Source organism: Rosa rugosa, chromosome 4 (assembly GCF_958449725.1).
Source record: "Rosa rugosa chromosome 4, drRosRugo1.1, whole genome shotgun sequence".
Classification (NCBI taxonomy): Eukaryota; Viridiplantae; Streptophyta; class Magnoliopsida; order Rosales; family Rosaceae; genus Rosa; species Rosa rugosa.
Genome location: NC_084823.1, coordinates 16,750,358 through 16,822,446, shown reverse-complemented (window position 1 = coordinate 16,822,446; position 72,089 = coordinate 16,750,358). Strand labels below are relative to the sequence as shown.

Sequence of the window (72,089 nt, the reverse complement as noted above, 5' to 3'; positions counted from 1 at the left end):
GACCTGGGTTAGTTAAAACACCCAATGGTTCGTGCGTCTGCGGTGCAGTGATTAGTCTGGCTATGCTGGGATACACTGCATGGGTGTGTGTGTTGGTTCTATTGACGTCTTCCACTAAAAAAAAAAAAGAGATTTGTATTTTAGGTCCCTCAAATTAAAGAGTTAATACATCACAAACATGGTCCAAATGAAAATCATTGGACACATCAAAATGTGAAAGTCCTGCAATTTAGGTCCCTAGTATTAATTCGTCAGTTTGGCCAACTTGGCACCTCCAACGAATTTTTATTAGTAGTAGCATTTGCGTCGACCAATGTTTGAAGATTTACCGTCATGTATGATATTTTTTTTTTTTTTGATCAAGAAGAAACTTCATTAATAATGAACTGGATACAATGAGTTTTGGCATCATCTCATACACAGAAATGGCCACTGGACTTCACACAGCTGGAACTCCAAAATGACTGACTAACGGAGCCAAAAAAACCCCGACTCAACTACAGACTTAACTTGCACTACAATTAAAAGGCCAAGACAAGATGCGCAGGCGCAGGGAATCCTTGATACACAACTTTGTCAACACTAACTCGCCACCCAGAGTCCTCCTGACCTGCCTTTGATCGACCAAGTCTACACTAGTTGTGACTTCGAACCCGACCAAAACGAAATGCTGGACCGTCAGACCTGAGACTAAATTAAACCCAAGACCCTGGCCACCTTAATGTCAACATCGTCAATCCACAAATGCTCCAAATCGCCATCACCTCCGACTCGAGATCAGACAGGAACAATCCCACTAGAAGGCCAAGGATGATTGTCTATGCCAGTATGCCACCGCCAGACATTTTCGCCACCACTGCTGACCTAACTCCAGAACAGGAACGACCTCTAGACCGCCGAATAGAAGATTGTCTATGCCGAAATTGCAGTGCACCCGACCCAACATGTATGATCTTGAACATTGTCTCGACTCTCTGATTATTCTCAAAAAACAAAAAAAAAAAAAAAAGGAAAAAAAAAAAGAAGAACATTTGTCTTTGATTTGATTTTTTTTTTTTGGTGTCTTTGACCGTTTCAGTCGACTTGAGTGCTGTTGATCTGGACCATTGTCTTGTGAAGTTTTGGATTCGATTGATTTTGGGAACAGTTCTTTTTAATACCTTTAATTGCATGTAATCATGTAGGTCGAGTAAGGGAGACGCTCTTAAATGATAAAGTTTTGGGTTTGTGACATGAGAAATCATGATTCTCAGGAACTTGATCATGTGAACATCATGAAACTAGAGGGACGACTAATGTCTCGTTCATCAAGTAGAATTTACCTCGTGTTCTAGCAAACATGATCTTACTGGAGTTACTGCTAATGTCTAATGACATCAATTAAGTTCAATGACATGCAGGTTAGGTTTTGCTCAATTTTGCTAACTGGTTTTACATGACTAATTATTTGGTCATTGTCATCTCCACTTGAATACAAGGGAATAGTGATCGATCTCAGTGGTTGAAGTACAGATGTTTAATCGAGTCTAATTAATAAGTGGGGCTTTGAAGTGAATTGTTCTCTTTTGCTTCACTTTGAAGTGAACACACTGACATACATGTAAGTTTTTGATGAATTTTATATATTAACATGTTTTGCAGTCATGTATGAACTAATTCAAGACCTGGTGAGATATTCAAGTCAATACAGCGCGCTACTTTTAGTTTTCTTATTTGTCAAGAAATTAATTGTAACTGAGTTTATGTCCGACAAATTACATTATGTTAAATTTGAAGCCTATTGAAGATTTTCATAGTGGAGGTGGCTCCCAGAGTCCCAGTCATTTGCAACTCCCACAGAACAGATGCGGACAAATTTAGTTAACAATGATGTACCACCTGAACTCATGGATGAGCTGAGAGTCAATCTTAATGGCATGAGAGGAGATGATACCAACCTGGCAACACCAAAAAAATTCTAGTACAGATATAATTTCTACACCTCTCCTCTCTCACTTGTCTAGTTATTGAAGCATTTATGTTTCAAATAAGTATAGTAATACCCTAACTAATTTTTTGCTTCCAGGAGATGAAAGAATATCCGTCCTGAGCTCATCTGGAAAGGGAGTTAACAAAAACAGTTCAGAAGTCAATTCTAGTTCTAAGAAGTTTTTTTTTTTTTTTCCTTCAGTGTACTTGTGATTGGAGTATTGATGGTCACAGATCCATCAGGAAAAGGCATTAATTATTCATCTATAAATAGCAACAATGGGCTTGAACAAGTGTCAGAGGATAATGGGTGTCATCACCCTGATCCAAACTTCGAGTTATCAAGGTTATCTGTAAGATTTTATTTGGAGTTACATATAACACAGAATTCATCAAGTATATGCATATGCATGTATAGTCTACTTAAGAACAAGAATTGAAGTTTGTACATTGACTACTAACGGGATTATATTACAGATCTAATTAACATGTGAAGTAATATTCACATAAGCATAATGTTTGCAGATTGGAGACTAACCATATGCAATTAGGATTCCTCAATGGGAAAGGAACCTAAAGCATTGTCTCCTATATAAATAACATGGTCCCTGCCTGCACAACACACACAAGCAATATACTTCCCCATTATAGAGTATTGGAGAAGGGCAGAAGATCAAGTTATTAACATCGAACAATGGCATCTTCTTCATCAAGCAAGTATCCAAAACATTGGCCTCTGTTTGATATATCTATGTTTGTGTTCTTATGGTGATATGTTATGTTTAAGGATTATTTTACTTTATCTGGAAATGGCCCACGACCTGAGCAAGGTAAATTTTACCTGTTGATGCAGCATAGTAGCTATGGGTTTTGTATCTTCGATCTTTATTTTCTGAGGATTTCAATGACCGTCGTGTCTACTTTTGCAGAACTATTGATAGAAACTGGACTGAACAAGACACAGCAACCTGTCATCAATCAGCCACTGGAAAAGTGACTGATGCAATTCGAAACATCGAATGTATGTTTGTCTCACACCTCTGTTAGATTGTCTGGTGAATAAGTAGCCTTTGATCTGATTGCATGATGTCCTTGTTCTCAAATGTATGCTTTGTCTCAGATATATCTGTTAGATTGCCTGGTCCTCAAGTAGCTTTGATCTGACTGCATTTTTTCCTCGTACTCGAATTCTTTCAGTGAACTGAAATCTCATTTGAAACACCAGGTTGCCCTCAAGTAGAGTCCCTGAACAACCCAACTGGAATGAATCGAAGAGGAGCGGCTATGCTTTTCTATCAAACTTGTGGTAGGAATCCATACTTTCTTGAGCTTATGTTATTCGCTTATTTTTAATTACACCTAAGATACTTGAGTTGTGCTTATGTTCTGTCATCTGCAGTTCTTGCTACTCGTCATTTTGTAAAAGTAAAACAAATGCCCCTTATGAGGATATCCTCATTACTAAAGGACCAAATATGATGTAAGATTACCTAAACTTGTGTATCCTTATTGCCTTCTGTCATTGACACTTGTATATCCTTATTGCCTTCTGTCATTGACATGTTAACAACACTATGCTGACCTAAATGTACTATTCTATTAACAGAACTCATGCTGGAATGAGGAAACTGATGCTAGTTATGAAGAATGTTGACATTGCTCCTTTTGTGGAAGCTGAAGCTAGTTTTGATAATTATCCTTTTTCGAGTTCTGATTTTGAGTGATTAGAGGCACCTGATCTAATTATCCTATTAGCTCCATTGTGATTCAGTTATGTGTTAGATAATCAGAAGTGGTTTTAATGGTCTTGTATAATGGATTGATGGGCGCACAACAGAAACAAGGTTGGTTGGGTTAGCCACCTGAGCTCTATAGTAGTACTTTAATGCAAATTCTGTATCTATTTCTTTTTTCTATAGTAACTGTATCTGAAATCACTGTAAATTTCATGACCTCTTTCTCTAATTGTTCAATAATTCACCGGGAAAGGAATATAGTTGCCTCTGGGTTGGCAAAGAGAAGCACTAATCAAGAGTGGGGATTATGTAGAATTCCATCTATATATCCCAAGCTTCGTTTTTCCACATGGGCGAGAGAAATACAAAGCAAGAAAGGAAACAGACTACCACCGAGAAGTATAATCCCAAGCTTCATTGTCCAAGCTATTCTTGATCATATTGACGACCTTGTAAGGCCTAGAGAAGTTGCTACAGCTATTACCTAGTCGGCTAGTCTCTTTTCGGGCCTTCGGCCAATCGGCCCCCATTGTCCTAATAAATAATAATAATAATAGTAGTAGTAGTAGTAATAATAACAACAATAATAATAATAAAGTGCTTCGTTAGAACTGAAGATGGCATGTAGGTTGAGTTCGAATCGATTTGATCATGGGATGTTAGGGTTTTAAAATGCACATTATGGCCTTTTAAGAAGAAAAAAAAAATATCGATGAGTGAGTTCGGAAAATTAAAATCATATGTCTCTCGATCTTTTTTATGATACAATTGGATGGCTCTCGATCTTTTGTATATTGGTTATACTACATATATAATCTAATACTCTTATAATGTAGAATAGTCGACTAAAAGGTGTACTGGACCAATAGCTTGTTACATTACAAGAAATGTTGAGGGCAATTTTAAAATAACTATGTAAATTCAAGCAACAAGACTAAACAAGATCTTAAAAATTGTGAATTAAACAACTATGGACTGCTTTAAAGAAGAAAGTAGTTAACTGATCGTTACTATACTTGCCCTAGCACAAGTCGAACTGCTCACCTATTATGGCGTACTGATAAAAACACATAAAGTGTAGTATTCATCAATCCACTAAATAAACAGGCAGCAAAACCAATAGCGGAGATTATGAACTAGATAGAGATAATCTCCTAGTATATTGAACTAGAACCGAGACCTTGTGACGTCGATGGAACCCCGAATCATGTCAATTAGGATTTGGAGAGATCAATTGGCTCATTCTTATCGAGACATTAAGTTTATGTGTTTTGTTTACTTTAGTACAATTTTGTAAAATAAATTTTCCACAAAAGAAATAAATAAATAAAATAAAATAAAAAATTTCATTCGGGAAACTCGTGCGTTTTGTAAGGGGAAAACATTCGGAAAGAAAAAAACTACAAAGAGGGCGAACCAATTTTCCTACTATTTACCGATTTTAGAAATTAAAAGTCGGAGTCCCAAGAAACACCGACGTTCTCCTCCGTTCTATTTTCAGTTCTACTCCTCCTTCTCTAAGTTTTCTTTCGCCGTTCTCTTCCGATATCGTTCTGCTTTCGTTTCTTTCTTCTTGAAAATGAAAATAGCAGAAAGAAAAGTAAAAGAGGGGTTCAATTCTGGGCGTTCAAGAAGAAGCATGTCAGAGAATGATGAAGGTGAAATGGGTGGGGCATTGAAGATGAGGCTTGCTTTTCTGGGTCAAAAGGGAAGAAGCCAAGTAGAAGAAGAAAGCATTTCGACGAAGAAAGAAGATGAAAGGGGTCGGGCATTGAGGATGAGGCCTGCTTCTCTGGGTAAAAAGAAAAGAAGCGAAGCAGAAGTAGAAGTAGAAGTAGAAGAAAGCAGAGCACTTCTTGATTGGATTGATGAAATGGAGAAATGGGAAGCAACTATAGCAGTGGAGGTTGAGTTTTGCAGATTTGGGAGTGAGTTGACTCAGGGATTGATCAGCTGCTTCTTGATTCTTGCAGAATCAAAGCGGATGGTGAATAAAATTTTAAAGTTTGTGTCTTTACTCAAGGGTTGGGTTGCCGAAAAGATCAAGCCTGTAATGATCTTGGCATATACTGAAGCGATTCTGCAACAAAGGACCACAGCAAGTTCTTCAACTGATGAAGATGCTCTGGGTGCACAACTTGATCAGCTTGTTACTCATCTTCTGTATGCATTTTATAATGCCATTCTGTACCTTGAAGGTTCTGTACATCAAGAAAGCCTGATTGATCCATCTAGGCTTCTTGAGTGTAAAAAAGGGCTGAGGACTTTGAGGCTGAATGTGGATCGATTAAGGGGGATGCCCACCTGCAAAAACATCCAAGACACTAATCCCAAAGTGTACATGAAGATAAAGCAAGTGTGGAGCCAAATTGGTAATGCAGAGGAGGACGTAGGACAGCCCATTACAGTCACAATGTATCAGGCGCTAGGCTTCCAAACGTTTCAAGTCTTCTGCAAGCACTTCATGCGTCTTATGGGAATCAGAGGATCTGCTGGAAAATTTAAGCTTTATGTGCATGAGTTGAGGAGCAGACTGGGGTCCAATGCTGTCACTAAAAAGCTGGAAATGCTGGTGCAGAGTCTGCTGCAGGCTGCAGAAAACAGAAGGGGAAAGTACCCAAAGAAATTTTACTTTTACTTGGGAACACAGATTTTCTATAAGTATCCTGCTAAACCCACTGAGTTCTTGGTTGATTTGGGGTATACTGCACACATGAAGAACATACTTTCCAAATTCTCACAAGCTATTACAAATCTTGTAGCACTGAATCATCACTTGGAAGGACATGTAAAATATCCCAACCCCCACAGTTTGTACAGTGATAGCAAGCGGTATCTGAAGCAACTAAACGCTGCTGTCAAACAGCAGATGTTAACGAATGATCTAAACTACAAGCTAGAGGAAATGTGGCATTGAAGTGATTTGAAGAGTGAGCTGTATTGATGTGAATATGACAGACCAGGCAAGTATGTTGTTAGATTGTCAGAGTATATTGAATGATATGTTAGAAGATAGTAAGAATGTTGTACCTTATCTTGTTGCACTGGTATGAATACATTGATTGGGAATTTTTGGGATTGACCTTGCACCGTATTGAATTGAGTTTATATCAGGTTTCTAGTTCTGCCAAATTGTGTTTAGGCGAAGCATTCCTTTTTCTTTCCTTTTTTTTATTTGGGACAAAAGTGGAAGCATTCATTTTCTAGGGCCTTTTTTTTATTTTTAGCCTTTTAGGTGAAGCATTCAATTTTAATGTAACTAGAAAAAATGGTTAAGGAAACAAGAGACAGGTCATACTCATACTAGACTTTTGATTGAATATGAAACTGTACAGATCGACGTTTAAGCATATATAGGATTAAGGTTATTAGTTTCTGAAAGGCTTACAGCAGAGGTATCATGTATTTGTTTTGACTTCTGGTGATTCCACTCTGAAACCTTTGCATAGCTAGGAAGGTTGAAGGAGACGCGCACACAGAAAAGAAGAAAACAAAAAATTGCACAGTTTGGTACTCCTTGCTCCTTGGTGCAAAACCTCAAAATAAGCCATTTTATGCAATAGGAGGCCATGAAAGCCTCCCAAAATTATGTTTTATTTAAGAGCAGAACTATTAAATACGCCCTCATTTTAGTCCATAAATCCAGTAAGCGTTGAAAAAGTAACTTGAATATCAAGAAGCTTGAGCAAACAGTACACTTGAAGTAACTAGATGATCGACTACCCTGCCTTCCAAAAATAGTTTTAACAGTGAGGAATATGTGCAGTATGCGAATTGAACTTAGCCTTGTATTTCTGATCGATCATTACTTGAAGTAAATAAATGACTACCCTGACTACAAACATAGTTTTTAACTGTGAAGAATATGTGCAATTTGCGAAGGGAACATAACTTTATTAGTGATCATTACAGACAAACCTCAAAACTACTTGTCTCATTGCAGGTCTTTTCTTATCATTTTTGTTTACTTCTCTTGTCTGTTGGTTTTGCTCTAAGTTTCATGTTGGTTTCCTTTAGGTTGTGCTACTGACCAAAGGGCCCTATTTCCCTTGCTAGTTTCTCTGGCTTGGGGTTTGTGTTTTCTCTTTGCCCTTGGGCTGAATGCATATTTCGATCATTTGACAAAAACAGATAGGTTGTGTTTCAGGTGATATAGTTTTTCTTACAAATACTTTGATTATCAAAGCAAGGGAGTCGAGCCTTTGAGACTATTAATGAGACCACCCAAAATTCACTAGTGTGGCGACTCTGTCTCGGTTATTACTATAACTTTCTTTTATGTCAATTTGGCTCGGCTAGTTGCTCGATTCATCTCTTTAGTTGGATCACTGACAATTCATTCAGTTTTCATTGAGATTATGATCACTTACTAAGAAGCATGATTGCGGTCTAGTTGTAATTATAGATTTATTCACTTTGAAATAAAAAAGACAATTAACTCTTTAAACATACAGTATAGATAGAGGTAGACATGAATGAGGATACGAACTTCTCCTTTTTCATTTTTTTGGGCAACTTCTCGGAGGATTAGTCTTAGTTTGAGTCCGCAATAAAAATGCATCACCAAAATTTCTCTTAAAACCATACAAATCTCGCCCCAAGACATCAGATCAAACTAGTTCCAAGGTTTTCTCATCAATTTTCCTTTCACCTTCTTCCAGTGCGACCACCTCTATTAGGCCTTTCGTGTATATATCCCATGAAAGGGTCAGCTTAGATTTCTTGCGCTCTTGGCAACTGAATCTTCTTCTTTAAAGCAGAGTGACTCGGATTGAAATTGGACCGAGAATAGTTGAAAGTTGATGCCTACTACGTACCCAAAACCTGTATATAAACCACAGTCCTCAGAAACAAAACAAGTCTCAGAAATCCCTCAACAATTAGCTCATTCCCATGTTGAAAGATTTCTCTTTTGGAAGAGAAAGGCACACTATGGCCGGTAAGAGATCCTCAAGCATACGGCCAGTCGGAGATTCTGAAATGGCCGAAACCTCCTTAACCGGCCTTCCTCAAGTGGCCCAAGACCTCAAACCGTCCTAACTATAGACATCCTGCTTCCTTGGCTCCTTGGTTGGCCAGGGGCATAAGTGCCTTTTGCTTCCTGTTTATGTTAGCAGACTTGTTAATTAGTCCAAACTGTATACTGCCCCGTCCGGAAGAACAAGTTGGAAGCCATAATACCCGAGTTCCAACTGGGATCAGCTGCCACATCCTTGCTCAAGATGACCTTCCAGTAGTCTTTATTGAATATATGTACATTAATTCTGATCTCTGATCAGCTAGCTAAGCCTTGGAATATTTGATGAGGGACCAATTGGAGTTGAAGATGACAATATTTCCTCCAACTTTCTCTTTTTATGCAGAGGGCATCGGCACAAGGGACACAAGGGATTTCTGTGAAGCCAGCCAAGAATGCAATGTCTATGAAAAACATGTAAGCAGGGCAAGCGAGCAATTGGAGCTGCATCCTCCTTTTTCTCAAAGTCATCCATACAAATAGGACATGATTCTTGTTTCTTAGCTTCCAAACTATCAGGTCCCACTTTCTTCAAACCCTCCTCCTCATAATCAGCAATCAAGGATAACAAGTCGGTGTCGTCGTCGTCTGAGTCTAGCATCTGAAGTATAGCATCAAAATCAACCGGAGGAGGAGGAGGGGGGCGCAATCGCAACCGCACAGTCACATTGTCTACGACCACTTTAAGGGGCCGGAAGGGGCGGAGGGGAAAACGCCGGCAATCCCTATCAACCTCTCGAAAGATCTGGGCAATGATAGTTTGATGCTCTTCTTCTGGGACATGGAGTTTTTTGGAAAGAATATGAATGAAGCGCTCTTTGAGTTCACTTCTAGATCTTGGAGATGATAGCTTGAGACGCGACAGACCAACGTCCCTGATCACTTCTACTTGAAGGAGCCTATATTCTTCCAATTCCAAACCTGCTGGCTCCTCATCATCTTCATCATCAATCAAACCGCTTCGGACCGTCTTCAAGAGCTTGAATACGATTGGTACCAGGTCCGGAGGGTTGTAGGGCAACTCGCCTAGGAGATCAGGGTTGGCTTCGAAATCTTGATATGCGCAGCTACAAATATATTGCCTCTCTCTCACCACTGAACTTGACATCCTTGAAATCAATCAACAAAGAAGAAATGAAGACAAGAAGGCTATTGGAGAAGCCGCGGGGTGTTTAGGTTAATGAAACAAAAAGAATGATATGAAAGAGGAAGTGGAAGGGTGCTATTGCGTTTATATAGCTAGGTTATAGGTAACCCTAGCTAGACCGACCTAGGAATCCTTTTCTTGCAAGTATTGGGAAGAAAAAAGTTATCTACGTTTCATTGTTTTTGGGAAGTCCTATATACACACACACACACTGACACACACCCACCCTTAATCATATTGCCATATGTTCAACGAAATTTCATTGAATTTTGTATATATGCATCACAAAAGGAAAATAAAATAATAACATTTTGCATTTTTTGGAAAAATCATATTGTCATATATCGCTCAACTTCTCCGAACTAAAGAGATTATTATTATTATTTTTTTCTACAATCAAAATTAAAAAGTTAATACATCACAAACATGGTCCAAATGAAAATCATTTGACACACTAAAATGTGAAAGTCTTGCAAATTAGGTCCCTAGTATTCTTCAGTTTGGCCAACTTGGCACCTCCAACGTACTATTTTTTTTTTTTTTTTTTTTTGACAAAATAGATAACTTCATTCATTTATCCATAGCCAGAAACACGTACATCAAATGTTGTCTTACACCAAAATCATAAATGGTATAAGCTACCAGACAAAGGACAGGTGACCCTCACTGTTAACACACTCGCTCACTTATTGAGCCTAACCACAAGAAAGAAAATCCTCCCTACCAACTTCCCATGAAGTAGTAACCTAGCCGCCTAGAGACCTCAATTGGTGAACAACTAGAGAAACTAAGATGAAAGTAGTAGAAGACTCAACTTCTAGTATTAGGCAAGGAAACCTAGAAAAGCCTAAAGCTTTCCCTTGCCCTTGTCGCTAGGGCTGGAATCAATACCAGTAACTGCAGGGTAGGAGAGTCGTAAAGCAGCGACATTCGGCTTCTTGCTAGGGCGATGATTCTTGTTCCTACTCCCAAGTAGCTTGCCCGACTTCTTCTTCAACATCACCAGAGTGACATCCATCCAGGTACAAAGGAGGTGAGCCTTGAAGGCCGTAGGGATGACCGGTCGACAGGTCAGAGGCTTCCCAATTAGAAAAGATTTGGAAGACCAACGGACAGGGCCGCCACCAATTCTCCCCAGATCAGGAGCACTACCTCCCTCTGCAAGCGAAGGGAAGCAGCACAGCTAGCGGTGATAGCATCAATGGAGGCCATGTGGCTAAGTGAGGGTTGAGGGTGAGAGACGTAGAGAAGAAAGCTAGGAGAAGAGGAGGCGAGGGCGCCATAGAGAGCTAGGGTGAGAGAGAAAATCTCTCCTAGGGTTTTTCTTTCCATGTGTGTGAGTTCCAACGAATTTTTATTAGTAGCACTTGTGTCGAGCAAATGTTTCAAGATTTACCATCATGTATGATCTTGAACATTGTCTTTGACTGTTTTTTTTTTTTCTCTCTCTCTCTCTCTTTGACAGTTTCAGTCGACTCGATTGTTGTTGATCTTGACCATTGTCTTGTGAAGTTTTTTATTTAATTGATTTTGAGAACAGTTCTTTTTAATATATACCTTTAATTGCATGTACTGGTGCAGATTGAGCAAGGGGGACACTTATAAATGATAAAGTATTTGCCAGGGTTGGTGACATGAGAAATTATGATTCTCAGGAGCTTGATCATGTGAACATCATGAAACTAGAGGAAGAATAATGTCTCGTTCATCAAGTAGAATGTACCTCGTATTCTAGCAAACATGATCTTACTGGAGTTCTGCTAATGACAATTCAATGACATGCAGTTTAGGTTTTGCTTAATTTTGCTAACTGGTTTTACATGACTTTATTTGGTCATTGTCATCTCCATTCGAGTACAAGGGAATAGCGTCTCAGTGGTTGATGTACAGATGCTTAATCGAGTCTAATAAGTGGGGCTTTGAAGTGAATTGTCCTCTTTTGCTTAACTTTGATATACTCTGGTTCTGGCTCCTTCTGTATCTAGTCAATAGAAGGTAACATTCATTCATTTTCTCTTTATCTTCTTCGATTTAAGATCGAACATATGAAACTTGAAACTGGGAGTATATATTCTTGCACTTAAGAGTAGCATTGACAATATTCAAAAATAGATGTTACGATTATGACATTAGAAATGGCTTTAATTGTCATATTTAATGACATCATCTAAGTTTTTGATGAATTTTATTAACAGGTTTTGCAGTCATGTATAAACTTTGTCAAGTTCGACCAATGCATGGGTTCATCCAAAGACTTCCATTTTAATAACACTCCCTAGTACTCCAAAAAACTCGGACGGCGCTTAGGGTTTTATTCAAGATCTCCTAGCCTTCTCGTCCGGCGGCGCTCGTCGGTGGTGGTCCGCCATGCTGAATGGGCTGCTGCCGGGCGGGTTTTGAAAGCAATGGCCGTGTAGTCTTCTGAATGGGGGTGGCTCGAGGTTTGGCAAAGGAGTCCGGGCTGATCGATTTCTGCAGGTTTGGTGGGTCGTCGGAGCTTCCACGACTACTGGCGGCGGGGTTTCGTCAGGAGCTTTCCTGAACATGTGATGGTGGCATGGCTATGGCGGTTTTCTGGGGATCGGAGTGGCAGCGCAGCTTTGGTGGTCTGGGAGGATCGCTGCAGGGGCAGGGGCATGATGGATCTGGAGCGATCGTGGTGGCGGCGTGGCTAGGCGGTTTTGCGCGATCTCGTGGGGGTTGCGGCTACTACAGGTCTGGCGGTGATCGGTGGCGCTGGAGGAGGATGTTTTGGTGGCCGGCCCGGGTCAACCTTTTGTTGGGCCTTGGGCTAGACTCATTTCCTTGGGCTGCTCTCTTGGGCTGGTTTTGTCCTAGTCCTTATTTACTTTGGTTAGTCTTCAATAATTCCCTACATTCAGGGACAGTCTAGGCACGTTTGTGCATCTAGTTTTAGTATTTGGTCTTGGTCTTGTTGACTTAATTTTCAGTGTCTCTAGTTGTACACCAATTGAGGTCTCTAGGCGACTAGATTTGGTGGTTAAGAGTTAGGTTGGGAGGGCCGGACCCTTCTAGCGCCTCCGGCGTAGTACCAATGGGGATCCCGCTGTGTCTAGGTATTTGATTGTACAATGAGTATGTCTATTTTCTATGTACCACTGTGGGTGCTACCACTATCTTCTTATCTGCCTAGATGATAGCAGAAGGGTATGTAACGGCCTATTCTGGCTTATGATGAATATATTTTTAGCCCTCAGGCTCTTCAAAAAATGTATAAACTTTGTCAAAGCATTCTCTTTTCTCAGCCATACAATTAAGTCTATAATTTTGGTTGACGCTAAAACTCTTAGGCCCCGTTTGGAAGGCAGGAAATCATGGTATGGAATGGGAAATAATTTCATTTTCCATTCAGATGTGCTGTTTGGTTGTAATTAAAGATTGGAAAGGAAATAAAAAATAAGATTTGATTGGAAATTAACTCCCTCATAAAGCCTGAATAAAATTACCTAGTCATGGGTGGTATTCTATTTCTATTTCCCACTGTCAAAGGCAAAATTACAATAATTATCCCTCTAAAAATTTATATTCCCCACCAATATTCCTTATAAATTGATGTACTTTAATTAGTAAAAGGGCGTTATTGAAAATTATAATTCCATATTTCATTCTTATGACTTACCAAACACTTCAATAGAAATGAAAAATTAATTTCAAAATTTAATTTCTAGTAATATTCCAAACACTCACATGGAAATACCAAATCATATTCCATTCCATATCCGTCTGGAAAGGAAAATAAATCCTTTTCCAATTTTGACATTCCAGCTAACCAAACGGGGCCTTAGGAAAGAATCAAAGAAAAACAATTGTGGGCACTATGCCGGTAACAAATTAATCTACTATAAAAATCAGTACATAAAGAACGTACAAAGCTAAAATTAACTAGACCCAATCCAGAATTTCAGCTCTATTTCTTGCTTCGGTACTGATTCCAAAAGATGAATTTTAACCTCCTTCAATTTTCAGATAGAAAAACTCTCCACATAGTCGTCTATCATCTCAAGGCACAAAGAGATGTACGCAACACACATGAAGGCATAGACAAAGATTCTATTTTGAAGATAATGTTTTCTGAATTTGATAACACTTCACAAGCTAGACACGGGACAACTTAAAAAGTCTATACAAAAATAGTGTCCCAGAGAGAGATCTGAGGAAAGAAAAATATCAAGGGAAAGATGCTCTCAGTCTATATAAATGTTTGGCTAGCTGAGTATGAGAATCTATTTTTAGGGAAATACACGAGCTAGGACCGACTGTTGTTAGTATAAATATTATATTGGCATTCCTTCTTTTAACAAAACTCTACCCATTAAGAAGACCAAATCTAAAGATCATTTTGTTTAGTTAATTGCAATCTTCTGCTCCATTGTGTTGTCTTACTGTCTTGTCGAAGACCAAGTCTGAAGAACTCTTTTATCTTCATGGCTTAGGTAAACACATGCCTTTCATATCTTTCACAAAAGTCTGATGGTCCTTCAATCGCTGCCAAATCATGGCCTGGGTTTATCAATTGCATCTGTTTTGTACTTTTACAATAGGTAGTGTGCCAAATTGGTCATTTGCAGATTAATCAAAGTCAGCTAGGATTAAGGGTCTTGTGATTTCCAAAATGCTCTTCCATTATTGTGTCAGCTGTGATTAAGAAGTATGGCTTTCGGCTTCCAAAATTGGTTTTTGAAACTGAAATTAAGGGGTATAGCTTTACCTACTTCAAATGAGATTTTTTTTTTTGAATCAAAACAGTGCTTCATTCATTAATACTTCAAGATTGATTACAATCATAATTCAGAACATCCAGAATATCTTCTGGTGCTTGATTGTACCAGACTGATTTAGTCCTAGCTTCATATGCCATACTAGCTAGGCGGTGGGCTACTCTATTACAAGCTCTAGGAGCATGCTGCACTGTGACACTAGTTAAAGCACATAGGGCCACTCGAACATCATCAATAAGAGCTGCTTCAACAATATGTGTATCATGCACATTTGCTATATTCTTAACTGCTTCAAGACAGTCAGATTCGATGACTACTTTACCAGTCTGTAAGGTTTGGAGTAGTGCCAGTCCCTCCTTGATAGCTAGGAGTTCTGTGTGTTTTGCAGAAGCTACAGAGCTCACAGGGATTGCAAAAGCTACATGAAATCTACCTGTGTTGTCTCTGAGGACGCCTCCAACTCCACCTTTTGGAATGCTTGGTAAGAAGCTGCCATCCACATTTAGCTTCCAACTGCCCTCAGCTGGAGGTTGCCATGATGGTTTAGTGCGAGCCACATTTGTCTTCTCCACATTTCTAGCTTTGCAGAATTCATCTAACCAAGCCAAGGAACTCAACACCAACTCATGAGCAGGTTGAGAAGTATTCTGCCACATTGTTTCAGTTTTTCCACAAAGACCATAGTACCATCATTGGTTTTCCAAACATACCTTGCTTGAGGTTTAATGCATGATCCAACATCCATTCCCGAAAATCAAACAAGCTTCTGCCAAGACTGAATGGAGGTGCTGCGAGGACTGAAGTGGCAATAGGGCATTGGCAGAAGACATGAGAAGTGTCCTCATACTTGTGTGTACATAGGAGGCAGTTGCGGTCCCCGGTATAGCCCTTGGATTGAAGTTTTGCTCTAGTAGGCAGCAAACTACTACAAGCTCTCCAAATGCAGATTTTAACTTTCTCAGGAACTTGTGCTTTCCAAATGTTCCCCCAAAGTTCTTGGAATGGATTGCCATGAGAGGTAGATACTAGAACATTTTCAAGAACAGAGGCTCTAGCAATCCAATAAGATGTTTTCACTGAATAAAAGCCTTTCTTTTCAGGACTCCAAATCAATTTATCTGCCATGTTTCTGCGACTAAGAGGGATGCATAGTACCTGTTGTGCTATCTCAGGTCAAAAGATAGAATGAATGGCAGCAGGTATCCATTCTCTAGTGCGGGAATCAATGAGATCAGAGACATACTCAAAAGCACAATTTGGAGGCTTGTGAAACATAAATTATTGACAGTTTGGAATCCACTTATCCTGCTAAATGTTTACCTGCAGTCCATTGCCTACACGCCATTGTACTCCAGCTTTTAGCACAGGTCTTCCATTCAGGATGCTTCTCCAAGAGAATGATGGAGAGTTACCAAGTTCTGCTTCCCAAAAGCAACTGTTGGGGTAATATCTAGCCTTATATAGTTTAGCAATCAACGAATCCGGGTCGGTCACCAATCTCCATCCCTGCTTGGCAAGCATTGCTAAATTATAAGCGTAGATGTTTTTAAATGAGATTAAGGGGCTTCGTAATAGAACTAATTTTCTTCCTCCTCTATATATATGGGAAGTCTGTTCCTTCTAATAGTTGGGTTTTAAATCCCTTTGTTATTTCAAGAGTTTTTCTCTCTGGTTTGTTGTTTTTCCATAGTGTCGTGTTGAAAACACTTTGAAAAGTACAAGGCATCCGTAGCAAAACTAGGTTGCGAAGCAAAGGCTTCGAAGGCATACTACTGTCTCAGTTTCTCTCCTTTGACGGTCAAATCGATCCCTTATTGAATTGAAGGGAATTCTTCTCGGAGTTTTGGGATTATCTCCGTTCTCTTTATTGATGACCAACTTCTGTCAATTTCATAGCAAAAAAAAGGTTGCGAAGCAAAGGCTCCGAAGGCATACTGCTATGAGTGCTATCTCAGTTTCTTTCCTTTGACGGTCAGATCGATCCCTTATTGATTTGAAGGGAATTCTTCTCGGAGTTGGGTTATCTCCATTCTTTTTATCAATGACCAACTTTCGGAGAGCCCGATCGATCTCTGCCTTCTTGACAGTCAATTCAGGGGGCGGAGCGCTAAGAAAGAGAAGAGAAAGCAGGTCCTTTGGACCCTTCGTTATGCCAACAAAGAAATCAGAAAATTGATGTTACTTTCGAATTGATTCACTCTGATGTTTTGGGCCCTGCTATTCTTTCAGAACCTTCTGGTATGCGTTTGTTACCATCTCGGCCGGCATCCTACTCGCTGGGGGGTGGGGTGGGGGTGGGGGTGGGGGTGACCCAAGGCACCGAAGGTGAGGAGCAACAGACGCCACCCCACGCCCCGGCGCGTAAGTAATAGAACCACCAAACTATTGGCCTTTTTTGGCTTAGCTTTCCTTTGTTGGGCAAGTCAAGTTGTTTGTTCAAATAATGTTCACCTCAACCAAACAATGGAGAGTTCAGAAATAAACAGTAAACTATTTCAATGCAACTATACCAACAGGTTTGGACTTTTTAATAAAAAATAAAAGGGTAGGCTTCCATATATCCTGACCTGTAACTGGTTCTATTTGTTGAGTTTTTGTTTCTTTCCAGTTTAATATGAAGAAGAATTGTACATGGAATTTTACACAAAATAAGCAACTAAATCTCAGTTAAGAACCTGCATTTGGCTTACTTTTACAAATCCCACGTATGAATCAAGTCTAGAACAAAAGCTCTTACTACTAAAAACTCAAAGCTATCCCCGATTGTTAAAATTGTCTGTGACTGCAACAGTTTAAGCACCTCCATGGCGTCGATAGAGTACCGACCGATAAATGGTAGCAACGTGGAGGAAGACCACGAGTACTATGAGGAGATCATCGACGAGACCGACTACACCAAATATTGCTGCCAGAACATGCAAAACAAGAATAATGTATTACTAGTGCTACGCACTGAGAACTCCGGGATAATAAATAAATAACCAAATGAAAGTAAAGATCATACACACACCTTCCGGAATAAAGTCAACAGGACTGAGTACATAGGCACCACTTAGTATCATCTGTACATTTATAAGAAGGCAAAAAACAAGAAACAAAAACCGAGAACAGGTGAAAACTTCATTAATAGGATCGAAACGATTCACCACAACAAATATTTTAAAAAATATCTACCTCTGCATACATATTGATCTAAAGAACAAATAATGTCACTGAATAAGTCAATAATATATCTACCCATAATTATGGAGAGGTCACCTAATAAAGTTCATAAAAGGTGCGTAAATACAGATGGGTATCACTCATCTAAGATTTTGGTTCTATTCTATATGATTTTCCATGTCCAACCACTTAACTGCTCTTTGTTGCTCGAGAAGAAATTCAATATATTGCTTATGTAGCCCCCTGGACCTTTCTGAGGAAGGTTCAGTTAGGTTTGAATTAAAATTGAGATGGTAATGCAGGTTCTTCCATTTTAAATCAAACAATAGCTGAAACAAATGAAGTATGGAAAGAAAGAAAGAAAAAAATTCTGCCAAAGCTGATAGATTAGCATATGCCACAACTACACATGACGCATCTAGGCCTGATAGAGTATCATCATATTGCACAACCACCAAATGGAGTAGCATATGCTACAACTACACAAGGGATCAGCCACTGCACTGCTGTTTTGCATGTATACAAATTTTTGACTCATAGGTTCTTCTCATCCAAAAGTCGGCAGAAATCTGAGATGCAAGCTCGATAGTCGAGTCTGTGAAAATAGAAGACCAATAAATGGTGTTTGTTTATTCGGAATGACAACCCTTCACAGATGTTGGGCCATATTTTTTCTGCTACTCTTCTCAGTTATTGGGCCATTGTCTATTTATTGCCAAATTCAACTTAATGCAGATGACAAAAGGGGGCTATGAAGAGGCAAAACTAAAGATCAAACATATAGTACAGAACTATAATCTAATATCATCAAGGGTCCACATGTCAATAATTTCTCTTTGAATTTGCTAATTAAAGGACTCTTTAAAGCAACCAAAATATACAAGGCTTCTGTCTAGCTCGTAAAATAAACTTTCCAACAACGACCAACCACCAAAATCTAAGTACCCACCCTTCCCAAAATCTTTCTATAAGGCAGTGTGATGATCTTCTGGTACATCCCTCTAAACCCAAGCCACACATTGGCATGTGTAATTGGCTAATTGCAAATAAGGAAAGCCATTTCCCCAGAAGGACTCTGTTAAAAACACAAAAATTACTCATACCAGAACAACCAACCTGCTTGGTAGGATAATTGTATTCCAAATTGGAGAACAAAATTTCTACAGAGTCTGGGGGAGACCAAAGAAAGTCAGCCTATTTTCTAATGACTTTACCACAACCATACAGATACTATATATAGACATGAAATAAGTTGGACAACTAGACAGATTCTTTGATGCCATGCCACCTTCCCTATACACCAATATTGTTTTTCGACAGTGCAAGAGAATTTTCAAATCTCCCTAAGTATTCCATATGGAAATTGATTACAAAGTCGACCTCAAAGGCAAACCTAAATAATGGGAAAAGAACCATATGAAAATCATAAAAAAGAATATAAATGAACACCAAATAGAAGGTTTGGCTCTATTTAAAGATAACTGCCCAATTTACTTCATTCTAGATAATTTTTCCTAATACCATCTACTCAAGAATTGGCTTTTGTTTAATCTTTAGAATATGAAAACCTTTCACTTTCATCCTCTACAAGATGTTGATGGATTTCTTACCCATTTTACATTCTATATTCTGTCTGGTATATAACACTTGTGTTTCTTATCATAAAAAAAAAATTAATTTTTTTTTTTAAAAAAAAAAATAACGATAACTTGATGTGGATATATGAAAGCACTCATGCGTCTTTGTAAGTAAAAAACTGACATGTAAGATACAAGAAAATTGATTGAATATTAGCGTCATTTACTTAACTGCAATAATGACACGAGCCCTTATAACAAGGGGAAGCGATCTATGGGGATCCAAAAGTTCTCGTAACAGCCTCCGCAAAAGAAAAGGAAGGTCTTGCATTCTCTGTGGAAAAGAGAAATGGCATTAATTTCTGATGTTAAATGCTTGAATATGCCCAAATTTAAAACTGTGTCTGTGAGAGTTGGATGTGTGTGTGTGTGTGTGTGTGTGTGAGAGAGAGAGAGAGAGAGAGAGAGAGAGAGAGAGAGAGATGCATAATACTCCTCTACTATTGTCAAACATCAAAATCATCTCCACAAAAACATATCAGAAAGACAGGAGGGTAGTTCATGCACAAACATCATGATCTTCCATATCTCAGATGAAATTTTTTGCCAGGAGCCTAATTCTGAAAGCAATCTGGTGAAAACTTGAAATGCTACAGAACCTAATGACCTGATACTCTCATCACTATAAGAATTATCTTCATATTAAAAAATAACTGAGAAGAATTATTTTCTAGATCAGACAAAATATATGGGAATTGGGGAATCGCAAGTATCCTATTATTCTTTTGAGAAGAAAAGAAACTTCAGTAACACAACTCCAGGAAGGGGGGAAAAAAGAAAAGAAAACAAGAAGTCGACAAGTAGTTCACACAAGAAGAAAAAAACTACAGAAGCCAACAAGGCAGAGCAAAACAGTCAAACAAGAAGAAAACAACTAAGCTAACTGCTTCCTTCTAACTCAACAATGGATTGCCTCAAAATCTACCCCACAGCATAAGCCAATCATTTGCACTCAAATCTCGCCTTCTACGCTTCTGATGGCCTCTCATCACCACCAAAACCACCCTCCCACTACTTGCTGTACTAGCTCCAACTCCCACAGTTACTGCACCCAATCCAACCACCACAAGCAGCCACATACCCCATTTCTCCAAGTCATTGCTTCTTAACTCCAGCCTAATTCACCATATCCCTACACTAATCAGCACCACAAATTCCACCACCAAAACCTTCAAAACCTTCAACAATCCCACATATTTCAATACCTAAAACAACTTTCTTATAAAACTGCACAACTTTCCATATTGCTCTCAGGGGAGCAGACATGAAGTTCAAGAACACAGCCAGAGTCAGAATGAGTATTGTTGTTCTCTCTAACCTTGCCAGTGAAAATGGAGTCAAAAGCAGATATGGAGCAAAGAATCTAGGCTGTAAAATCCTAACATGAAAGTGCCTTAACCTGAGTTCATGTTTCAGTCACTGCAAAATTTTGAGGCTGTTGATTTGAACATTGGTCCAGGCTCTTCCACAAAAGTATTGATTATCCTTAATATATCTTGGGAGAAAATGGCAAAAATTGAGCTTCCTAGGAATAATATGACTTTTCCAGAAATTGATGGCGGAGCTCAGAATTTATTTACTTACAGAATGAGACAAAGTAGGGCAACATGTTGCAGTGTACAGTACGTTTCCAGGAACCACATAAGATAAAACAGGTGTATATTCTTTGTATATTTAAAAAAGAGCACATAGAATGTAAATACTTTTCACAATAACATATATGTGTATCTACCAAGGTATGTAATACAGATGTGAGGGGGTGTTGACCTGAGTAAGACCTCTGGATTGACCTCCAAAATAGCGATTATATGTTTCAACCTTGCTTAGAATCTCAGCCACCTCAGGCATATCACGTTGGCTCAATGAAGCCTCAGTTGGAACCAGCAAGGTTATCTGGCGACGACAGAGAGGGCATTTACAAGGCTGAAGTGTTGATCCATGATCCCAAACAAGCATAATACAATTTCCTGAGAAAGGAGCCAATGATGCATTATTAGTTGATTCAAATTTTATACATAACATTATGGGTATACATGCTATACATTATATCTAATGAAATTCTGATACTTGCAACTTTCTATCAAGCAAAACTGGTGGTGCTACTCATGTGCTTATGTTACCATCAAACAGTCACCATCCTCTATCTGATCCTTGTACTAACATAATATGCAGTGTACGGTATGCGTACAATTCATTATTCAGAAAGTGTCAAAAGACTTGGGAATTCTTAATCCCCATAGTCCATAACAAAGAATCCAAAACGAAATACTCCATGAGAAAGAAAAGTAACTCTATGCAACAAAACAGATACTCCATAACGAAGACTGACCCCTCTTCCTATTTGGTCATCCCCCTTCGCTTATGTGTTTTAGGAAATTCATCTGTCTCATTACTCAAATCATTGGAATTTGTTCGATATGACTTAAACATACTAAAAAGCCTTTTCCTCTGGCTCCTTAAACAATTTAAAATTTAGCTACTCAAAACTACTTAATTGTTCTCTTTGATTGATTCATTCATCTTTCCAAAAACATACTAATTGCAAAGAACTTTTGCATAAAAGAATCCGATAGTATACAGAAAGAAAGCTCTTATTCTGAATTTCATAAGTTCATACAGAGATCTAAGCATGTAGAAATTTTTCAAGCATATGTCTATCGGTATGAATGCAGGAATCTGCAGTTAATATTGTGAAATTTAAAACATGATTAGATAATGTAAATGGACAAACATGAGAAGTGCCCTTAATGAAGCAGCCTCAGCTCCAAACAATATATGACTGGAACTTCTGGGGGCCTTCACAAGAGATCTCAACCATTACATAAATAAGGTACTTTATCCATAAGCCTCAATGAGTTGCCTTTTGGCTTTTGCAAAGTTACAAATGAGGTACTCCATTCATTCCCTGTAAGGAATGGATTGAAGCAACACCTAAATGCTATGCCATCCCTCTGCCCCTTAAGGGGGTGAAATTGGCACCCCCAATTTTTACAAACCACCACCCATCTCCACCCCCCACCCCCCTTTTCCTATTATCATGCAATGTGCATTGAAAGACAAAAGACACTCATGAAGAATAGAAGAGAGAGGTGTGGTTTGTAATGTGCCAATTTCAAGCATTATTTTGTTTATTTATTTATTTAATTATTTTTGATACCCAGAATCCCCCAAACCTGATTTGTGAATCCGGACTGGAAATTGGGATTTCCTGCCAACCCTACAATCTTTAGGAGACAGTAAACTCTAGCAAATAGCTAGGAGGTTCCATTAGAGGGTTCAAATCTAAGAAAACATGGGAGTAAACCATTGGCCTTAAAACTCCTACTAACCCCTCCTTCATGGTCAATATGGGTACCCTTGACTTATAAGGAAACACTAACGGTTCATGTAGATGAAAGGAAATAATATAAGGGGGGTTGGGGTATGAGTTTCGACTGTAAATAGCTGATGGACTTTAGAAATATCAATTGCTTTTCATAACACCCACATATAAAAATTGATTATTTAATAAAATGAGAGGTCAAATACTCCAGAAACAAAAGGTTTTATTAAAATCCCTTTATTTCTTATATGATCAAAGTGTAAGTGGATTTAATATTCTAAAGTTCAAAAAGTAATTTACATCAAAAAATTGAATCCCTCTTGTACAACCCTACCCTCAAAAAAGGACCTCTACAACTGCACCATTCGATACATCTTAATTCTCCTTGGCATGAACTACCCCTTCTTTTTTTTCTCTCTTTCTTTACCTAACTCTGCCATATGTGAGACTAAATCTTGAGGGACTGAACTTGGGTCACAGCAAGCAAATGCAAAGACTAATTACAGTTCTTAACTAACATTCGAACTTACTTGTCTTCAAATCAATAAAATCAACAATCTAACGGTCCATAGCAACTACAACCAGCTTCCATGACATGACGACGACGACATATTACCTATTGCTGTACAGTTGTAGTGTTATAGCAAGATATACATTTCCCCTACATTACAACATAAACCATAAATCCAATGACTCTTTTCCAGTTTTCCAGTCCGATAGCTACCATTAACAACTCCGCCTTTCGCCTCTCTTAGCTAAACTTCAATTATCAAAGGAGAAAAGATATCCTATGGCTTGTATAATATAAGTCTCTTGGTCTAGAATTGAGAACACAATCGCTGCTTAAGAACGAAAGGATTTGCAACCAATTGCAATACACGAACTAAAATTGATTCAAATGTAAAAGCAGACGAATTGAATTCGGAACATTATTTATCGAATCCAAGTGGTAAAGTAAAAAATTAGGGAATATAAACGAGAAATTGAAAGAGATTGAATTTTAGGAATATGAGATTGAAAGAGAGAGGGTTAGGTAGGTACCGCAAAACCAGTGAGAGCAATTGGCTTGACAAGGAGTGTTGAAGACGCCATGGCAGACGGAGCACAGATCGTTTTCAGGAGGAGCCTCCATTCCCGTCGTCGCTCCCTTTTCGATTTCAAATCCCCCAACTACTTCTCACTATTTTTCTCTTTTTCCTTTGCATTTCCCTGGAAATCTATGTTTTTCTATTTCTCCAACACTTACTATTTTAAAATCAAATTTTTACAATCACAATCTTTCAGATTAAATTCACCCTATATTCACTCCCATAAGTTTACTTAATTCACACATTTACAGTACCCAAAATATTATTTTCTATTGTTGGGTTTTAACTCAAATTCTTTTTCTATTTGACTTCCTTCGCGTCTCGAATTTTTTTATTTTGTTAGCATAGCATGAGAACGATTGAATATGATGAATGCTAGGAAAGAAAGCATTAGGGTTTAACGATGTAAGAAGAGATTAAGAATAAAGTTTAAAGACCTATTCATGTTCATATTATATAGGGTGTGTAATAAGAAAAATAAATTGTAATTTTTAATAAGATATTATTTTTTATTGTAATTTTATATTGAAATATTTTAATCTTTCAACAAATCAGAAACTTGTAGAGTGAATAAAATAATTGGTAGGGTGGCAATAACCGCACAATTTCTTAATACTAGAAAAAATGCAAGTTTGACCAGGGTTGCAATTATAGACGTCAAATGTAAATTATAATCATGAAAACCAGACTCTAACTGACAAAATCATCACCCAAAAGTTTTATTCTAAAGAACAGATCAATAACCTAGCAAATTAAAGAAAATGAAAAAGATTAAATTCAGTTTACCCCCCTGAGATTTGGGGGTAATTTCATGTTAGTCACTGTCCTCTCAATTTAATCAGTTTACCCCTCGAGCTTTTCAATTTTCCTTAACCGTGTCCATTCGGTCCAATTTGGACGTTAAGTTTGACTAAAAAGCCCACTTTAAGAGCTAAAATTGCCATTTAAACGAAAAAAAAAACACCATGACAAAAAAAAAAGCCATGATACAAAAATTTTTTTTTTTTTTTTTTTTGTCATGATTTTTTTTTTTTAATTCTCTCTCATTGAAGAAGAAGAAGAAGAGAATTAAAAAATATAAAAAAACCATGACAAAAAAAAAAAAAAAGAATTTTTTTTTTGTCATGGTGTTTTTTTTTCCTTGAAATGACAATCTAAAAAAAAAAATCTTCTTCTTCAATGAGAGAGAAAAAAAAAAAAACCATGACAAAAAAAAAAAAAAAAGAATTTTTTTTTTTATCATGGCTTTTTTTTTGTCATGGTGTTTTTTTTTTTTTCCTTGAAATGACCTGAAAATGCATGTGTTAGGAATGAATTTGAATTAAATTAAAACATGGGGAACAGGATGATGGAAAAAGTAAGATAAGAAAAACAAAGTTGTTGAGACACACCATACATGAATTACCAGGAAAGAAACAACACACCATACCGTCCATACCAATATAATCCTGCAGCTCCAATTACTGAACCACCTTTTATTACTTTCAAACACTTTTGTATCTTCAAATTCCTTATCCTAGTATAAATTCACTTATTTTCGAAGATTAAACTCGATCTATAACATGAATCTGTAGCTAAAATATATGCAAAGCTGTATTTGCATTCTTACGACGCCTAATTTTGATCAAGGTCATACTATGTAGGCATGCATCTTCACAGAAAGGTACCATAGATGTGGACCATACATTTATTTACCTTGGACGATGATGTTGGCAGAAACTGAACGGGAGGGATGTCCACCAAATTTTTCAGAGAAACATTTACCAGCTACTTGTACGTTGATTGTTCAGATACAGATTGCACAAACAGCTTCCAAGACCCATTTACCGATGAACGTCTATTCAACAAATGCTTCAGCCTAAGACGAGAAAACCCATGCCAAGGAAATTACATTTCGAAACTAGTGAAATTAGATTATTTGACAATTAGAAATTAGTAGCGTTTACCTTGGCTACTTGCTTATTCGTAAGATAGAAATTGCACAAATAGCTTCCAAGTTTTGTTCTAGCAATCGACATCCATTCAACAAAAAACTTCAGCCTATAAGGCAAGAAAACCCATGCTAAGAAAATCAGATATCAATTCCAAGCCCTTAAACCATTATATTAGGATTAATTAAGAAGCTGTTAACTTTTACCTAGATTTAGGTAAGAGACACTTCAACGAGTCAAAATGGGTACCAATAAGTTTCTTTTACGGTGTGTACGACTGCCTGACAATCCATCAAGCCTTGAAATCTTGAATTAGTTCAGCAAAATTTCAAGGAGGAGTTGCTGATCATTTAGTTGTTCAACAAATAAGCAACCAACATCTGTAAGCAGCGCATTTCAGTACAATACCCAAATGTTTATCTATCCTTATATCATACTATCATGAGCAGTAAGAAGATAAGAAATGACCAGTACGAAATAAACATTAATATAACATACAAATTAAAGCTGTAAGATTTGATCTGATGAAAAGAGAGAGAGCACGATAAGGATCACTAACAGCTAACGCCATAGTCCCTAGATCACATTAACAAAGAACTTAAAGTTCGCTGTGGTACTGAGCTATCCAGCCTACCTATGTAGCACCAAATCATCTTGATAATTCCACTGCTATTTTGGTCCTTGAAGCTTCAAAGTGGTTTATAAATGTAGCCTGTGGACATTTTTTGCCAGCAGAAAATACATAATTATAGCATTTCTTTATAAAGTGAATTGAAAGTAATAGATTCCATACTACGTATTCAAAATTTGTATTAGGAGATGGAGCCTACCTATGACAAGTTTTACAAGAATAAAGCCAATTGGGCGATCATCATCGTGTCTTGGAGGTCTAAATTTCCAAAACATTGCTTCTGATATTTCTTTTATGGTGTGTACCACCGCTTGACAATCCTCATCCTGTTATTGAATTAGGAGGGATTGGCGATGGGAGGCCATGACTAACTGATTTCAGAATTTTGGATGATCGAGTGATTGGCAATTCAAAATAGAGGGAAAAGTGTGGGACTGCATTATGATGTACAGAATTTTCTACTTACATACCAGAAAAGAATATCAAAGTATCAAACAAATAGGCAGCATCAACTATAAGGAATGAAACAACTTACCACTCAACAGAATCATGTAGCTCTTATTACTGATCCAACCACCATTTAAAACTTCAACTGATTTTGTACCTTCATATCCCTTGTCCTAGTAATGCAATTATCAAGCTTTAGACCCTAAACCTTTTAACATAGGTAACTAAATATATATAAGCAGCAGTGCACATGCATATATTTTGCAATATTAGGGTAGGGGAGAGAGTATGTGCAGGTGTAGCTTAACACAATGGATCTAGACTATTGCGGAATTACCCTTCATGATGGTGAGGTGAAATGGTTTAATAGTGACTACAGAGGTTCCACTGAGTATAGCTACAAAACATCATTTCTCCAGCTCCATGTTTATTGTTAGGATGCAGGTTGTACAAAAAGATTCCAAATCCCATGTACCAGTTGTATTCCAATCGACGTCCATTCCAAAAAAAAAAGCCTCAGTCTAAGAGATTAAAACCCAAATATGCTATGGAAATTGTCAAACGTAATAAAAATGACAACTAGAAAGTGCTTCAATTGAAGCCTTTAAAGTATGGCATTGGATTATTGAAGCTAAGGGCCACTTCAATCAGTTAAATGCATTTTGAATTTCCTTTATGGTGAAAGACCATGTGATGCATAATCCTGCATAGAGCGTGTTCATCAGATTCAGATTCATTTCACCAGCTGGAGGTAAATGGATCTCTGACAGTTCAACAAATTGACAATCAGGGACAATATATAAGCATTAGATTGCAGTGAGAAGACGTAATGACTAAATAATAGTATTCTTATTGCACATAATGATGAATAACAAGCCTGAATGTCAATGTATCGTTTTACTGTATTGAAAGAGACAACAATGGTAGGAAATAGACATGATTTGGGGATTACGGTATAAAGTGAAACTAAGAGACATCAATCCAAACCAAGTACGCAGCTGCATTAAAATTCTTAACAAAGTTTTCTAGAAGTGTTGTTATTCTTTCCAAGTATAGATTACGACAAAGGCATGGGGAAGGAGTGGCCTAAAAATGAGATTACAAAACATAATTAGGCTATATTTTTTTCTTTTTTCTTTTTGAAAGACACAAGGCTTATGAATACCCACGGGTAATTTCTTGGGGGGTTTTATCATCTTTTTTTATGTCTACACGGTGAATAGATTATGGGTTGCCGAATTCCAATAGAGTTAGATTCAAAATTCCAATATAGAGATTTTGTTTAAAAATTTTAATAAAAGTTATAATCACGTGCAAGTAATTTGAAGAAGAAAGACTACTCTATTTCAATCATAAGAAAGTTGTATCTAATTCTTTAAAACATAGCAACGATAAGTACGTCAAAAAGAGATGGTAAATAAGAGTGGATCACAAGCAAAAAAGAAAGGTTGTATATATCTTTTGTGACATTTGTATTAAGTAGGAAATTTGAACACAGAGTCATCCAAATACTCACCTCCCACCAAAAGGATATGAAAATTTCGGCTTTAACTTTGAGAGACGGGACAAGTTTATCCTAAAACCTAATTCAAAAATAAGATCCTTTACAAAGGGATAAATTTATTAGTTTTTTTTTTTTTTTTCTGACAAACAAAGAAAAAATAATATTTTAGTACACATATCAAGATGCAATTGGCTCCTAATTCTTTTTTCTTTAATCGAAAATATAGAGCACTGCAGTAATAGGACCAAACCCTGCATTGCCGGCATTGCCATGCCCGAAACAATAATGTATATGGATAATGTCATTAATGTGTCCACATTTATTATAGACTAATGTACTATCCAATACATTCACTAAAGATTTCCATGTCTTATAATTACCTATAATTACCCAATACATATATGAAGTATATATTGAGTGGCGGACGCAGCTAAGGCCCAGTACTGTCACGCCCCGAATTTTGAATAATAAATTCAAATCCGAAACATGAATAATTACAATTACAAAATCCAAATCTCGAAACTTCGAGTTCATTATTACAATTCACTCTCACAAGCAATATTGTAAAGCTCAAATGAGCATAACACACCTCACAACGTACAATTGCTGTAAAACTCTAACAATTGCCCTAACCGCACGATCACCGTCCTGGTTCTCCTGTCCTGTAGGATTACCCGCTACACAATTTGAATAGTGTACCGGGAGTTGCAACAACACAAAACCCGGTAAGCTTTTTACAGCCAGTATGAGTAAACAAGAAGAACTGTTGATTTAATAAAATACATTTCCTTTAACTCAAGTATAGAAATGTAGAAACATCACAATTACAATGATCACCACAAAACCACTTCACTTTCTCACTCTCATATATATATAAATATATATATATATAAATATTATACACTTATGAGTCACTCCCCGTTACCCTCATAAGGTCACTCAACATTTGGCAGACAGACTAGAGCTCTAACTGATCGTTTCCACCTACCCGGCGCGAGGGCGTGGTTCACGATTTAATGCTATTAGTTTCCACCTACCCGGTACAAGGGCGTGGTTCACTAATAGATGCCATGGTCACCCCCGTGACCTATTGATCTCCACAGATCAATATATCTCAACAAATCAACAATTTATTGTTTCTCAACAATAAATTTAATACCTCTCACAATATTGTTGCTTTTCAACAATAAACTCAACACAACCATAACAGTACATAATATCTCACAATTTCAACAATACATATTATTTCACATAAATAATATATATATAGATAGACATTCACACAGGAATGCCCATTAATACCAACTATAGCTCACACAATGACGACAAAAAATAAATTAATTAAAAGTACTCGGTTCGTAATATGAACCACGTGAGGTTTACTCACCTCGATAATCCCGCTGCGTCTTCAATTCCGCTCAAAATACGATCCACAATCGTCCACTAACTCAAACCGTCAATCACCTAGTCAGATACGATCTTAACTTAGCAATCATTCATAAACCACACATATACGGAAATCCAACGGTCGGATTCTAATTTAATGATGATCCAACGGCCAGATCGAATTTATATGATGATCCAACGGTCGGATCCTCACGGATCGCCCTTAGGATCATCCTCCAAAATTATCACGAAGATCCAACGGTCAGATCTTCTTGAATCACTCTAACAAACATCTCCTCAAAATTATACGAAAATCCGACGGTTAGATTCTCACGAATCGCCTTCCGAATCACTATTTCACAATTATACGAAGATCCAACGGTCGGATCTTCGCCCATGACCACACAAAGCCACTGGGACAGTCATAAGATCAACATAACAAAACTACAAGTCCATCGGACGGTCTGATCTTCACAGATCACAAATCGAACGATCGAAATCGATCGAAACTTAAAAATTCATAACTTAATCATACGATATCCAAAAATTATGAATTATATATGCAAACGATCGTATCGACACGTAGAACACAAAAATGGACAGAAACTGTCCTTGGGGTGGCCGGAGGTCGCCGGAAACCACCATCACAGTGGCGGCACCGCCACCCATCCAAAGTCAAAATTAGACAAAACTCCCAACACGAAAGTTCTTCATCTTAACTCGAATTGAAACTTTCATAACTACACCAAAGTCAGATTATAAGCCAAAAAGTAGAATTTTACCTTATAAGGTTTGAAACCCGAAGAACCCTAGTTTTGAATTCGTTCCAATTCGATCTCCACAGATGAAATCGATGCAATCCACCTTAGGGGAAATGATCTACATCCTCAGAAGTGCAGAATCCTCTCAAGAATCACGGCAAAAGGTGGCCGGAGGAGGGAGAACGACGGTGGGGAAAGGAGGTGATTTCCAGCTCGACTGCACCGTGTTCTTCGACTTGTAGCGGCTACCACGTTGGTTATTTCCCCTCGATGTCTTCTACAAAGTTGTAATATAGCTCAGGCCCAGAAAAATCCCTTTTGAAATCAACTCGATTCGAGGTTGGATGAGAGAGATATCGGCCGGTGAAGGAAGAGCAGCATCGGGCGAATTCCAGCTCGAGCTGTGCAGCTTCTCGGCCTCCTAGCACCTTCCATGGTTCTTTTCTCACTTTGATGTCTTCTAGGAAGTTTTAACTGACTTCAAGGCGAATGAAAATACTTTTGGAATCAAGTCGATCGGAGGTCTGTGGAGGGAGATATGGCCGGTGGAAGAGAGAGGAACAAATCTGGGCTCGGGAGAGAATTGGGGAGAAAATATAGGTTTCTGAAATTTCTGTCCTCCAATGCAATTTCCGGAACTTTTTTTTGTATTTATAGAATTTTCCCGATTTTCAATCGCTTATAACTTTCTCATACGAACTCCAATTTTCGCATTCCATATGTCCACGAACTCGTATCGACGCGCTCTACAACTTTCATGAATGAAGTTTTCCCAAATTCCCAATGTATAAAAAGTCACTTTTTGAGACATCCTAAATAACGTTCGTTTTCGAAAATTAATCGTTCGAACTAATTCCATAACTTCTCCAAGCCTCGTACTCGCTCCCACTATCGTGAAATCATTTCTAAAAATCCACGGAAATTAATTTGGATTTTTTCGGGGTATTACAATCTACCCTCCTTAAAGAAATTTCGTCCCGAAATTTGAGCGTAAGTCAATTCCTCTCGATTAAGGTTGACCTAACCATAGAATCTCCATCTTTTCCAAATCTGTAGTAATCTACAGAGCCTCAGCTCTTTGTATAAAAATACATTCCTATGGCCACTAAATCCTTTCATCACAAACGTAAACTCACACAACAACTGCTCAACAACACTCCACATCACATACACAAAATCGTCACATGGATCATCTCATAGATCCTCACATAGATCATCACATAGATCTTCACTTAGATCATCACTCTGTACTGGCATACAAGCACAGTAAACACTCCCACAAAGTGTTTCGCTACTCAATTAGCATCACGGTAAATCTCTATAGTAAAACTCAAGCATGCACCATTCTTCACAACAATAGTGATGCATCACTCAAAACAAATCATCCCCAAAAGCACGCCAATAAAATATGTCACCCAGTGACGATGACTTGGGCTTGCTCAATCCTTGGGCTGGCCAATTGGGCCGAAGAAATCGGACCATCCACATTTCGAACCGGCCCGAACCAAATTGGGTTTAACATTTGGGCCTACCATTCGGGCCGAACAATTGGGCTTACCATTTGGGCCTACCAATCGGGCCGAACAATTGGGCTCACTATTTGGGCTTACTATTTGGGCCTACCAATCGGCCCACCAACTTCCAGCTCGGCTACGGTATGAAATTGTACATACCGTATATACGTATGCATACCGTACAGACCGTATATACGTATGCATAACGTACAACTGTATATACGTATGCATACCGTACAGACCGTATATACGTATGTATACCGTACATACCGTATATACGTCCGTATATCAAGCATATACGAGATCCAAAAATATTTGTAAGAGGTAAGGTTCGAACTCCCGACCCTCGAACACGAAGGTTTTGCTCCCAACCACTGAAGCAAGAGCTGCCTTCATTAATATATGCTCACGTGTTAAATTTATTATGTCATAAGCGACATAAATAAAATAACGGGGGAGGCAAGGTTCGAAACCTTAACCTGCTGCACGAAACCTTTGTCCCCAACCACTGGAGCACAAGCTGTGCTTAATATAATGTGTACAAATGTTATACTTATTATGTCATAAGCGAACATAATAAAAATAAACGAGAGGCAAGGTTCGAACCTCTGACCTCTTGTACAAGAGCCTTGCTCTTCAACCACTAGAGCACCAGCTGCTCTCGTTACTATCCATGCAACTTCTTTTATTTATTCTATCATAAGCGATAGAATAACAACAAACTGTCGGTACACTCCACGTGCCACGACACGTCTCTTCCGTGATTTACGGAAAGCAAATCACTTTCGGCTAAAGCTGTCTGCCACAGCGTCTCGAGGTTCGGCCTGTCCCCTTACACGCTCAACACGCGCCAACAGCTTTTCCGGGTTTCGGGGCGACTTTAATCCAACGCGTGGATTCAAATTCTGAGATCGTTCATCCAACGGTGGAGATCTGCTCACCTTGTTCTATAAATAGGTGCATTCTGGAGAAAAACTGTTCACTCCAAAAGAAAAGAAATTTTCTTCCGAGCTCAAGTCTTTCTCTCTCAACTCTTCAGCCTTTCTCTTCTCAAATCCTTTCTTCATCAATTTCGATCCTTCTCTTCTGATCTTCTCTCCCATCTAGTTGATTCAATCCCATCTTTCCTCTGAACTTTCAGATCTTCAATCTTTTCCTCCAAATCTTCAATCCTTCTTTCTCAGATCTTTTCTTCCATTTGAAGATTCGATCTCATCTTTCCTCTGAGAATCTCAGATCTCCAATCACCAGTTCAACAACTCCAATCCTTCTAACAAAATCTCCCTCAAACACTAAACCATGTATTCCTCGATTTTCACATCCTCTCACTCCATGACCCAAGAGCCACGAACTCTGCAACTAATGGAGCTCCAAACCCCGCAACAAATGGAACCACAACAACAGCAACCAACAGAGGAGGGAGGAAACACCCAAGCAGCTGGAAGTAGTGCCAACATGGATTTCTGGCGAAGCCGTACCAGGTGGATTCCTACTCCAGAACAAATAAGAATCCTCAAGGATCTTTACTACGTCAAGGGATTTAAGTGCCCAACTACAGAGCACATTCACGAGATCTGCCTCCAGCTGAACCAGTATGGACATGTTGAGGGTAAGAACATTTACTTTTGGTTCCAGAACGTCAGGGCTCGAGAGAAGCAGATGAATAGGTGTAATCAGGCTGCTCCAGTGCCCATGGGAACTAGTTCTCTTGGTACTGGTGGATCCATTGATCTCAATTTTGGGTCCACTGGTTCTACTGGTGCTGGTGGATCCATCGACATCAATTTTGGGCCAGCTGGTGGATCCATTGACATCAATTTTGGGTCCACTAGTTCTACTGATGATGGTAGATCCATTGATCTCAACTTTGGTTCCACCTATTCTACTGGTAATGAAGGATTTCTTGATTTAAATTTTGTTTTATATTCTTCCTCACCCTTCAATACTAATACCAGTACAACTCTTTTGGCACAACAGGAGGACGAACATCCCTGCAACAACGAGGAGGAGATCACCAGGAGGTTGAAACTCTTCCTCTGTTCCCCGTGCACGGCGAGGACGTCTTTGGTAACCCGAAGACTACATCCGAGGAAGGTAGCGTATTTGGTTACTATTCTGGTGGCTCAGGCGGTTACAACAGTGGCTCTAACGTTTCTCTTGAGCTCAGCCTCAATCCATCCGGAGCTGCTGACTAGGCTTAGCATAGCATAGTCCTCGTTTTCCTTTTTTTTTTTTTGTAATATAAAATCAATAAGATGGTGTGCATGTTTTCCTTTCTTTTTGTTTAACCAACGACAACACCAAGGATCGAACCTTGGTCACCCAATACTATTTTCAAAACCATAAACAACTCTACTGCACACATCTTTCATAATGATGCAATAAAAACAATCACTCAAAAAGAATCCAACAATCAATTAAGTCGCATCGAGGTCTAGCTAGTATCCTCTGAGTCAAACCAAACACAACAATTTCATCGATAGGATTAGGGATTTATAAAGCTAAACACATCCTGAGTTAGCTAGGAAAAACCCACGTCTTTAGAGTTACTCTTACAACTCTTATAGAATCTCGATAATTCCATCTATCAATTGCTTCAACAAAAACTCACCACAATTCAATCCCTAACATTTAGCGATTCAGAATTCGAATCAAACTCCATATCACATAGTAATTCACTTGAACCACCATGGATACCTAACAAAGTCACTAAAATCAATATCCGAAATTGCGTTTAACTATATCACCTAAAATCAATCACCAAAGGCACACACTCTCATCCAACATCATTCACAAGAACTGATTCTAACTCTCCCAATTAATTACACCAAAATCAACTCCCTTGCAAAACTTTAAGTGTCCCGCCTACTTAAACTTAAAACACACAACAACTTCAAATTCACTGCAGTCCATCTCCATACTATGATCCAAAACTTAAGAAAACTAGTTCACCACACAAAGGCCACAAAATTCAATTTCATTCACTTGAACAAAACTATATTCACAAGTCACGGTCAGGTCATCAACCCATGGTGTTCAAATGAATAAATTTCAAATCCAGTTTTCCTTTTGAATCGTAACGTATCGTTCCAAAATGATGCAAGCAACATCAACCACGTATATAAGACACGTCTCGCGAACTCAATTCAAATTCCGAATCATCAAAACTACTACTAATTCCAATTCTACCAACAATCCTGATTCTGAAGGAATTATAGTACTCAACGACAACCCAAAACAATGGTCTCTCATCTCTAACCATCGAGCACAAAATAAAATTCTTGTCTCGCACCTTAAACCCTGCTTAACAACTTACAAGCACAAGGAAGAAGTAACCACAATAATTTCTTTCCTAACCTCAACCCTACTAACAAACTCCACAAGGACATCTCATTACAAAACAAGATATTTAATCCTTGATACGTACATCCCATCCAAACGTCTGTACGTCCAACTTAAGAAGACAAAATTTATAACAATTCATACTCGTATCCACACTAGGTACGTGCATAGGTCAACATCATGCCTTCAACCAACACTTCAACATCCAAAAGGACCTCACTTCCATAAAACAAATCTCACCGACTCATCAGAGTTAAATCTAGAGGTCTCTATTCCTCGAAGATTACAACCTGCGGAAACTAAATTTATTCTAATACGAACTTAGAAGACCAAGAGACCTCTAAATTTAACTCTGCGGAGTTTTTGTACAAATACCAACATTTTTTTTTTTTTTTTACTGTGAAGTTGTGGAAATATTAAAAGCATATATATATATATATATTTTTTGAAAAGGAGTTGATTGCATTAGTAATCAAGCCATGGAAACAGGCCAGAGTCTAAACAGAACTTACATAAGAAATCCCGGAACAAACCGGGTAACCTATCTAAGCCACAACTAAACTCATTAAAGTCTAAAGGGACGCTCGCTGAACAACAAGCCTAATCTATGCAAGAATAACCTCGCTCTCTAAGGAAAAAATATTCATCTAGCCTAATTTGCCAAGCACGCAATTGTGGTACAAATATCAACTAGAAACGTCTTAGAACAGCTTATAGAAATTACCCCTACTTCAAAAGGCTTGAGTCCAGAATGTCTAAAAGCTCGGAGGACTTAAGAAAGCGCGAGTCCCTTCCCCGTAGGGTTGGAACCAGCACCACCATATGCAGCCTCCTCCGCAGCCGACAACCTTGGCATTAGGTTGGTCCTCGGGCTCATCTTAGGAGTTTGCAGCATATATCCCCCATTTTCATATTTGAGCCAGATAGGCCCAGTCCCTGCCTTCAACCCATGAACAGCATCCCTAGGCCCAGTCAACTTTGACCCATATACCTCCGGCCTAGAAAGCAGTCCGGTCAGACCAGCATCCAAACTAGGTTTGGTCGCCGATATTGCCGGGGCTTTCTCTATCGCCGATATTAACCCAACTCTTTCGTTAAGGTTCATTCTATTTCTTCAAAAAGGTTTTGCCCCCACATAAATATAATTCTGCGTCCGCCACTGCATATATTATTGCTCATCGATTTTTTCAATCGTTCGTGATCACTAATTACCTATATACTTCAGATAATATACTTCATATATTATTACCCAATACGTATATACTTTATAATTATCTATCGTGGTACCCAAAAAAGAGTCATCTTCAAACAAACAATCAAGGCGTAAGGGCAGCCGCACCAGCTCCCTTTCAAAAAAAAAAAAAAAGAGTCATCTTCAAGTATTTTAATAACCGACTCACTACTATTGGTAATTCTCGTCCTAATTACCAATCTGCTTTTGTTACTCAGTATGATCCATTCCAGTCTAATTCTCAATTGGTTCAACAAACCACATTCAATTACAATAAGCAAGTTACCCCTTATGTAACCAAAGTCATAGTCACCCTCTTTTATGTTGAACCATGCCTCAGTCACTTGAAATTTATCAAGTCTCTCACGAAAGCCTATTTTCCCTTGGCTTTCATTACACTCCTACTCATCCTTCTCACTCACTTAAATTCTATTCACAATTCCTGTTCCAAACAAAATCAGTAACCATCAAGCCAATCTATTGCTAGAAGAACGAGTCAAAACTGTTATACCACGTACGCGTATTATACAGTCAGAATTATTAGTCAAGCTGAATGGAGTGATCCTCCTTATGTACAGTGGCGGAGGGAGGAATATTTATGTATGGGGGCCAAAAAATTTAACCAAACACCAAAAGACCATTGATGAACCAAAATGGCAAAATACATCCCCTGTATTTGGTTGCAATCAGTGCATATAACTGCCATATAATACACAAATATGATTCGCATTATACAAAAAAGACTTGAGCTATTTCCTAGCACAAAAGACAATCAATATTTCCTAACAAAATAGAAACAATACTGCTCAAGTCATCTATAGCTGTCCACGACGAGGAGCCATCTTTTGGAATCGTTGAATTATAGGCTCATTGTCAATGGCATTGAATATATCTTTCTCAAGGTATACCGTTAAGCTATCATTTAACCACTGATCTCCCATTCGATTTTTTATGATGTTCATGGCAGAAAATGCTCTTTCAACTGTGGCTGTTGCAACTGGAAGTACTAGTGCCAAGGTTATGAGTAGATAGACAAATGGTTATATCTTGTGCTTTCCTGTCTCGACAAGTTTCTGTGCTAGAGAAGAAATTCCTTGCAAGTCTTGAAACTTTGTGTTAGATTGCATATCATCAATATAAATATCAAGTTGAGATTGTAGTACCAGCAAATCTGATGCAGAAAAATCATCCGGATAAAATTGAGCAAGAAGCATCAAACGTTGCTTGTTGAAAGCAGAAAATGAATGATTCGGACGTAAACATGCCAAACAAAGGAGTAGCTCAGTATTAACCTCATTGAAACGATTGTTTAACTCTTGAAGTTGGAGATCTATCACAGCACAAAAGAAATCAAAGCGATAAAAGTGCAGATTTGTGATTTCTGGACTTTTGCGTTTTGATTTCCATTTACATAGATGCTGATCACTCATGTTGGGAACCATAATATTTTCCTTGCCACAAAAGACAACAACCTGCTCTAGTAAAGAATCCCATCCATTATCCCTCATATCTTGCAATTTTCTCTTGCAAATTTTCACTAAATCCATTGCATTTACTATATCTTGATCATCTTTTTGCAAGGCTTGTGACAACTCATGACTAATTCCAAGTACAATCCTCATCAAGTGCAGACTAAATATGAAATCAAAAGATTGCAATAATCCCAATGAAATAAATGCATCATGTTTCTGATCAGAACCTACTTTGTCAAATGCAATTTCATCTAGCACATCAATTATGGGAGAGAACATGGCAGTAAAGTTTATGAGCGTACCATAATGTGAGCTCCAACGTGTATCGGCTGAACGCTTAATCTCAATTTCTTGATTTAAGCCTCTTCCACTTGAAAGTTCTCCAACTTTCAATGCTTGAACAACTTTGAGAGACTGCTTTTCTCGAAGAATATCACGCCGTTTAGAAGATGCACCAACAATATTTACAACATGACCAACTGATGTGAAGAAGGCACCTACAATGCTATGTTTCTTTGCTACAGCCACCAAAGCTAACTGAAGCTGATGTGCAAAACAATGGACATAGAAAGCAGAGGAATTCTCCTTCATAATAAGTGTCTTTAAGCCATTAAGTTCCCCACTCATATTACTGGCTCCGTCGAAACCCTGACCACGTAAACTTGATATGCTTAAATTGTGTTTACAAAGCAATGCATCTATAGCTTCTTTAAGTGTAATGGCAGTGGTATTGGCAACATGTTCAATGCCAATGAAACGTTCAATCACAGAACCATTCTTATCCACATAACGAAAGATAACAGCCATCTATTCTTTTATAGAAACATCCCTAGCTTCATCAACTAGAATAGAGAATAATGCATTATCCATGTCTCTAATTATAGCATTTGTGGTTTCAACTGCAGCAACATTTACTATGGCTTTTTGAATCATTGGTGATGTCATTTTGAGGTTTTCTGGAGCATTTTTCAATGCAACAGCTCTAACTTCTTCATCATGATCAGCAAGAAATTGCAAAAGCTCAAGAAAGTTACCTTGATTGCTTGAATTGTCTGACTCATCATGGCCCCGGAATGCAAGGCCTTGTCTTAGAAGAAACCGAATGCAATTAACTGATGCAGTGAGTCGAATTCGATAATCTGTTCTGGATTGCTTAGCATTCTTGTGGATGATATTTCGAATGTTTTGTCCTTCATTCATCAAGGCTTCACACTTATTGAAAGCTTGATTATGAGCACTATTATGGTCTCCAACATGATCATATAATCTTTCTTTCTTCTTCCAATTTCGAAAACCATCACTAGTAAATGCATCACCACCTGCTTGTTCTCCGATATTTGCTTGAAATAGGTAGCAGCACAAACAATATGCACGATCTTTGTTTATACTATATTCCAACCAATTAGGAAAATCATCGAACCAAGCAGATATAAACCTTCGTTTCGAAGCTCCACACTTGGTTTGAAGAAATTTTTGTTCCCTGGGCTGACAAGGACCCCTTTGCAGATATTCTCTTCGAACTTGGTCTCGAATGTTCGGATCGTAATCTGAAATTCTGGTTCGTAATCCAGGATCTGAAGGAAGATCTGCCAAGTTTATTTCTACCCGAACACGACTATTCTTTGACATTACACTATCTTCAGGGGGTGGTAGCATGTCTGATTTTCTTTTAAAGAATCTTTCCATGACTCTTTCACACAATTTACAACTACATTAGATGATTAAAGTGTAAGTAAAATTGTTTGAAAACTAAGAAACGATCAATATAGTAAACAAAATCATATGTAATCTAGCAAAAATATTAGTATATGCTTATAGAGTTCCACACTTCGATCCTTCCAGGCATGCAAAAAGAAAAGAGATCAAAACAATGGCAATAAAATCTTTCAACACAAAAACAGAGTTACAGAGCAATCAAATTATATTATCAACATCATAACATGAATCCATGAATCCATGATATTGATGATAGAACATCAAGTCATCAATTCATCAATTCACATTAATTGTTCTCAACAAGTCTACACAAGAACAGAGCCATAGAGGAGAAGAAAAACAGTAAAAAAGAAACAAAAAAATTAATCAACCTGAGTGTTGGCTTTGGTAGTTGAGTTTGATCAACAAAGAGATATTGATATATGGGGTTTGAGAAAAGAAGCCATCGCAGCAACTAGAAAGCCAGCAATATCAGTTGGTACTTGGTTATTGACTTTGAGTGCAGATTGCTGGCTTTGGTAATTGGTACTTGGTAGTTGAGTTTGAATTTATAAGGTGAATGGGGTTGCACAAGAAGCTACGTGCTCCCCTTTTTCTTGTTTTTTCCGTCAGTTTGTGCCTTTGTAGGAGACTGGGAGTTGTGTCACTTGTGTGTTGTGGGCCTGTTGATATCATGATATGCTTAGATGGTTTGTGGGCTTTCAAGATTGAATTGTGCCGTATATGATACTATATGGGAACACTGAACACAATATATGATATATGTATATATAAACAACATATATGGCCACTTGATGGGGGCAAAATGTATACTCGGGAGCCAAATGTCAAAATCTCAGTGGGGGCAGTGGCCCCCGCTCGTCCTGAACTGCCTCCACCCCTGCTTATGTATATCACAGCAGGGAGGATGGCCTCTCCTTTTCTTACTATGATTACAAAGAGGCTTGGTCAAAAGTCTTCCTCCATCAAACTGAGGATTTTAGTCACTCCTGGTTTCTTAATTTTGACAAGCACTTCAACTAAAAATTTCCATTATGGTTTGTTACTGGTGGAATCCTCCCAGAGCCCTTGCAAGACTCAGTAAAATATTTTGCAACAACTCAAAAATTCAGTAAACATCAGGATCATTTCCCAGTAACAATCCACTATATGTCCAAATACAAAGTTCCTTGGATTCTATAGTGGCAGTATGAACTGAAAGATGATATTGTATCTCGCTATATTTTAGTCAAGTGGTGGGATTGATTTATTCATGAGCGAGTTCTCACTCAAGTTAATCAAGAATTCCCAGTCAAAACCCCACAGTCACAACGAACCCTTGCTATCCAATCACCAGGTTCCACTAGCTCTTCCTTATCCAATGGAAATTCCAAAGAAGAATTGAAAGACCTGGCAAGGAAATTAATGGTCCAAGCAACCCAGTTAAGTGATGACGGCGAAGGGATAAGTTCAGCAGCCTCATCTAGTCACACCCCTAGCCTCATCATGAATCTTGTTTAGCTTCATCTTCAGCAAAACCAAAGACGAAGAGATGGGCAGATTACCAAGATAGTCAAGGCCCCTATGATTTCTGAATAGTGCCTCCAATCAAGCAAAACATTATTCATGTTCAGCTCAATCTTCAGCAGCCTCATCATATTCATATAATCCAGTTCAGCTCCATACTATGTAGAAAGGTTTCAGAATAAGTGAAGACCTTATTGAATAATGCCTGCAGTAAGGAAATATACTATTCATGAATAGTGAATTCTCAAACAAGCTGGTCAATCTCAACATGTTAGTTACATCCTCACCCTATATAAGAAGGGATACCCCCTCAGTTTGAGGCAGGTTTTTTTTCCAGCAAACATTGTAAACTTAGGAACTCACGTGCTGAGCAAAATATCCCTAGTCTACATCTGCTTTCTTTTACCAGTTAAATATCTGTAAACACTCTCCAAACCTTGCATATGCATTCAAAGTTTTAAATTTGTAAGTCATCTTCCAGTTAATGAAGTTTAGTCCTTTCAAGTTTCTTGCTTCCCACATCTACTTCTGAGTGACTTACCAAGATTTATTGGTACTTACCAAGATTTATACATGCTCTAATCAGGATTTCTGCATGTACACTTAACCAAGACATTTACAATAGGGAGAATTCCACAAATGGTCACTCAACTATGACTCATTCGACACTTTGGTCAGTCAAGTTTCAAATATATCACTTTGGTCACTCAAGTATTACACTGTCATTCACAAAAGTCACCCAAGGGACATTTTTTCTCACAACAAAGTGACTTTTGTGAATGACAGTGTAATACTTGAGTGACCAAAGTGATATATTTGAAACTTGAGTGACCAAAATGTCGAATGAGTCATAGTTAAGTGACCAAAGTGACTATTCTCCCTTTACAATAACCAAGATTTTTACAAGTCACACTTAACAAGATTTCTGCATGTTTCTTTTCACGTAGCTCTCATTCTTTCACTATGGTGTGTGTGTCTATATATATATATATATATACAGATTTTATCCAGAGCGAAGCTCCGCTTTGAAATTCACGTGTGAAGTTCGAGTTTTTGGTCACTTTTCGGTCGCATATCCACATCTCGACCGTTTAGTTTTTAGGTATTAGTGTATAGATCATCTCTGCAAATTTTCAGCCAAATTGATGATCGTTAAGGTATCTAACTCGCTTAAACCAATGGACGGACTGAATCTATCAACCTGAACCGTACTAGCTTTAAGGCAGTTATCAATGCCTTAACGATCATCATTTTGGCTGAAAATTTGTAGAGATGATCTATACACTAGTACCTAAAAACTGAACGGTCGAGATGTGGATATGCGATCGAAAAGTGACCCAAAACTTGAACTTCACACATTAATTTCAAAGCAGAGCTCCGCTCTAGATAGAATCTGTATATATATATATATATATATATATATAATTTCTTTTTATAGACGGTTAGATGTGTGTTGCTAGTTGCTACAATGAAATACAACCACGCATATTCACAGGAACACACACACACTATATATATATATATATATCTTTTTTTTTCGGCTGAAATTGAAGATAGAAGAGCAATGCTCCCTATATCTCCTTCATTTTAACAGGAAAAAAAAAGTACACATGAGAATGGGGGACAAAACACCTTACCCTTGAAAAAGAAAACGAAGAACTAAATTAAGCTAACTAAACTAAGGAACCAACACACACATTTTTTTTTTTTTTTTGAACAAGCCCAAATCAGGCGACTATCATTCATCCAAAGCCAGAAAGGGCCATTACATATCCTCCCTCTACCATCGATGGGTAGATAAAGAGTTTGTGGTAGTAGCATAGTGATACATAGATTAGGTCCAATCATTTGACGGTTCCATGCTCGTAGAGGATGCTTATAGACTATTAACTACTACATAGTAAATAGGCAGAGTAAACTAGACTCGATGACGCTAACGTACTAGAAAAACTAGAAGCATAGCTCCCTAACAAAGTAGGGAATTATTAAAATCAAAATGACTAAACTGGACAACTAAAGGCCCAAACCCCTAGTCCAAATGAAAGGCCCAATGGGGTAGTACAGGAAGAGAAAGCCCAAATCGCCAAGCCCAGCAGGATTTGGAGTCAGGCCCAAACAACATCACCCAAGTGTGTTTGACCGTGCCGCACCGCATGTTCGCGCCGCGCCGACCACGCCCCAACCAATCCTCGCCTGTTGACATAGCGAAACGACGCACCATCGCACATGGCCTACCCCGCCGCGCACCGCTCCAGAGTTAGAAGATGCCACCCGGATCCACCAGATCTTCACCGCCACACGATCCCCTAGAACCACGCCGCCGCTCCCCGTCAGAAACCACGTTGCCACCCAGACCTGAAGAGCCGACACCGAAGTCTGCCACCGTGCACAACACAACCACACTGAGAGTTTTCGTCTGGGCCTCACCACATAAAAAGTTTTTTTGACAGAGGGCCCAGACGACTTAGATAAAGAAATAAAGAATATTAGAATAAAAGAATTAGAGGAAGAATTACAAAAACTAAAAATTAAAAATATTCAAACCACCTCTCAAGTCAGTTACCCCAGTTACGTAGAGACTTAACAGGTTTTAGATGAGGAACAAACATCTCCCACAGCTACTGACTTTGAGGTTGTTCCTCTAATAACCCTCAATTAAGTACACTTAGTCAACCATTTATAATTAATTACTCAAAATTAGATAAAGATCTTGAGTCTGCTAAAAATATTCATAGGCAAAACCTCTATAGAAAACAATATCCCTTAATCAAACAACGAAAACAATTGTTTCAAGATTGGCAAGCTTTTATGCTTGAGACCCAATCTGAAATATTTTTTCTTGATTTCGTAGACCAACAAAGTCAAAAAAATTATTCAAACCCTAACAAAAGAAAAATGGAAAACCCCAACTAACTCCATTGTTTCTTCCAGTCATCCCCCTGTTGAAACCATAGTCATTGATCACCTCCAAACACCCATAACAGTATCGCCTTTTAAGATTGCTGGAGATGATCCAGAAATTAAAAAAACTATTGAACAAAATAATTATACAAACCAAAGCCTGGTAACTATAGGAAATCAACTAGACAAGATAGAAACAAAAGTAGGTAGCATTTTTTCAAAAGTAAGCATCCTACCCCAAAAACAATCAGAAACACCATTAATTCACTTCAGTGAAATAAATAAACCTGATTTCAAGCCCATCTCCACTACACAAAAAATTGAACAAATGTTAAAAGAGCTAAAAACAAAAGCTGAACCCAGCAGACTTGCAGTCATCCATATCCATGAATCATCTTCAGACTCTTCCTCCCATTTTGATAGTGATTCTAGTACGATTTTCAAGATAAATCAAACATTTCGGGACCTCCAATTACATAGGATAGTTCACCCAAAGAAATGAAATTTCAAAAACTGGACAGAACGCCATTAGATATTCAACCTAGTACTTATCCCAGTAATCAGTTTTCAGTCTCTTCCGATAAAACATACGAATGGAACATCGATAATTTATTAGAACAAGAAATATTAAATAAATTACATCACATGTCTATGGCGGCCAATAGCTATGTCACCAATCATAATTTCAGCCAGCCTGAAATTATTGATATCCTCTCCACAGGATTCACAGGAATGCTTCATTCCTGGTGGGAAAAACATCTCGCACCTGATTCTAAAGCAGCCATTAAAAAAGCAGTTAAACATGACGAGGATGGACTTCCAATCTTCGATGAAAACATCGGAATGAGAATTTCTGATGCTGTCAACACTTTATTTTACACAATTATTCAACATTTCATAGGCACACCTAATCACATTACCTCTAGAATCCATGATCAACTTAGCAATCTTAGATGTCCAACATTAAGCGATTTTAAATGGTATAAAGATGTCTTCATTTCTAGAGTTATGCTTAGAGACAGTGGCGGAGCCACATTGGGGCATGCTGGGTCCCGTGCCCCAGTAATGTTTATATATTCTTAGTTTGCTCATCATGCGGAACGACCAGTCTAGCATAGTGGATGCTTGTAAAGTTACAATCAAGGATTTCATAGGTTCGAGGCTTCCATACCGTCCCACTTTGTGAGGGGTTTTATTTTTTTGTTCTTTTGGTCTAGATGTTTATGTTTATACATAATATATTATGTTTTGGACATTAACACTATTTTTGTTTTGCTTTTGAATTATTTTTCAAAATCTTTAATGTAGTTATCAACAATTTGCTTTAGAAATTTACAAGATATCATTTTGGGAGTTTTCCTTTTCTTTTATGAAGTTTTGATATTTTGTGAATGCATTTTTCTTTTTTCTTTTTTTAGTTTTGATATTTTGTGAGTGCCCCACTTAAAATCAAATCTTGGCTCCGCCACTACTTAGAGATGATAGTAACCAACCCTTCTGGAAAGAAAATTCCATAAACGGCTTGCCCAAACTATTTGCTCACAAAAGGGAAAATTTCAAGAAGAGTACATGAAGTATCGCCCATTCTAACCTTTCGTGAATCAAGTTTTGTTAAAATCAAAACGGTACATCAAGTTCAAATTTCTACTTAATTTGTGTACATGCCGTTACCTTTTCTATTAGTCAATGTGATTTTGGTCAAATTTGTAAGGGTAAATTCGTCTCTTCATGGATTGATAAAAAATATATATATTAGAGGATCATCTCCCACATCGATTACCATCACTTCGAGACCCTAAATTGAAGAGTAAACCCAATTTTGCTACCTGATTTGGATCTTAGCCTTTTTAAGGTTGCGGCAAGCGGGGATGTCGACGGCGTGGTGGACAATGTTGTGGATGGTACTGGAGGTGGTGGGGACGACGGCGACTTTGACGGGCTTCTAGGTTGCTGTGGTGGACCTATTCCAGAGATAACGGGTCTGGTTCTGCCAGATGTTAAGGACGGCAGGTGACGCCTTGGAGATAAGAGGCGAAGCCGCTACATGGGTTGGCAAAGGTGGATTTAGTCCAGTTTTGTAACGCACTGGTTCGGGTCTTGGAGGGATTGGCTCATGTGGGTTAGAAATTGGGTTATGTTTCTTAATTTATTTCTCTCTATCTTTCCGTGCTTTCTTGAATCGGGTTTTTGTGGGAAGATGAAGCAGAGAAGAAGAAAAAGGTACCCAAATGGTACCTTGTGAAATTGGTGTTGTTTTGGTTCTGGGATGAGTGTTTTCTTTAATCTGGATTTTGTGGGAAGATGAAGTTGTTCATCATCGACCTGGGAGATGGGTTTGTGGGTTAGAGGGTCAATTCCTATCTTGGAAAGCTTCTTTTTCAGCTTGGTATTCCAGCAGTTCTTCACATCGTTATCTGTTCTTCCTGGTAGTTGCTTTGCAATCAGAGACCACCTGCACTACCATCATAAGAGGTATTTGGGATTTTGTGTGTGTGTGTGTGTGAGAGAGAGAGAGAGAGAGAGGACACTGTAGCACCTTAGATCTTGCATTCCAGCTCCATTCAATTGGGTCCGTCGAGAATTTGAGTATGAATGTCTTTATTGAACCCATGACCAATTAAGATCGAGTCTCAAATTGTCATCACCTATTCTCCAAAACCAAAATTACTTGACTAAAAAAATTTGCCAAGATTCATCCCTGATGCATAAGGTGAGAAAGGATTTGGAAATAACCAAATCCATTCTTGGAGACGTCATTGTTTGAAAATTTTTTTTTTTAATGGTTTACTGGGTTTTGGTCATACAGTTCAAATTCATTTCGTTGTCAGGCCACCCAAAAAAAAAAGTTCATGTTATAGGTGAGTGAAATGAGAGAAAAAGTATTTATCTATGACTAATTTTTTTATATTTTTTTATCATATAGCTCAACTCACTGAGATTTGAGAACATAATTATCATCTTCTTTCTCCACATAAGTGAGCAGATGACAGAGAAGTGGGAAGATTAACGACAAGGAAGAGGAAGGAAGAAGTTCCCATAGAGAGACGGAGAGAAAAAATAGTGAAAATACTAAATTACCCCTTCAAAAATAAATAATTGCATGACACTAACAGTGTTATTGACAGCATGTACCAAAATTAGATTGAAATTTTGAAAGTGATGTACCGTTTTGATTTTAACAAAAGTTAATTCACGAAAAGTTAGAATGAGCCATAATTCATGTACTATTCATGAAATTTTCCTCTCACAAAATTAGACAAGTCCTAAGTAATGAAACAGGACACATTAATTATGATACCCTTACATATGGAAACATTATTACAGTTATTCAAAAAGAAGGATTAAAAATGTGCATAGATATGAAATTAAACTCTCAAGTAAAATTAGATAAGAAAACAGCCAAATATGAATTAGGCAACTTTTGTGAACAATATGGTCTACCACCTTTACCCCCTTCACGCTGACATAAAAAGAAAAACAATGAATTTGACTATAATCATACAAAACGAAAATTTACGTCCAATTAATTTTATTCAAGAAACAAAAATAATTTCGAACCAAACAAATTTTACTCTAAAAACAAATTTCGAAAATCCTGGCCCAAACAAACAAGCAGCCACCCAAAAAGAAAGTTTTTTGACAAAAGTAAAACTAAATGTTATAAATGTAACAAAACCGGCCACTTCACAAATAATTGCCCGGTAAAAAATACTATTAAACAATTAAAAATCAGTAAAGAAAAACGTGAAAATCTTATTCGGCTTTTAGAATTAAGAAACACTTATTTAGAAAATGAACATAGTGAAAATGATTTTACACCAATAGAATCTTCCACCTCAACTGATTCTGATTAACATTCTTCACCAGATATCACTTTTGGGTGCAAAGATACTTGTTGCAAAACAATAAATGTTCTTTTTAAACAAGAAGAACAGGAAGAATTATTAATTGATCTAATTGGCAAAATTGATAACCAAGAATTAAAATCGGAATATCTCAAGAAGTTGAAAAAATTAATCACACAAGAAAACGTTGTTAACATCCCTCAGCAAAAAATTTGCCTTACTTCAACCTTTAACAAGAGCGCCCACTACCTAGGATCCAGATTCTGGGTTCGAGTCACCATGGGGGTAAGAGTGAAATCCTTTGATCCTCTTTTTTTAAGAAGAAAAAAAAAAAAACCTTTGAAAAATTCAAAACTAGTAAAAAAGAAATAACAATCCAAGATTTACAACAAGAAATAAAGACAATTAAAACACAAATACAATTATTACAAAAAACAAATTTAGAAATCAGTCATGACAACAAAGAAATCAAACATGACTTAAATATTCTTAAAATAGATAATCAATTCCTTAAAATATAGCATCCTAACGAAAACCCTGTTAACAACGAATCACCTAAGCAAAACGATACAGAATCATCTGAGCAAAAAACTCTTAGTATTATTCGTCAAATCCAACTTAAAAAATGCTATACCACAGTACAAATTAAAATCAAAGAGTTCCAGTTAGTAACAACAGTGCTCATTGATTCAAGTGCAGATCTCAACTGCATACAAAAAGGCCTGATACCTTCCAAATATTTTGAAAAAACAAAAGAATCATTAAGGTCAGCTAATGGAACCAAAATGGATATGAAGTACGAAATCCCCAAAGCACATATCTGTCAAAATAATGTATGCTTCAAAACACCATTTGTCCTAGTCAAAAACTTGACCGACAAAGTAATTCTAGGTCTTCCTTTCATTACTTTAATATACCCTTTTACAACAGAATATTCTGGCATTAGCACTTATCCATTTGGTGAACCAGTCAAATTTACCTTTCTATCTAACCCCGAAATTCATACACTAAAGGCTTTCCAAGAAAATTCTATTTCAAAAACACTCAACTATATTCAGGAAAAATATAAGCAGATAACCTTCTTCAAAGAAGAAATCAATTTCAAACGAATTGACACCCAACTCCAAGAACCTTTCCTTCAACAAAAAATCAAAATTTTTGAAGAAAAAATCATTAAAGAATTATGTTCGGATATTCCTACTGCGTTTTAGCATAGAAAAAAAACATATTGTCACTCTCCCTTATATTAAGGGATTCAATGAGAAAAATATTCCTACCAAGGCTCGCCCAATCCAAATGAATCAAGAAGTCATGGAATTTTGCAAAACAGAAATAAAAGATTTACTCCATAAAGGAATCATTAGACAAAATAAATCCCCTTGGTCGTGTCTTGCTTTTTATGTTCAGAAAAATGCTGAATTAGAAAGAGGAACCCCGCGCTTAGTCATCAATTAGAAACCTCTCAATACCGTACTAGAATGGATACGATATCCTATCCCTAACAAACGAGATCTCATCAACAGATTAAATAACTCTGTCATCTTCTCCAAATTTGATATGAAATCAGGCTTCTGGCAAATACAAATTAGTGAAGAGGATAAATACAAAACTGCTTTTGTCACACTCTTTGGTCATTATGAATGGAATGTAATGTCATTCGGTCTCAAAAATGCCCCCAGTGAATTTCAGAATATTATGAATGACATTTTTAATCCATATAGTAATTTCTCCATAGTCTACATTGATGACGTCCTCATTTTTTCACAATCTATTGATCAACACTGGAAACATTTACATCAATTCTTCACCATTATAAAAAACAATGGTTTAGTGCTCTCAGCTTCAAAAATTAAACTCTTCCAAACAAATATTAGATTTTTAGGATTCAATATCCATTATCTCCAAATTAGTCCCATAGACCGAGTAATCCAGTTTGCTAATAAATTTCCTGATGTAATCTTATACAAAAATCAGTTACAAAGATTCTTAGGTTCATTAAATTATGTGGCAGATTTTTACCAAAATCTAAGGAAAAAATGCAAACCTTTGTTCGATAGGTTACAAACAAACCCCCCTCCTTGGTCGTCAGTTCATACTTCTTTAGTCAAGGAAATAAAACTTCATGTCAAAACCTTACCATGTCTTAGCATTCCTCTCGCCAATTCTTTCAAAATTGTTGAAACTGATGCTTCTGAGGTAGGATATGGAGGTGTCTTAAAACAACAAATCTCTCCAACTCATCCTGAGCAAATTGTTAGATATTATTCTGGAGTCTGGACACAATCACAAAGCAATTACAGTACTATCAAAAAAGAAATTTTATCTATTGTTTTATGTATTAGTAAATTCCAAGATGATTTATTAAACCAAAAATTTCTGGTCCGAGTTGATTGTAAATGTGCTAAAGATGTTCAAAATATCGCCAGTAAACAAATCGTTGCCCGATGGCAAGCAATCTTAAGCATTTTTTATTTTGAAATTACATTCATTAAAGGAAGTGACAACATATTCCAGACTTTCTAACCCGAGAATTCTACAGGGTTCTAAACATGCAGACCAGATCATCCACCGGGAGAATCTCCCGGCCTCCTCAAATCCAGAAGCACCCTTTGATATTTGCCCTGGTGCTCCCAGAAATACAGTAAAAACAGAGTCACCAACACCAGTCAAACAAGAGTCATCTTCCAGTCTGCTCCCATACACTGGGCACCTACCAATCCCAATCAATAATAGATTCAATACCATTGGTAGTACCCTTGGTAACAGTCGTCCCAATTACCAGTCAGCCTTAGTGAACCAATATGACCCAGTCAAATCCGACTCTCAAACCCAAATTTTATGTGGTTCCTTGGTTGGTGGAGGGCTCATGGATGCCCATTTGATATCCTTCCACAACCTATACAAGATGTAGTCACTTATTTTTCAACAATCATGAACCTCACGGACTACGATACAAATTTCCCTGTCACACTGCATTTTATGGCCAAATACAAACTCCCTTAGATCTTCAAATGGCATTACGAATTAAAAGAAAATGTGGTATCAAGACATTTACTAGTCAAATGGTGGGATAAGTTCAAGTTTGAAAGAATCATCTCCCAAGTAAATGAAGAATTTCCAGTTACTCCATCACGACCCCCCCTGGTTAAGTTCGCCAGTCATTACAAAATTGCCTCAACATGCATCCACCTCACAGCTACAACCACAATCCCTCAAGTTACAGTCCTCTTCCAAGTCTAAGGGAAAAGCAAAATCAGATAAATCCTCCAAGTCAGCAGAGAATTAAAAGAGTTAGCCAAAAAACTCTTGGAATAAGCAGCTAATTTAAGTAATGATGATGATGAACCTGAAGATGTGGAAGAAACCTCTTCCCGGTCCTCATCATCATCTCACAGTCATCCCGACACTCCCGATAAAGCAGTCAGGTGGGCTGATTACCAAGATAGTCAAGACCCATATGCAGAATTCGAGTAACCACTACCAAGACAGTTCACTATTCATGAATAGTGCAGAATTCGAGTAGCCACGACCAAGACAGTTCACTATTTATGAATAGTAATTTTTTAATGTTCATTCACGAGGCAAAAACATAGCTACTGTTCATTCAGTCATTACAAAATTGCCTCAACATGCATCCACCTCACAGCTACAACCACAATCCCTCAAGTTACAGTCCTCTTCCAAGTCTAAGGGGAAAGCAAAATCAGATACATCCTCCAAGTCAGCAGAGAATTAAAAGAGTTAGCCAAAAAACTCTTGGAACAAGCAGCTAATTTAAGTAATGATGATGATGAACCTGAAGATGAGGAAGAAACCACTTTCCGGTCCTCATCATCATCTCACAGTCATCCCGACACTCCCGGTAAACCAGTCAGGTGGGCTGATTACCAAGATAGTCAAGACCCATATGCAGAATTCGAGTAGCCACTACCAAGACAGTTCACTATTCATGAATAGTGCTTTACTGTTCATTCACGAGGCAAAAACATAGCTACTGTTCATTCACGAGGCAAAAACATAACTAATCGTGCTGCTTCCTATTTTTGGCCTTTTCCCAGTAAAAACAGATTCCTTGCTCGAAAAATCCGGGCTTCAAGACCTATATAAGGAGCATCCCTCCTTCAGTAAACTCAAGTTCCAATTTTCCCATTTTCTCTCTAGTTTTGGCTGAGCAACTCATGTGTTGAGTAGTCTTTGCCTTACCCTTTCCTTTCTCCACTGTAAACACTATCAAAACCTTCATGCATACTTAGTTTTGAAGTAGTAAGTTTTTATGTTTTGTAATTTAGTTTTCAATTAAAAGGTCAATTTTATTCTCAGTAATTTAAGTTTTATGCTTAATGTATATTAATCTTTAATTAAAATATATTTTCCACTTCCGGTCGGTTTCTGGTCCGAGTTGATTGCAAAAGTGCTAAAGATGTTTTAGAAAAAAATGTTCAAAATATCGCCAGTAAACAAATCTTTGCCCGATGGCAAGCAATCTTAAGTATTTTTGATTTTGAAATTGCATTTGTGAAAGGAAGTGACAACCATATTCCAAACTTTCTAACCCGAGAATTTCATGCAGACCAGATCATCCACCGGGAGAAATCTCCCGGCCCCCTCAAATCTAGAAGCACCCTTTGATCTTTGCCCTGTGCTCCCAGAAATACAATAAAAACAGAGTCACCAACACCAGTTAAACAAGAGTCATCTTCCAGTCTGGTCCCACACACTGGGCACCCACCAATCCCAATCAATAATATATTCAATACCATTAGTAGTACCCTTGGTAACAGTCGTCCCAATTACCAGTCAACCTTAGTAAACCAATATGACCCATTATATATATATATATAGTCCTTCTCAGGTCAGGATATCCTTACCTTAGCTAAGGAACGGATTTCCATATTTTGGCCACTTTTCGATCACATATTCACATCTTAACCGTTCAGTTTTTATATCCTAATGTATAGATCACTTCTGCAAATTTTTAGCTAAATTGATGATCGTTAAGGTATCGAACTTGATTAAATCAATGAATGAACCGAATCTGTCCAGCCGGAACCGTTCTTGTTCATAATTGTAAATTGCAGTTTTGAATACCTTAACGATCATCAATTTTGCTGAAAATTTGCAGAGATGATCTACTCATATATACCTAAAAACTGAACGGTTAAGATGTGAATATGTGATCGAAAAGTGGGTCAAATATGGAAATCCGTCCCTTAGCTTAGGTAAGGAGGTCCTTACCAGAGAAGGATTGTGTGTGTGTGTGTGTAAAATACTTCATGCTTTAATTAATTTAGAAATTATAGTAGCATATTAGAGGGATAGTTCTTATTAGATAGTGAGGTTATTCATGCAAAGAGAGGTAGCACTATTTATGAAGAAATCATTAATTCAAAGTACATTCTAAACATGTGAGATAGCACTCTAAACATGAATGAAGCTCGTTGTTATTGTTTGTAGCAAGCAATTTGAGCTAGGTTTTTTTTTTTCTCTAAATAGAAATAAAATTACAAACAAATCCCTCCAACATATCCCACACCTAAACTATCAAATAGAAAGCACGTGGAGCTAGTTATTAGATGGTGAGGTTATTCATGCAAAGAGAGGTAGCACTATTTATGAAGAAATCATTGTACTTTGAATTATTCTAAACATGTGAGATAGCACTCTAAACATGAATGAAGCTAATTGTTATTGTTTGTAGCAAGCAATTTGAGCTAGGTTTTTTTTTTCTTTCTCTAAATAGAAATAAAATTACAAACAAATCCCTAACACATCCCACACCTAAACTATCAAATAGAAAGCACGTGGAGCTAGTTATTGTTTGGCTAATAACGCTTGCACAGAGGGGAGAAATTATTAGGTGGTCCTGGACCACCACCTAGCCTGGCTGATATGGTGGTCCGGACTAATGGAAGAATGACACGTGCATCTGAATTAAACTGTTTGTGGCATCGTTAACTCCGTCTCTCCTCTAACTCACGGCAATGCATCGTACTTGGACCTGGATCGAACTTCTTCTTCTTCTTCACTCCTTCAACTGCCTTAAATTTCAAAACACCCAATTCTTATCTATTTTCTTTTACTACGTCTTCTCTATAATCCCATAATAGCATAATTGTTGATCTTTTCTTCTAATTGAAAGAGTTCTGGGGATGTTATGCATATGCCAAATAGATTCTAGAGATCTAAAATCAGAGATCTAAAGGGAAAGAGATTCGAGAGATCTAAAATCCAGAATCCAGATTGAAAGAGGCCATAAAGGTGGCCGATCGAGCTGATTCTAAGCAAAATCAACGTTTGCTGCATCGGGAAGGGCGAATTGGGAAGAAGTGATATATGGTGGTTTAATCTGTTCATTTGGGTGTGAAGGAAATCAGCGCCCCCACCCCTCTTTACAGTTTATTCATATTCAAATAAACTGGTATATGAATCTTTGATCTCATATAATCAGGAAAATTATTGATCAATTCGGACAATATTAAATTATTTAATCGTGAAGTTCATGTTCATTCATGGATCTAAACTATAAACAACCTGTAAGGCTATAAGGACCATACTGAGCTATGAATTTCAAACTTCACAGCAAAGAAATTAATCGCGTTGCCCAGAGATTAACGAAAAAGAGAAAATATTGAAGAAGAAGCTCTTGTTTGGTTTAAACGCAAAAGAAGACTTTCTACCAAAAAAAAAAAACGCAGAAGAAGACGAGTTGTTGTTGGGTTACTCTCCCAAACGACGTTATTCTCTTCTGTTAGCTGATGTTGTTACCATTTTAACAATAATCCACATGTCTTAGAGTTATTGGTTGTCCCCACCATGTTAGCAGTGCCAGGTGGTAGTTCAGACCCAATTAAAAATTTAAAAATAAAAGACTTGGTTTAAGTGTTTGACCAAAAAGTAGTCTAGTTGACCCTAATCAGGCTGGCAACAGCTGGCAGTGAGAGGGCACTGCTTCACTGAACTAAGTATAATCACCCTCTGTGGGGGAATTATTAAGTGGTCCTGACCACCACCTGACCACTGCTAACATGGTGGGGACAACCAATAACTCTAGGTCCAGGACCACCTAATAATTTCTCCTGGTTAGCTTGCTCATCTTTATTTCTAATTAATTCATGAAGCCATTATCAGCCTTTGAGTTCTCTCTCATTGCTTCGATTCATCTTATACCTTGGAGCTCTAGCTGCCTCCTGTGTCTGTGTAGCTAGGCAAGCTTTTAGCACATATATATTCTTCTCTGCTTCTTGTTCGTTGTTACAATTTATTAATTTCTTTGTCGTTAATTAAACAGGACCAGCATGGAGTCCTTGCCTGAAGCTCTACCAAGTGCACCGGATCAGTTTGTGAGCAACAACGGGCTGAGTACTGATGAATATTTCCTTGAGAAAATTATTTCGACGATCAAGAAGCAGCAAAGTGAGGAAGCATTTTACGTGCTGGATTTAGATGTTGTCATCAACCTCATGGAAACCTGGAAACGTAACCTTCCGATGGTCCAACCCTTTTACGCTGTTAAATGCAATCCACACCCGGATCTCCTGGCCAGCTTGGTGGCTCATGGCTCAAGTTTCGATTGTGCAAGTCAATCTGAGATTGAGTCCATTTTGGCTCTTGGAGTTTCTCCGGATCGCATAATCTATGCAAATCCCTGCAAAGCTAGCTCTCACATCAAGTACGCTGCCAAAGTTGGCGTTAACCTAATGACTTTCGACTCGGTATATGAGGTTGAAAAGATACAAAAATGTCACCCCAAATGTTCTTTACTTATCCGCATCAAAGCTCCGGACGAAAGTGGGTGCATGTGGACAACGAGTTCCAAGTTCGGTGCTCTCCCTGAAGAAGTGTCCCCGCTTCTCCAAGCCGCTCAAACTGTAGGACTCAAAGTTGCTGGGGTGTCATTTCACATAGGGAGTAAGTCCCACAATTCTCAAGCGTACAGAACAGCTATAGAGGCAGCTAAGTCGGTTTTTCAGGAGGCGGCCAGGCTCTGCATGGCTCCCATGTATGTGTTGAACATTGGCGGTGGCTTCGTGTCTGAGCCATCCTTCTTTGAAGCTGCGGCGTCAGCCGTGAAAACCGCTGTGGAGACGTATTTTTCAGAGGAAGAGCGACGCAGCTTAATAGTGATAGCTGAGCCAGGTCGGTTTTTTGCAGAAACAGCTTTCACGCTTGTCACCAACATCATCGGGAAGCGTGTGAGAGGAGAGGTCAGACAATACTGGATCAACGAAGGGTTTTATGGGTCCATGATGCGTGCGGACCCTAGAACCCTACTTGAATCGTGCATTGCTCTGAAATGCATGTCCAATAATAGTGATGGCAACGAGAAGAATCCAGTCTTGATGGTATGTGGCAAAGTTACTGGTGGTGCTCGCACTTATATTTCGACTGTGTTTGGTCCGACGTGTGATCCGGTTGACAAGGTGTTGGGGGGTGACCAGCTACCAGAACTTGAGGTGAATGGTTGGCTGGTGTTTCAGAATATGGGTGCTTATACGTCGGCGTGTAGCAACAACTTTAATGGTTTTGGCTCAAGCAAGATCACCTACCTTACTAACTGATCGATCGGTGACGCATGAGATTGCAATATGTACCCTGTGTACTATATCAACAAGCATATGAAGTTCTGAACTTGAATAAAAATAAAACAAGCATATGTGCCAATCACCTTTTTTCGTTTTCTGTATGTATCTTTTATGTATTAAGTTTCAATTTGATATTTTTGTGTGGAAGAATTAAGTTTGGTATCACATGCGGTAATAATGTTGGGAAAGGATCGGATGTCCCCAAATTCGGTGTGCCAATTTTGTCCCTCCACTAAGTCTTTGACACTTGTTTTTAGTTTAACAAATAGGGAAATGATGGAAAATGTCACTTTAGAGAGTGAAATGATAATAAGGTCACCTAGTTTCCCACTTGATAAGAAGGTCCATTGTAAATTGTTATTAATATTAGTTTAGTCCTTATGAATAATGAGGTCATGTTAAAAAAGGTCAGTTTTTAATTTTTATCATTTCGATTCTGCCCCTAAGGTAATAAACCTTTATAACCTTCCATTTCAAAATCGTGGAGCTCAAATTTTCTTTCTCCTTTGATCAGAAAGCTTCCGATTCGATTTGATCGGAGATCTCTTTCCGAGATTCTTTCTTCGCTGCCCTCTCCGTCAGAAGCTTCCGATTTCTCTTTGTGCCTCTGCGACGATCTGAAAGTGGTTTTGGAGCTTCCTCAGGTCTTTTCTCTTTTTCTGGATCTCTGGCTTCGTCGGTGTTCGTCTTGATCACGTTATTGTGTTCTTCTTCTTCGTTGACTCAGTGCTTAGTTACAGTCTCTCTATTTCTTCCTCTCTCTGGTTTTCTCTGATTTGATCGGTAAGCCTTCTCTCTGTGAATTTGTTCGTTTTGGATTTTGCAGTGTATTTTTGTTGTTTGTGTTAAATTGTTGAATTGTTCGTTTTGGATTACTGTTTTCTTCTCCTTCGTCGAACTCAATGCTATGTTGAATTGTTGATGATGTTTTGTGCTATTGCTGTACTATATTTGTTCTATACTGTGATTTTTTTATCAGTGACATGGCCAGTTACATTTTTAATACTGCTGTTTTGTTCAGGAATTATCATTTATTTTGCGAGTATGATGTTGTTCTTCTGTTCAGGCATTAACAGTTACTTTGGCAGTGACTTGTTTGTGTTGATTCTTTTGATTTGCTTAGTAGTGACATGGATAGTGATTTGTTTTATTCTTGTGCAGTTGTTATGGATACTAGCTATGTTGTCAAGTTTATTTATTCTGGTGAAGCAGCGACAGTTCCATTGTTGCATAATTGGTCGTTTGTTGACCTATGCAATTCCATACGCTCTAGTTTTCCGGATTTGATTCAAGGCAATTTTATGTTGAGGTACATTATTCCTCCGGATTCTACTTCATGTTTTCTAGAGAGTGAAGTTGATATGAGAATGATTTTTAGGAATTTGGTTCGTTACAATTCTGATTTTGTTGAAGTGTTTGTGACTGATTTGCCTTCTATTAGTGAAAGTGTGGTGAGTAATACAGTGTGTGAGGATTCTAGTACCATGCTTGAGGAGAATGATTATTTGGGGTGTTATAGGGCAGAGGCACCGAAGAGTTATATGACGAAAGGTTGGGAGAGTTATATTCATTCTGAAGGCCAAAAGTTTGAGGGTGGGGTTGTTGAGTTTAGGGATAAGCTGCGTAAGTATGCTATAGAAATTGGCTTTTCATATGAGTTTGTTAGAAATAACAAGGTTCGTGTTATTGCTCAGTGTTCTAAGAAACATTCTCAAGGCTGCAATTGGCTGGTGAAGGCTTATTTATGCAGGGCTAATGGTTTCTTATGATTAAAAGGTTGGTTAATGTTCACACTTGTCATGGTGTGATTCGTTTGCAGAAGAGTAAGATGATGGGATCCAAGGTTGTCAAGTCTATTGTGCTTGATAAGATTCGTGCCAATCCAAACAAAAAGCCAATTGATATAGCTGATGAGATCAAGAGTGATTATGGTTTGGATGTTGCTTATCGTACAGTTTGGTATGGTACGGAGTTGGCAAAAACAGCCCTACATGGTGATGAAGCTGAGTCTTATGCTCAGCTACTTTGGTTCAGTGAGTCTGTTATGAAGTCAAACCCCGACTCTAGGATAGTGGTTGAGTTTAATCAAGAAACACACAGGTTTCAGCGTATGTTTGTGACCTATGGTGCATGGATGAAGGGTTTTCAATCTTGTAGACCTATTCTTTTCATTGATGCTACATTCATTACCAACAAGTACAAGGGGCAGATTATTGCTGCATTGGCAAAGGATGCCAATCAAGGTTGAATCTCCTTCATTATTTGTATTTTTTTATTTTTCTTGTTTTCTATTTGCTGCCATATATGTTTTGTTTTTTTGTTGTAATGTAAGTGAAATGGTTAGTTACATAGCTACTGACATGGTCACTTACATGTTCATTGACAGTTACATGTCCAATGACCTAAATGTTCTGTGATTTGAATGACATGTCTCTGGCCATGTCACTGTTAAGTAATTTGCAGTTATGTCAGCGACATGGTCAGTGACATTAACAGTTACATGACAGTGACATTATTTTGTTTTTCTGTTCAGGCTTGTATCCAGTTGCTTATGATATTGTGGATTCTGAAAATGAGAGTAATTGGAGATTTTTTCTTGAGGTTTTGGCTGAAGAGTTTGCAAAACACCCTATGAGGAGGGTGACATTCATTTCTGATCGTCATGTTGGGCTTGTTAGTGCTTTCCCTAGAGTGTTTCCTAATAATCCACATGGGTTTTGTTTTAGACACCTGATGTCTAACCTTTCTGACAAATTTCCAGCTGGATCTTACCTCAAGGATCGGATTCCTTACTTGTTTATGTGTTGTGCTTATTCTCGCACACCAGAGGTGTATGAGTTCAACATGGAAATCTTGAGGAGTGAAGGCGGTGACATAGTTGCTCAATTTCTGGAGGATCTTCCCAAGGAGAACTGGTGTATGGCTTACTTTAACGGCGAAAGATTTGGTGAAATGACAAATAACTTGGCTGAGTCTTTCAATAATTGGGTGTTGCCTTTGAAGAGTCTTCCTATTCTTGATATTAATGATGGCATTAGAGTGAAGTCCATGGCTTCAATTGCTGCTCGGAAGCAGGATGCTCATGAATGGTTGTCTGAGTTGTGCCCAGTGATTGAAAAGAAGCTGAAGGACAATTTGGAAGTCGGAAGGCATTGGAGAGTGAGCAGGTCTGATACCTATGTGTATGAAGTTCACTGCCAGAAGTACAATAGCATGGTAAATTTGGAAACTCGGTTTTGTTCGTGTGGAGAATGGCAGCTGTATGGCTTCCCATGTTCCCATGCACTTGTAGTGATCCAACAACATGGTTCTTCCCCGTATTTGTATGTCAATGAGCTGTACAAGGTGGATAAATATCGAGAAACTTATTCTTTCCCAATTAATCCTCTTCCCTCTATTTCGAAGCAAGTGCATGATTTTGGTAGAGATGCGGTGATCTTGCAGCCGCCTTTGACTAGAAGACCACCGGGAAGGCCTAGAAAGAAGAGGTTCAGAAAAAGGAGCGAGAAAACCAGGGTGATCAAGTGTGGTAGGTGTGGAAAATGTGATGGTCACAACAGAAAGAGTTGTACAGCTCCGATATAGGTTCAATTCTGCCTACATGCCTTTAACAGTGACATGGCAAGTGACATAGCAAGTGACTCCAATACAGTTTGAAATTTTGTTTTGATTTTTCATTTTTTTCAATAAATGATAAGAAGTGCTTGTAAGGTGCTTACTCATTGGAAATTTTTTTTTGACTATGAGACAGTGTATCTGCTTTCTTCTTTTATAAATCCTTCAGTATTCTTTGTGTCTACAGGTTTTTAATAGTTACATGTACAGTGACATAACCATTTGTAAACTAGTTGACTTGTCCATTGACATTAGTTTTTAGTTATCTTGGCAGTGACTTGTTCTATGACTTGTAGTTGGATCACTGCATATAGATTTGGTCATTGGCAGCGGAACGCTGCCGTTGCGGTGCAGCGGCACGCTGCAAATATTAATGAAAATTAAAAAATGAAGTAGCTACAACAACTTTGGTTTATTAATTGGCAGCGGAACGCTGCCGTTGCGGTGCAGCGGCACGCTGCAAATATTAATGAAAATTTAAAAATGAAGTAGCTACAACAACTTTGGTTTATTAATTGGCAGCGGAACGCTGCCGTTGCGGTGCAGCGTGCCGCTGCAAACTGAAATAGAAATATCATTTTGGCTGTGACTTCTCTAGTGACTTATAGTTTTAATGTTTTTTGTCCAGTTACATATTCAGCTACATGCTTAGTTACATGTTCAGTTACATGGTCTGTTACATATATTGTAAGTTACATGGTCAGTTACATGGTCAGCTACATTATCTGTGACTTGGTCAGTTACTTGAGTTTTACAGTAACTTGCCTAGATGACTTGGCCAATGACATTCAGTTTTCTTTTTACTTGGCCAGTGACTTAAGCAGTTACATAATGGGCAGTAGTGAATTTAACAATGACACTTTCAATTATATGCGGCCTTCATATTTACATAGTCAGTGACTTGCCCTATGAATTCAGAAGATGCATTAATCTTGAATAAAAAGATCCATACAAGTCATAGTCTGAACTAAACAACAAATTTCTGAAATTCTGAACTAAACAAACAAATTTCTAAAATTCTTAATTTGCTGAGTTCCAGCTCTGCTGATGTTCTGCAAATTTTTTGAATATTTGAGCTTTGAACTTCATCATCTGAGCTTTGGTGACTTTGTTTGGCATCTTCTCCTCTTTTGCCATTCTATCCATGTAATACATTACAAAAGGTCCACAATCTAATCTGTTGACAATTAAAAATTTCAAGTTAATGATTTTGACCAACTTAGTAACAGTAAAGTTATCATTTTAAATTTTTGAATATAGACTTACGATCCTTGGTCTTGTTGGGGGCAGATTCTGGCATGGTTCAAAGGGATCCTTCCACCATCATAATTTTCCTTTATCCAGCTTATTGTTCTTATCTCGTCATCGCTCAAAATACTTTCAACCATCTTTAATTTTGTGTGAGTGCTTTGATTCTTGTCAAATTTCATTCGGCAGCCTTGCTGCAGCATATCATCTGCTTGATCTTTCACTGCTCTCATCCACAGCTCGACCATTTCAACCTGTATTTTTTAACAGATTAGTGAGTGATAGTTACATGGTAAGTTACATGGTCAGTAAGAAGTTTCTTACCAATTTTTTTATACTCTTAAAGCACTCCCCTGTTCCTGCTCTTCTTGGTTTCATTGAATCAAAATGCAGCCATTGCGGTATGTCCTTGTCAAAGACCAAGAGTGTGTGGTGAAATTCTTCATTATGGGTAATTGGGAAGAAAAGCATGCTGCATTTTCCCATGTTTTGGAACAGCAGCTCACACAAGTATTGATGGAGGTTTCTCACAGTTAAATGTATTGTCGAATACTATTTAAAAAAAGAAATAAAGAAATACATAGAACGAGTTATAAATAAACAAAGAATGAGAGATAAGGATTCAATGTTTATGAGAAAGTGTTCGTCATACTTACCCAACACATGCTATGCATAAAAGCAGATCTTCCCAAACTTTGTGAACTTTCGTTTTGCAGTTCATCCTTCAACATTTCCCCATAGCAATCAATCCAGTTGTTTGCTATTGATTGATCGCTTATGAACATTTTGACATCTGCCCTTGTGATTTCGCTTCCAGCCTCTTTTCCCTCCCAGAATAATACGCTGCATAACATAGAACGTTGTTAGTCCTGTGACTTAGCCAGTTACTTTTCACTTGCCAATGATCTGGACAGTGACTTGGCCAGCTACATTGCAATTGTCATGATCTGGACAGTGACTTGACCAGTGACTTAGCCAGCTACATGGCAATTGCCATGATCTGGATAGTGACTAGGCTAGCTACATGGCAATTGCCATGATCTGGACAGTGACTTGGCCAGCTACATGGCAATTGCCATGATCTGGACAGTGACTTGACCAGTGACTAGGCCAGCTACATGGCATTTGAAAATGTTCTGGACAGTGACTAGACCAGCTACATGGCAATTGCCATGATCTGGACAGTGACTTGTCCAGTGACTCAGACAGCTACATGGCAAGTTAAGTCACTATCTTGTGAGCTGTAACATGAAACATTACCTTTGTTCTGCCTTGTTCCAGTACTTCTCTAATTTGCTTTTAGTTGGGCTGTCAAGTAGGTTGTACAGTTGTCATTTTTGCCAATCTATCACTTCAATTTCGTTTTTTTCTGTTTGTTCCTCGTCATCCACATTAATCGTCAAATCATGTATCACTTCCTCCTGTGGCTTCTGTTCAACTGTCTGTCCTTTTTTCTTTTCCTGTGCTGTGATTCTGGTCATTTTCGCCCTCTGCCTTTGCTCTTTCACCTCATCCCACCAGAAAATATGATGTGTTTTTTGTACTCTCTCCTTTCTCTTCGTCCTAACCACATAACAATAGAGGCCAATAGATTCTGAGTCCTGCCCTGATATCTCCTCTAAAATTGGCTTGATGAACTCAGCTCTTGTCATCTGTTCTGTAGGAGAAATGTAATTGACTGGTTCGACGTCAAAAACAGGCTGAACCTCTGGTGATATAATGATCTGATACTTGTGTGGGTCTGCTTGCATATCTTCGAAACTGACTTTTCTTGGAGGTGGAGTTTGTAACGCGCCAGGAGGTGGAAACACAAACAATGCATTAACCCAAGCAGTATTCGGTGTGCAAGCATCTTCCGTCATTCTCAATTTAACCTCAGGAGAGGTTGGTGAATGAATCTGTGCAGCTGCTTAGGTAAGGCATTGAAGTGGTGACTGATGTCCTTGGTCGGTTGAGTGAGGTGCTGCAGATGCCATCTCAGATGCGCTTGCTGTGGAGCAGGCAGGTTGTGATTGAGTTCCCTGACTACCACCTTGAGATTTTGTGTTTTTGGAGTGCTTGCTGTCAGTTGGCTTGTCCTGAGGGGCCTTTGGTTTTGGCGGAGGGAAACTAGGCGGTGGGGGAGGAGGAGTTGAGTCGTTGTCATCACCTGGACGTGCTATTGGCGACTCAAACTTCTCAGTTAGTGCCATCACTATGCCCTCCAAGTGCTTCACTCTGTTAATTAGTGAGGCTTTCTCAATTTTCAGCACCTCATTTTCCAATAACACATCCTCATTCTCTTTATTTATTCTGCCAATTTCCTTTTCTTTCTCCTCAACTTCCTTTTTCAAAGCACTTAGCTCTTCTTCCTTTCCCTCCAGCTTTCTCTGTAATTCGTTCTTCTCTTCATTGGTCTTCCCTATCTCTGTCTCCATCTTCTCATCCTTAATGTTTCCACTGGTTCTATTTTCAACATTATCTTCTTGCCCATCATTCTTCTTTTCTTTACTTTTTGTGTCTGTATTAGACTCAGAATCTTCTTCCTCTGCATCTTCTTTAACTTTATCAAAGATTTTCTGAAACAAAATTACAAAAGTTGTCAGTGACATAAGCAGTGACAGAAATAAAACAACAACACAATCATAGACATGCAAAGATACATGCACTGTGACATGAAAATATAACAATAACATGAGCAGTGACATAGTCAATGACTTGGTCAGTGACCTGACCAAGACCAGGTCACTGAGCAAGTGACAAGACCATTGACCTAGTTTATCTACATCAAATTAACATACCTTCAACTTTCCCATGGTGTTGAAATCCCTTTTTTTTTCTATCAGGGTCTTTAATTGCCACTTTCTTATTCCGTGTTTTTCGGTTTCTCTTCCAGAGATTGGCGGCACTACTCCCGTCTTGTGGCAAAACCAATACTGTTTGGAAAATAAAAAATAAAAATAGAAAACTAGTTAGTTATTTTTCAAACAGCTGCAAATACATAAACAGTGACATTGTCAGTGACATAAACTTGACAGTAACATTAACAGTGACCTAGCCAGTTACCTGTCCAGTGACCTTTACAGTGACATGACACTGATCTAGTTTTTGTACTTACAACAGCATACGACAGCAAAATGATGCATAAACAAATTTTTAACAAGTTACGGGAATTTACCATCACCAATATCACGCAACCTGCCATGTTTTGGGATTCTTTTGCCTTTCGTTTAATTGATTTTTTAAGGAAGTCGCCAACTTCCTTTGCCTAGCTATATTTTCCCAAACTTTCCACCTCTTCACATACTCTTATATAGTCCCAAGATATTGTTCCTCCAGAGTTTGGGAACAGGAGTTTGATGAAAAGGTTCAAGAGTACTAATACGGCAACATTTCTGTCCCGTTTCGTTTTTTCATCCCCTGTTTCTGGAGTTTCTGCCAATGCCTTCTTCAAAGCTTCCTCTGCAGCCGCCTTGTTGATCCTCTGCTTTTTGTCAAAGTATTTAGTCACGAACTCAGATCTGTATGCCCCCTCTTTGGTCTTTGGTACTGATAACCCGGATGCCGGCACTCCTAAAATCATAGATATATCACTTGTTGACATTCTGAATTTCCTATTCCCAAACACAAAAAGGTCTGTGTCACTGTTGTATACTTGTAGCAGAACTGTGATTAAATCACCTGATTTCTTTGCATCCTTTTCTTTAATTGAACCTCCTTGGAATGCAGATATCAGCGTTGCAAAGGGTGTTTTCTGCAGCAGCTCTAAAGTCCCTTCAGTCAGGTTATTTTTGTTTTCTGCAATTGTTTTCAGAAAAGCAAGCATTGTGCAGCGATTCTGCACATAACCCTCTTTTACATATCTTTTCCTTTTCCCTGGGACTTTTTCCTCTTCATCATCCTTTGTATCTTCTTCCTCGTCAGTTTCTTCCTTCTTCTTTGTACTCTCTTTTTTTGTCTTCCTTTTATCCATTTTCTTCTTCTTCTTTGCACGAACTTCTTCTTCATCTTCATTTTCTTCCCTTTTTTTTCTTTTCTCCTTTTTAATCTTATTCTTCTTCTTACTGCGGACTTGTTCTTCGTTAGATTGTTCTTCATCTTCAGTTCCTTCCAGTTTTCTTCTTTTCTGCTTTCCAGTTTTCTTCTTTTTATCCTTCTTCGTCTTCTTACCCCGGACTTGTTCTTCATCAGATTCTTCTTCATCTCCAGTTGTTCCTTCCTCATCTTCACTTGATTCTTCTTCATCTTCAGTTTTCTGCTTTCGCTTTTTTCTCTCTTTCAGTTTCTTCCATTTTATCACTTTCAACTTTTCCGCAATTGTTTCTTCTGGACTTTGTCCTTCAGATTGTTCTTCTCCAGATTCCTCACTTTGTTTTCTTTTTAGTTGGTCCATTCCTCGAACTTTTTTAAAAAAATCCTGTAAACAGTTAAGAAAATTAGAATTCAATAGTTATTTTGACAGTTACATAACCAGTGACATATTTATGCACATGTTTATGATAGTGACATGACCAGTTACATGACCATAGCCAGTGACCAGTGCAGCGACATGGGCAGTGACAAAGACATTGAACAGTGACAAAAGGCTGAAATTTTCTCGCATCATCCCACATGTAATTCAAACAAAACTAACATGGAAATTCATTTTCTCATCAAACTCCACATGTAATTCAAATAGAAATCATCATTTTCTCATTAGTTTCCGCATGTAATTTAAACAAGTCTCACCATTTTCTCATCAGATTCCACATGTAAGTCAAACAAATGTCGCATGCAAATTCATTTTCTGATGAGACTCCACATGTAATTGAAATATCTTTTCTAATTCAAACAAAACGAAAGCTATTCAAATCGAAATTATATGAAAGAAGGAGGAGGAAGTTACCGGCGGCTGTCTGACGAGCGCAGATTTTCAAATATTTTCGGTAAATTTGAAGAACCGTAGAATTTGGGGCTTAGTCGGTGAATCACTCTTGCTTACCCACCGTTCACGGTGGAGGAAATCAGTCGTTGTCCGCTGTTTTAGCCGGAGAGAAAATCTTTGAGCAGTTTCTCTGAGTTTAGGGCAAAAATCGTATAAAGTTTCTCTGAGTTTTGAAATTGTGAAAAGATATTGTAAAATGAACCAAGAGAAATAGTTGCCCTCGGGTTAGATAACTGCCACTGGCAGTTTACTTGTAGTTGAATGGTTAGATAGGTAATTTCAAACATAGAAAGTGACATAAGCAGTGACTTCAATTTTTACAGTTACTTGTTCTATTTATAAGCTCATGACATTAGTTTTTAAAGTTACTTGGCCAGTGACTTGGCCAGTTACTTTATAGGGTACATAAGGACATAATTTTTTTTACAGTTACTTGCTTTATGTATTGGCTCATGACATTACCTTTTACAGATTTTTAATTGAAACTTAAACTTTGTTTGTTGTCGTGCAGCGGAACGCTGCAGTCGCGGTGCAGCGGCACGCTGCATTTAAAAATAAAAAGATCAGTTTGGTAATGTCTTGTCTTTTGCTAGTGAGTGACTTTGTCAGTTACTTTGCCAGTGACTTGGCCAGTTACTTTATAGGGTACATAAGGACATGAATTTTTTTACAGTTACTTTGCCAGTGACTTGGCCAGTTACTTTATAGGGTACATAAGGACATGAATTTTTTTACAGTTACTTTGCCAGTGACTTGGCCAGTTACTTTATAGGGTACGTAAGGACATGAATTCGTTTCAGAAGATCATATCAAACAAACTTTTATATACTGAAGCAATATCTGCAAGAAAATATTAAAAAATTGAAATTTCGATTGAACAAATGAATGGATATATATGATGAATCAATTCGAAAAAACTATATAACCTATCCTATTCCCTAAACAAATTTCTACGATTCTTCATGTGTTGAGTTCCAGCTGTGCCTACTTTCTGCAAATGACTTTACAACATGAGCTCTAAACTTCAAAATATCATCCTTTGTGAGCTTCTTTGGAACTCTCCCTTTTTTTCAAAATTTTATCCATTGTGTACATTACAAAAGGTCCGCAATCCAATCTGTTCATCATATAAAAATTGAAGTAAATGAATTTGAATTTTATAATGATTATATTGACATTTTTAAAGAGTTGTGTACTTACGAATCTTCTCCTTGCTGAGGGTTGTCTTTGAGTTCTGTCACTGCCATTTTTGTTTTATAGTTATCCTTGATCCACTTTATGCTTTCTCTCTCGGTTTCAGTCAATGGAACTTCCATCATTTTCAGTTCTTCTTCTGAACTGTTCTTTTCATCAAATTTCATTCTGCATCCCTGTTCCAGCATGTCATCGGCTTGTTCTTTTTCTGCTGTCATCCAAAGTTCTACCATGTCAACCTGCATTTCCAACATCGCAACATAATCAATAATATGCTTTCTGCTTAAATTAAATATATGAAATTAGTATGACGAAAGTGTTCCATACCATTTTTTGTACATTTTGAAAGGATTTTCCAGTTGATGATTTTTTCGGTCTTTTTGAATCACAGTGGGACCAGTTCTTTAATTCCTTGTCAAAAATGAGCAGTGTATGATGAAATCCTGATTCATGTGAGATTGGGAAGAATATATAGTTGGATCTTGCCAGATTCTGGAACAGTGGTTCACAGAGGTACAGATGTACATAATACACCGTCAAATTTTCTGCAGAATTCTGTTTGTAAGAAAAAAAGAAGACAAGTTATTATCAATTAAGAATTATTTGCTTTGATTGTAAATTGATAATCGTTCCACTACTTACCCAGCATAAGGGATTCATAAAAGTTGGGACATCGAAGCCTTGTGATTCTTTCTCCAACAGCTGATCAGTCAAGAGAATTCCATAACATTCGATGCAATTGCTTGCTATCGGTTCGTCCATGATCATGTCTTTTAAATCCTGTCTTGAAACCTGTGCTCCATACTGTCTTCCATCCCAGAAGTACTCTGCAAAGAATGAATAGTGTAAGTAACATAGATTGTGATGTCGGTTATTTAACAATCACATGGCCAACTCGTTGGCCAGTGACTTCACTTGCCCAACTCGTTGGCCAGTGACTTCACTTGCCCAACTCGTTGGCCAGTGACTTCCACAGTTACATGGACAGTGACTTGGCCAGCGACTTTACTTGTCCAGTTACTTTGTCAGTTACATGGACAGTGACTTGGCCAGTGACTTCGCCATATACATGAACGATGGCCTGGCCAGTTACTTTGATAGTTACATAAACAGTTACTTGGCCAGTGACAATAAGTTTAAAATAGAATTTTCGTCTTGGCCAGTTGCTTTGATAGTTACATAAACAGTTACTTGGCCAGTTACAATAAGTTTAAAATAGAATTTTAACTTAATTAAAGTATTACCCTGATGGTGCATTTTGCCAGTATTTCTGGACTCTCCTCTTGGTGTCCTGGTCCATAAAATTGTATACTTTGCTCTTCTCCCAGTCTACGACCTCAGGAGGTAGCTGTTTCTCTTCTTGCTCTTTATTGATTTGTGCATTTTCTGCAGCGTCCATCTGTCTTATTGCTTCCAGAACATCCTCTGGTACATCGTCCAACTTCTGTTGTTCTACCATCTGTTCTAGCCTTTTAATTTCAGCCTCTGGCAGTGAGGCCTTCATCTTCTTTTCTTTTTCTTCTTTTTCTTTCTTTTCAGCCTCTTTCAATCTCTCTTCAATCTCCTTTGCTTTCTTCTTTCGTTTTGCTTTCACATCCCCCCACCAGTAAATGTTGTCCTTTTTCTGTGTTCTTCTCCTATTCTTTAATCTCACAACGTAAGAGTAGAGACCCATTGATGATACCGTTTCCCCAGAATGTTGCTGTGTAAGGTGCATTGTTAACTCTCCCTTTTTGCTCTGCTCTGGTGTCTTATTCTCTTTCTCTATGCTCAACGTACGAAGTTGAGATGCTTCTTCAACTATAGGACTTTTCACTATCTGAAACATGTCAGCTTGTTGTTCCATTTCTGCCACTGTGAGCATGTGGACTGTGGGGCTCTGGAACTGTGAGTCCTTGTGTGATGGAAGTGTCGATTGAGTTTCTTCTGCCACTGTGCAGTGAGGTGGAGATTGAGCTGCTGCTGCTACTGCAGATTCTTCGACTGTGCAGATCCCATGGGACTGACCTTCCTCAATAGTCAATTGATCTTTCTTTTCCTTGTGTGATGGAGGTGTCGATTGAGTTTCTTCTGCCACTGTACAGTGAGGTGGAGATTGAGCTGCTGCTGCTGCTGCAGATTCTTCGACTGTGCAGAACCCATGGGACTGACCTTCCTCAACAGTCGATTGATCTTTCTTTTCTGTGTTTTCTTCTGCTGAGTTAGGTGGTGGGGAGCTGTGCTGCTGAGCTGCTGTTGAGGTGTGAGTCTTTGGGCTCAACATTTGCTCCAATTCCTTCAATTTTATCTCTAACTCCTTCACCGATGATGCAAGGCAGAAATTCTCGGTCACAAGTGTAGTATTTCGTTCCTCCAGATTCACCATGTCCTCCGTGATTTTCCTTAGTTCCTGTTCCTTTTCGTTCAGTTTTTTCTTCAAATTATCTTTCTCCAAAGTCATATATCTTATCTCCTGTTCCTTTTCGTTCAGTTTTTTCTTCAAATTATCTTTCTCCAAAGTCATATATCTTATCTCCTCCTCCTTTTTCTGAAGCTCTTTCTCCCACTTGTTTTTTTCTGAAGTTGTTTCCAGTTCAGCCACCTCAACTTGTAGGTTATCTTCTTTGTTTTCACAATTCTGATCATCAGCTCCTTTTTCCTCTCCTTCCGGAACTGTCTTTGCTTCATCTGATCTATTCTCCTCTTCCTCGGATTCTGATTCCTCTCTATCCTCCTTCAGGTTTTCAAAGATTTTCTGAAAGAAACATATTCAATATGTCAGTGACATACTATGTGACATTTGCAATGACATGTTTACAACAGTTATGAAGGCCAGTGACATGAAGTGTGACTTGGCCATTGAACATGTAGTGTGACAGTGACTTAATCAGTGACTTTTAACCAAGATAGTTACTTGGCCAGCGACGTGTCCAGTGACAACTACTTTGACAGAGAAGAAAATACCTCTAGTTTTTTCAAGCTGTTAAAACTTGTCCAATTCTGTATCAGCTTCTGGATGTCCCATTTTCTCATCCCATGATCTTCGTTCTCCCTTCCAGATATTGGCTTGATTTTTCCAGTCTTTTGACAGAACCAATACTGCTTGCACAAAAAACAAAAAAAAATTAGTCATAGTGACTTGACGAATGACATGCAGTTTGTCTTGATCAGTGACTTGACCAGTTACATTTCAGTCTGACAGTAACTTACCAGTATTATCAGAACGCAGCCCCCCGTATTACCATATGGGCTGGTTGACTCCTTTTTCTTTTTTAAAGTCTTTATAGACTTTTTTAAGAAGCTTCCAACTTCCCTTGCCCAGTCATAAGATCCGATCTTATCCAAATTTTCGCAGGCTTTGACGTAGTCCCATGAAATTGTTCCTCCTGCGTTTGGGAACAGAAACTTGATGCACAAGTCCAGCAAGATTAATCTTGCCACACTTTTGTCCTTCTTCTCAATCCCTTCCTCTGTTGTTGGATTGTCCTTGAGCGCATCTTGCAGAGCTTTCTCCACGGCTCTCTTGTTAATTCTCGCTGTGTTTGAAAAAAACTGCTGGACAAAGTCGGACTGATATGCACCCTCAGAAGTCTTTGGGACCAACTGACCTTTTTCTGGCATTCCTAGGATCTTTGAAATATCTCTTGTTGAGATCCTGAATTTCTTCTTTCCAAAGAAGAAGAGGTCATTTTCATGGTCGTAGGCCTGCAGGAGGAGTGTAATGAAATCATCAGATTTCTTGGCTGACTTCTCCTCTATGTAGCCACCATGGAATGCATCGACAATATTTCCAAATGGTGACTGCCTGAGCAAATCTAATGTTCTTGCACTGAGATTCTTCTTGTTATCTTTAATTGTGTTCAAGAAACTTATTAATGTGCACCTGTACTGCACATGTCCTGGTTTCACATTTCTCTTCCTCTTTGGTGCTGCTTCAGTTTTTTGAAACAGCACCAAAGAGGAACCCTTCTTTGGTGATTGTTCTACTTCTTCTTCTTCTTCTGTTTCTTCCTGTCTTTTTTTTTTTGATTTCAAGCTCTTCTTGGTAATCTTCTTTGGTGATGGTTCTTCTTTTTCTTCTTCTTCTTCTTCTTCTTCTGTTTCTTCCTGTCTCCTTTTTTTTGATTTCTTCAAGCTCTTCTTCGAATTCTTCTTTCTGTGTATCGTTCGATCGTGTTCTTCATCTTCTGATTCCACCTCTTGGTAGTCTTCGTCATCATCGCTTGGTTCCCTTTCTTTTCTTTTTGTTCTTGCCATTTCTGATGTTTAAATTCTGTTGAAAAAATAAGAAGGTTAGCATTGAGTTTGCAGTTACATAATCAGTTACGTAGTCAGTTACTTGGCCAGATACATATATTGTAAGTTACATGATCAGTTACATGGTCAGTTACGAACAATTCTTAAGTTCACCCCTAGAGTGAATGAGCATATTCACCCCCATTGTCGATTAACGCATAATAAATTTATAATTTTCTAATCCAACCATTCATTTTATATAACGTAATACAAAGATTACCTTTGTAAAAAATCAATCAAATTGAAGACCTGTCAGTTATTCATTTCTA

At 38.1% G+C, this 72,089-nt stretch overlaps 5 protein-coding genes and 1 long non-coding RNA gene across 7 annotated transcripts; 1 reads left to right on the top strand and 5 right to left on the bottom strand.

The window, feature by feature from the left end:
- Window positions 1-14,654: 14,654 nt before the first annotated feature.
- On the bottom strand, window positions 14,655-15,732 carry LOC133744429 (uncharacterized). The gene is made up of 2 exons (XM_062172537.1): window positions 15,318-15,732; window positions 14,655-15,202 (listed from the first exon to the last, which is right to left on the bottom strand). The coding sequence occupies exons 1-2, from the start codon at window positions 15,730-15,732 to the stop codon at window positions 14,655-14,657; spliced, it is 963 nt and encodes a 320-aa protein (XP_062028521.1).
- A 1,380-nt stretch (window positions 15,733-17,112) lies between these two features.
- On the bottom strand, window positions 17,113-23,980 carry LOC133746346 (uncharacterized). Its single transcript, XM_062174527.1, has 5 exons — window positions 23,770-23,980; window positions 21,174-21,373; window positions 19,579-19,680; window positions 17,618-17,669; window positions 17,113-17,512 (listed from the first exon to the last, which is right to left on the bottom strand). The coding sequence occupies exons 1-5, from the start codon at window positions 23,858-23,860 to the stop codon at window positions 17,400-17,402; spliced, it is 558 nt and encodes a 185-aa protein (XP_062030511.1). The 5' UTR covers window positions 23,861-23,980; the 3' UTR covers window positions 17,113-17,399.
- A 4,794-nt stretch (window positions 23,981-28,774) lies between these two features.
- LOC133742403 (uncharacterized) lies at window positions 28,775-31,086 on the bottom strand. The gene is made up of 3 exons (XR_009862554.1): window positions 30,498-31,086; window positions 29,717-29,793; window positions 28,775-29,006 (listed from the first exon to the last, which is right to left on the bottom strand). It is a non-coding gene; the product is annotated as an uncharacterized LOC133742403 (long non-coding RNA).
- A 6,144-nt stretch (window positions 31,087-37,230) lies between these two features.
- Window positions 37,231-40,256, bottom strand: LOC133706928 (uncharacterized). Of its 2 annotated transcripts, XM_062132478.1 has the most exons (3): window positions 40,123-40,256; window positions 39,070-39,743; window positions 37,231-38,683 (listed from the first exon to the last, which is right to left on the bottom strand). In XM_062132478.1, exons 2-3 carry the CDS (start codon window positions 39,097-39,099, stop codon window positions 37,604-37,606), a joined length of 1,110 nt encoding a protein of 369 aa, XP_061988462.1. In that variant the 5' UTR covers window positions 39,100-39,743; window positions 40,123-40,256; the 3' UTR covers window positions 37,231-37,603. The 2 variants fall into 2 exon arrangements, with proteins under 2 accessions (XP_061988462.1, XP_061988461.1); XM_062132477.1 differs by having other exon boundaries at window positions 37,231-39,743.
- A 14,825-nt stretch (window positions 40,257-55,081) lies between these two features.
- LOC133745530 (ornithine decarboxylase-like) lies at window positions 55,082-56,836 on the top strand. Its single transcript, XM_062173613.1, has 2 exons — window positions 55,082-55,208; window positions 55,292-56,836. Exon 2 carries the CDS (start codon window positions 55,299-55,301, stop codon window positions 56,559-56,561), a length of 1,263 nt encoding a protein of 420 aa, XP_062029597.1. The 5' UTR covers window positions 55,082-55,208; window positions 55,292-55,298; the 3' UTR covers window positions 56,562-56,836.
- Window positions 56,837-68,251: 11,415 nt separating this feature from the next.
- LOC133744428 (uncharacterized) lies at window positions 68,252-70,048 on the bottom strand. Its single transcript, XM_062172536.1, has 3 exons — window positions 69,230-70,048; window positions 68,790-69,004; window positions 68,252-68,372 (listed from the first exon to the last, which is right to left on the bottom strand). The coding sequence occupies exons 1-3, from the start codon at window positions 70,046-70,048 to the stop codon at window positions 68,252-68,254; spliced, it is 1,155 nt and encodes a 384-aa protein (XP_062028520.1).
- Window positions 70,049-72,089: the final 2,041 nt, after the last annotated feature.

Coding starts and splice junctions, on each gene's coding strand:
- LOC133744429 (XM_062172537.1), bottom strand. CDS start 15,732: ATGGCAGATAAATTGATTTGGAGTCCTGAAAAGAAAGGCTTTTATTCA. Junction 15,203..15,317: donor TGCATTAAACCTCAAGCAAG/GTATGTTTGGAA, acceptor TGGCTTGGTTAG/ATGAATTCTGCAAAGCTAGA.
- LOC133746346 (XM_062174527.1), bottom strand. CDS start 23,860: ATGGAGGCTCCTCCTGAAAACGATCTGTGCTCCGTCTGCCATGGCGTC. Junction 21,374..23,769: donor TTGCTCTCACTGGTTTTGCG/GTACCTACCTAA, acceptor CTCCTTTCTCAG/GAAATTGTATTATGCTTGTT. Junction 17,670..19,578: donor GGGCTCGTGTCATTATTGCA/GTTAAGTAAATG, acceptor ATAAATGTACAG/ATGATACTAAGTGGTGCCTA.
- LOC133706928 (XM_062132477.1), bottom strand. CDS start 38,842: ATGGCTGTTATCTTTCGTTATGTGGATAAGAATGGTTCTGTGATTGAA.
- LOC133745530 (XM_062173613.1), top strand. CDS start 55,299: ATGGAGTCCTTGCCTGAAGCTCTACCAAGTGCACCGGATCAGTTTGTG.
- LOC133744428 (XM_062172536.1), bottom strand. CDS start 70,048: ATGACTTTGGAGAAAGATAATTTGAAGAAAAAACTGAACGAAAAGGAA. Junction 69,005..69,229: donor AGCAACATTCTGGGGAAACG/GTATCATCAATG, acceptor AGGCTAGAACAG/ATGGTAGAACAACAGAAGTT. Junction 68,373..68,789: donor TGGCAAAATGCACCATCAGG/GTAATACTTTAA, acceptor CATTCTTTGCAG/AGTACTTCTGGGATGGAAGA.